General features: G+C 40.7%; 3 protein-coding genes across 3 annotated transcripts in view; 2 read left to right on the top strand and 1 right to left on the bottom strand.

The window, feature by feature from the left end:
- Positions 1-361: 361 nt before the first annotated feature.
- On the top strand, positions 362-24,374 carry nox4 (NADPH oxidase 4; the record flags this gene model as incomplete). Its single annotated transcript, XM_083914087.1, has 18 exons — positions 362-418; positions 846-941; positions 6,107-6,217; positions 6,500-6,584; positions 8,630-8,727; positions 9,041-9,068; positions 9,930-10,002; positions 12,100-12,180; positions 13,146-13,302; positions 15,499-15,663; positions 15,929-15,991; positions 16,950-17,010; positions 17,670-17,751; positions 19,150-19,269; positions 19,375-19,483; positions 20,843-20,911; positions 22,477-22,577; positions 22,735-24,374. 18 exons carry the CDS (start codon positions 362-364, stop codon positions 22,853-22,855), a joined length of 1,677 nt encoding a protein of 558 aa, XP_083770213.1. The 3' UTR covers positions 22,856-24,374.
- A 2,001-nt stretch (positions 24,375-26,375) lies between these two features.
- Positions 26,376-30,626, bottom strand: tyr (tyrosinase; the record flags this gene model as incomplete). The annotated part of the gene is made up of 5 exons (XM_083913733.1): positions 26,376-26,623; positions 26,729-26,910; positions 28,284-28,431; positions 29,100-29,316; positions 29,799-30,626. The coding sequence occupies 5 exons, from the start codon at positions 30,624-30,626 to the stop codon at positions 26,376-26,378; spliced, it is 1,623 nt and encodes a 540-aa protein (XP_083769859.1).
- A 17,162-nt stretch (positions 30,627-47,788) lies between these two features.
- Positions 47,789-72,089, top strand: part of grm5b (glutamate receptor, metabotropic 5b) — a gene marked incomplete at its 3' end in the record, with an annotated part of 51,977 nt that continues 27,676 nt past the window's right edge. Inside the window, exons 1-5 of the mRNA XM_083914059.1 lie at positions 47,789-48,000; positions 48,530-49,006; positions 49,206-49,320; positions 55,211-55,285; positions 55,618-55,792. Coding sequence (XP_083770185.1) covers positions 47,848-48,000; positions 48,530-49,006; positions 49,206-49,320; positions 55,211-55,285; positions 55,618-55,792 — 995 coding nt within the window. The 5' untranslated portion in view covers positions 47,789-47,847. The remainder of the gene's footprint in view (positions 48,001-48,529; positions 49,007-49,205; positions 49,321-55,210; positions 55,286-55,617; positions 55,793-72,089) is intronic.

A 72,089-nucleotide genomic window follows, 5' to 3' on the forward strand; every position in this document is an offset into this window, starting at 1 on the left:
TTTCGCCCCCCAAACGTAACAACTATTCAAGATGCGTTAAACGACGCTGCACATTAAACACGCCAGGCCTGCCGTAAAGCAAACTGAAACGAGGTGAGGGGACAAGTGTTTTACACACGGAGCTCTGTGGGGGGATGAAAAGTCAGTCTGCGCTCAGAGCGGACGGCAGCGGCGTAACGGAACGGGGGAGTGCACAGGAGGAGGGGGGACGGAGCAGCGCGGACACCGGCCGGTCTGTGGACGCTGCGCACAGGCAGGCAGGCAGACAGACAGAGACAGAGCTGCGGGGAGGACGAGTGTCACACCGAGGCTTTTGGGTGGAAAAGTTTTGGGGGCAGCAGCTGAGCCAAGTGAAGGCGTCATGGTGGTGTCGGTGCGGAGCTGGGTCGCCAACGAGGGAGGGAAGCACTTGGTCCTGGTGGGGAAACTTTTTGAAAATGTTACATCTGTTCGGTTCCTCTCGTGTCGTGTTTGTTTTACCTGCTCACGAGCTGTTAAAACACTTTTTTTAAATTCCATTATGTACTCAACTTCCACCCTGAGAAGGCACTTGAATGCATTTCGTTTTTTTTTTTTTTTTTACTTTATGTGCTGTACTACAACAAGTGGATTTATATTTGGTTATAAGATCAAATATAAATCCTGGAACATGAAAAGTAAACACGAAATACTAATTTAGAGGAAAGAGATGCTGTTTGGAATTAATATGATGTTGTGACAATGTCCTGTTAATGAATACGATTCTGTATCTGAGACGATACTGTACATCCTGTGTGTGTGTGTGTGTGTGCGCGTGTGTGTGTGTGTGTGTGTGTGTGTCTGTGTGTGTGTGTGTGTGTGTGTAGATGCTGTGGCTGGGAGCAAACACCTGGCTCTTCCTAAAGACCTTTCTGCTGTACTCCACTGGACAGCAGTATCACTACCTCTACAAGATGCTCGGGGTAAGACCTGACACATTTCCATCCTGCACACTGCAGTTATTGTTTTCCATCAGTACTTTTTAAAGTTGTCATCTGTAATTCAAACCTGTTGTCACTTCCAAATAGATGAGCAGGTATTCAGCGACAAAATCTTTTATTTTTAAAAGTTTTTATGATGCTGTTAAAGTGTTTTATGGGCCTGTCCATAAACTAGACTAAAACAAGTCTACTTTCAGTTACCATCGGAGAAAGACAAAACATGTTATCTATTATCTATAAGTTAAACTCTACCTTCACTGTATTAGGTTGATTGATTCTTCTAGTGACCACACACTCAGGCTGGTGGGATTTGTTTTCAGTACAGCTCCTTGGTACAGGTTCCAACATTGCATCAAACATTAAACATATAACATAGATATACATACAGACAGACGCATGACATGATACATTAGGGCCATGCTTAATCCTCACTGTTTTTGGAGCGATTTGTTTTGGAGGCAGTTGTGCTGTAATGCCTCTCTAGCTGGAAGGCATAGTGTGTGTTGAGATTCAAACAATACAAGAGAAATGTATTAGGAATATATGTACTGGAGATTACACCAGTTTTAAAAAGTTACAACTTTTGTAGATTTTAAGATTTAAATATTATTTGTTGACCTATTAAACCTTTTAAAAAAAATTAAAAAGGAGGTTGAGGTTAAAAAGTTCATTGTCGTGTTCATTTATTCCCCTAATCCTCCAGAAGTCATGCTGTGACCTGGGAGAAATCCTGAAAAGTTGATTTTGAACTTGTTACTTGCAACCCCATGTGCAGCACTATTAAGATGTAATATCTGCCACAAAATACAAACACATATTATATGTACTAGATGTGCTGATGTCCTTTTTTTGGAAGACATTTTGACGAGTCACACTCGGAAAAGCACAGGTTTAAACAATATAATAAAGTACGGTTGGTAGCGTGCATGTTGGCTCCATGTCACACCGTCATGGCAAGATATTGCTAATGTTATAAGCAACGCCTGTGCAATGTCTGCAGTGAAAAGGACCTACGATGATTCACACGACTTTCTGCTTACAATCCCACAAGGCTGTGTTCTGCATTTTATAGATGCGGTGAAACTACACCTGTTAGTGTTGACACGTGATTCGTGATTGTCATAAATCTTAATTTGCTGCTAACTTCTGAGTAAACTACTGAATATCTCAAATACAGGCATTAGTGAGCGAGTGAGTGATTTTGGACACAGCCCTATTGTTAGATGGCATTTCAGTTATTTTGAAGGTCCTTTTAAAGCCCCTACACTCCTGTGGTCCACTCACACAGGTGCTTTCACTTATTATGCTTGATTAGATTTCTACTTAGGACTGTGTTTGTGTGTAACAACAGATTCATCTTGATCTAGTTACAAACTCATGAAAAAGCAGTTTAAATGGAGGGAAATCAACAAAGAGCTTCTTTAAAAGCCACATTTCGGGAGAAATCTCAGATCACAATTGTAAGTAAGAATAAAATATTAAATATAAATAAATCTAAATTGCCCCCCAAATTAGTCACGTGACAGTTCTTTGTGACTTCCTAGATGACAATAGTCAGACTGTAAGGTCAGGGACTAAATCTCTGTTTTTGAAGAAACATGCTGCTCCTGGGTTCAGAGACTTCTATTTATATCACAGGAGCAGGTTTTGTGATGGATGGTCGACTGTCACATGCAGGTCTAATGAGTCTGAGTTGTGACTTTAAACTCTGAACCGGCAATTAGCCACATCTGTGTCTGTGTGTGTGTGTTCATGGGTTGGCGGGTGTGTGCTGATTTTAGCTCGGTCAAATAGCGACACGAGCCTTGGCACAGAGCCACACACACTCACACACACACACAGAATCAGGAATTCAGTCTTGATGCTTGTTGACTCGTGTGAGCGTTGGTGTAATTGTTGTCACAAGTTGTTGTGTGTGTGTGTGTGTGTGTGTGTGTGTGTGTGTATGTCAAACTTGTGCTTCTTTGCTGCTGGAAACTTGCAACAAGGAGTCAACGGTCCAAAGTGTGCCGGTATGATAATATGAGCATGCAGGCAGGCTTAGCAGATTTCTTTCTTGAAAAAAACAGAAAACCTAAATAAAAAAGAAATCTGAACAAAAATTCTCTCATTAAATCTACACTGAGTTCAGACTAAGAGATAATAAAACAGCTGCGCTGATGCTGAAAATCTGCGGAGGCCGACTTTGTATCCACACAGAAAAGTGATTGAGTACATATCCTCTTATTACTGTCCAGCCACTGAGACATTCTAAGCTCACACACTTGCTCCCTAATGTTTAAGCCTTGTGTTGTTTTTTTATTGTCAGAGAAGAAAATACAGTATGAAAATGGATTGAAAGAGAGAGATATATACTGTGTAGTATGAAATATGAGGGAAAATAAGATTTGGCAGCCAGCAGCATGTCTGAACTATTCATGCACCGCCTGTACAGTGGGAGGCACAGGGGAGAGAGGGGCAAGTGTGGGCACGCCGCTGGCTTCGACTGAATGCATTGCCAGAGGGCTTAAGTTTATGTGTGTGTGTGTGTGTGTGTGTGTGTGTGTGTGTGTGTGTGTGTGTGTGTGTGTGTGTGTGTGTATGCACACGATGGAGATGTATTTCAAAGCTTTAATGCTGCTGAAGGTAATTTTGACTTAACTTGAAAAAGCATTTTATCTCATTCACCTGTATGGTTCTGTGTGTGTGTGTGTGTGTGTGTGTGTGTGTGTGTGTGTGTGCTTTGGTTGTTCAGGGTCTTGGGGATGTACAGAAAGCCGGATATCAGATCTCCTGCTTGTGGTTTTGCAGCAGCTGCTTTTCTGTGGAAAGCTGTGTTGAATGAATGTGCGTGGGAAGTTTTTAAAGGGTAAAGGTATCAGACTAGTGTGTTAACCTTGACTTGCTATATGTAGGTTCTCACTTTGGCCTGCAGTGTGCCTTGCACTTCCATCTGTTTCAGTCATTTGTGCAGCAAATTGGGGGTCCTCATATCCTCTTGGACTGTGGGTAGATTGTCATTTTCATTGTTTAATTAGTTCTTGGTGCACTGTCATTGATCTAATGACGTTATTTTCCGAGAGGAAGCTCTAAAAACCCACTGTACACAGATATTTCTCTCAGGAGTCGTTTGAGACCAAAAACAAAGCTGAAAGAAAGTGAATGTTGGACTTTTGTTCATCAGGTTTGACACAAACTCTTTAAATCAATGATGTTTTGTAACTGATGGATGTGTTAATAACTAACTTTTTGTCAACCATCAACTTAAAAGCTGATGATATGTAAATGTTGTGTTCACAGCTGGTTTCTACTACCAAAAGTAGAGGTTCATTCATAATGTTAAACAAGTCTGCACACCAATAAACACTGAAGATGCCAAACTGGATATTAGTCATTTAATCACTACATTGTGTCATTTGAGTAGCAGAATGTTACAGTCCACGTAACTACCCCTCTCTCCTCCCTGTTTCCAGTCGGCCTCTAAACTTTCTTCTGTCCAAGAAAGATGAACAAATACCCCCAAATAATTTAAATAAATAAAAAATAACCAAACAAAGAAACAATTACAAAAGTCTAAAGACGAACAGCGGAGATGTACTATTAGAGTGGATTAATACGTTTATGTTACCTTCTTCAGCCCACATCCACTGTTCTTTGTGAGGCAAAAAATACAATTTAAGCATGAACAAATTTAAGAGACACTGTTTCAGTGTACTCAGTGTTTCAGTGGGGTGAGAAATTAATATTCTTAAGATTTTGGGGTTGAGTATCTCTTAAAATGTTGGACTTTTACACATGACCCGTGTCTGTCTCTCTCTGCTCAACACACTAACAAACCTTCACACTAGCTGTTTGAGTTTCTAAGGGATAATGAGAAGAGACGGCACCCGCAGTGCTCAAAGAGGCTGCCTAGAAAGTGTTCAGATGTTCAGAGTTTAGCAGACGCCTAAGTACATCCAGTGTTTCCGCTGCGAAACAGCTTTGATTATTGAGCTGTAGCTTGAGATTCATAAAGCCAGATTACATAGCGGATAACCCTGCCATGTCACTTCAGATAAATTTCACTATTCTCATCCTGGTTGTCAGGATGTTATGAGGTGTAGTAGAAATGTATCATTCATTTTTATTTATTTGAGAACACCTGACATAAGTGTCCCAAAAGGTTTGTGAAGTGGATAGAGAGAAAGAGCATATTAGGTGAGGAAATACTCTTGGGTCGTCAAGCGTTTTTTTGAAGACAGAAGGGGATTCTGCTGACTGAAAGACTACTCATCAGTTATTTGCATATGAAGGACAAACTTTCATATATCTGCCGTTGCACAAAGTTTAGGGCACATTCATACTATCCATTCTTACCGTGCACAAGTCTAGTTCTTTTGACCAGTGTGAGTACAACTGTATCGTGTCCAGCCACGGCACGCTTCCCTGCTGCGGCCCTGTTGAGAGAGAGAGAGAGTGGGCTTTAGTAAAACATGCATGCGCACATGTACAAACAACAGCATTGACGGCGGTCCTGAAACTATTTATATGCGACTGTTTCCCGCGACAGGCATTTAAAAAAATGTAGCCGAAGGATTTGTGGTGGTCTGATGCGGAGGTGGAGAGTTTACTGCAGATTTGGTCGGATGAAATGTTCAAAAGCAGGTGGACAACAGAAAAAAACTCTGATGACTCTAATGACTTCTATGGAAGTGGGCCTGTGCCGCGAGGGAAAGAGGGAGGGGGGGCAATCACCCTAAAGCACCGCACGGATCATTTGGCATGGATCATCTGGGTCAAGTGTGAGTGCACCCTTAGGGCATTTTTGCATTCAACAGTGCAACTGGAGAGCTGGTTTTGAAGGAGTCAGTTATAATAATAGACAGATCTCTCTTTTAAACCATTACTAAAGAAGTCTGTGTGTGTCGTCGTTAAAGGGGAACGATTATTAGCTCTCCACACTGAGAAGGACCACGATGGTTTTAAATAACCCTGTGTAGTGGGGAAGTCCTACCTCAAGCCCTTGTGTGCACATTGAGTAGTCCAAATCTGAATAGGAACAGTTCAAGTGTGAATCTTAATAGGTCGGACCCTTATCACTTTACTTCCACTGTATTAAGCCCCATTTTAGCAACCTGCCTAACAATGTGCTTGTGTGTGTGTGTGTGTGTGTGTGTGTGTTTTCCCAGCTAGGGCTGTGCATCAGCAGGGCGTCTGCATCTGTGCTGAACCTGAACTGTAGCTTGGTGCTCTTGCCTATGTGTCGTTCCCTGCTCACCTTTGTCCGAGGAACGCACACGGTAAGAAAGAGACGGAGGAGGATGGATGGAGGAAAGAGGGAGGAAGTAAACATAGATGGATGGGAAGAAAACTGTGCAGCTACGCCAAGTATTTGATCGTCACTTTGAAAGATGTTGAATTTTATGTAAAAATGCAAGAGAACCATAATCATTTTGGAGCACTACTGGTAAACATAAAGTTGAAATGTAGGGACGGGAAGAGTATAAGTAGAAAATGAAATATGTGCGTTATGTTTTCCCCTAAATACCAGCCACAAAGATAATATATTGTCTCTCATGCAGGTATCGAGCAGAGAGACTCGCAGACTGCTGGACAAGAGCAAGACCTTTCATGTTGCATGTGGAGTTGCCATCTGCATTTTCTCTGGTAAAAAACCACCTATCACCACAGCTCATATGTCTTCATGGATCACTGTGTGTGTGTGTGTGTGTGTGTGTGTGTGTGTGTCCGTACATGTGTGTAAGAAGTGTGGATAAATTAACCCAGGCTGGCTCAGCATTCCTGCCGTACCAGCTGTGATATCCCTCTAGCTGGTCTTATGTGTTTTTGGCGTCTCATTGTGTGTGTGTGTGTGTGTGTGTGTGTTGTTGCTCTTGTGAGTCTCCTCTCATGACATCATGGGAGCTTCTAGCAGCTGTGTGTCCACTGGGTCTCTGCTTTACAGGCTTCTTCCGCTTATTCATTCATATTTTTTTTTGAAGAGCCTGGCTTCATATCTGTAACACATGATAATCTTTGTCTCACGAAAAAGATGACATATAACCACACGCTTTGTGCTCTTCACATTGTACGTAGGTCCTGTTCTTCTCTAAAGATCTGTTGACTAGAAGCATCGTGACTGATGAGTGTTCACAGATCAGTGTGGCCTGTAGACACAAAACTTTTTGCTGTCTACAAATGCTAAGCAGATTTTCACATTCCCTCTGCTCCACCAAAGAGTATGAAGATGGTGACAGGACTAATTTTTCATCAGCTATTTATACGTCCATAAAATTGGCTGATTCAAAGAGAGACAGCCTAAAAAGGTATGGTTATAATAGAAGCAGCAGAAGACAAGATTTCCTGACTTGAGTCAAACTCCACTAGATCCTACACTTCCCATAATGCAACTTGATCGAGTTGTATGATGTCTGCATGGTGAACGCCCATGTCTTTGTAACACAGGCTTCATGTTCTTAATTAAGCGTTGACAAAGCAGTTTCAGAAGCTGATTTGGAAATGGATTATGATATGTAAACTCAATGGCGTGTCCTTTTAATAAACACATAAACAAACAAACATAGTGAGCTGGATTTTAAAAGCCAGACACGAAGACTGAACCTATCAATTCATGCTAAAGCCACGCTTGTTGCTCTGTGAGGCTATGCTAAATTTTACCGATGTTAAACACTTATAATGTTTAACATGTTCACCATCTTAGTATAAATGAGTCAGCATGCTAACTTTTGAAATTGTGATCTGATGAGGGTGTGATATTTTTCTGCCAATCCACCCAAAGTAATTAGGATTCACCCTGTGTACCAAGTACCATAGTTGTTGAGATATTTCAGGCTAGTGGTAGATCGATTTCCATCCATAGAACAGATACAATGGCCTGGCATCTGTTCTTCACTATTGCATCATCTGTATGATGTACCCGACATAGTAGTATAGTGGAGTAATGCCGTCCTGAGCAGTTTGTTTGTTTTGATAGCTGGTCCAGCTGCGAGTGCATGTGAGTGCCTAGTGCGTCGGTATCGCTGAAGGCTGTGACAAAGCGTAAGTTGAGGAATGGGTCAATGAGTACTGTGCAGAGGCAACTTTTTTTCCCCAGTATTTCTAGTACAGCACCTTTATTTTAAGTCTCATTTCATAATTTATTACCATTCACTTCCGTTCTGTGGCCCCTCATGTTCTAACAGCGGAGTTCCACACTTTTGAGACAACAAATGACAATGAAAACAGAGAGACCGCAGGGATGGGACACATAGACTGATAGAAGAAAAGAGAGTTGGAGTGGGGGGGGCTTGGGGGCTGGGTGGAAGCAGTGGGAGTGAGAAAGGATGTGTGTGTGAGTGAGAAAAAAGGACCCTTGTGTCTCATGATTACGCCCTCTAATTCCATCAGCTGTCGAACTTCTGCGTGGTTAGCCTATGATGTCAACGAGGTGTGTGTGTGTGTGTGTGTGTGTGTGTGTATATATGTGTGTGTGTGTGTGTGTGTGTGTGTTTGCCAGTGAGTCAGGAGGATGTTTTGCTGACTATTCTGCTGAATAGACAAAGACATGTTTGTATGAGTGTCCGCAGTTCATTTTGACCTTTATAATTAAGTGTGTGTGTGTGTGTGTGTTTGAAGTAGAGGAGCTGCATGTCTGCTGTGCACAAAAATGTGTGTTTTTAAATTGTTATTGTGTAACCCTTTCTCTTCTGCAGTCATACATGTGTCTGCTCACCTGGTGAATGTCGTCAACTTCAGTGTGAGCTACTCAGAAGACTTTCCTGCTCTCAACTTGGCTCGCTACAGAGGAGAGGTGAGAAACAAATGCACATTTGTTCTATTATACTTGTGAGGACTCTCATCAACTCTATGCATTCCATGGCCCCTAACCATAACCATCACGAAACCTCTAACCCCAAATACTACCTTGACCTTAAGGCCAAAGTAGGCTTGAAAGTAACTAAGGTGTGCTCGCAACATGTCATTCCAACACTCTGGACCATCTCCTCAAAGGCATTCATGATGTTTTCACACATGAAAAGCGACAAAAGTAGTTGTTTGAACAATGAAAGGAAGAGGCCAAGCTTTGCATAAAGCACCGTTTATTTTTTGTGTTTTCTTCCCAGGACCCCAAGCTGATCATTTTAACTACAAGTAAGAAGAACTACTATTTTCTTATGCAGTATGCCTATAGACCAGAGGTGTGTGTGTAAGCATGTTTTTACTTGTGTAGCAACGAAGGTGGTAAATGTGTAACAGATTAGAGTGGCTTCATGCCAAGAAGAGGGGAGGGAGTCGTGTCGTGTTTAGTCCTCTTGTTCTCTTCTCTCTTCATGCGTGTATTAAGACAAAAACAGGATTACTATTCAAGCCATTCTTACCTTTCTGGCATTTTTACACTTTTCTTTTTTAATCTTAAAATTCTCCTAATAAGTGTACGCCACACTAAAATGTAAAAGAAATCCACCAGGTGTTGAAACTCATCAATATTCAATTCTCATATATTTCTGATAAAAGTCTGACCAATCATTTTATCCGGTCCGAAAATTATTTGCCTTGCTCACTGCATTCCAGTGTCATGGGAAGTCCGAATCTTCGGACCTCCAACTAGGCAAAGTGCACTGGAATGGCTGTCAAAGTGGAACGTCCTACTAGTCAATTCAGGGTAGGTCGATCTCCCTCTAATTCAATAGTAGGAGGTTCCCCATTGACAGTCATTCCAGTGCACTTTGCCTAGTTGGAGGTCGGAAAATTCGAACTTCCCATGGCACTGGAACGCATCGTTTCTTTCTCAGTCAGAGGTCAGGGAGGGGGAAGTGGGCGGGACTTTAGGGGGAAGCGCTGTGAGACATGCAAGAAAGGTAAGAATAGCTTTAAATGGTTTACTTTTTTAAAAATGAAATAATGAGGGAATATCAAAGTGAGCAGACAACTCCTCTTACATGTGTCTCATGTGTATGTGTCCAATGATAACTTGACTTTGTCTCCGCTTTCTTATTGGTTGATTCTGTTCAGTCCCAGGAGTCACGGGTGTCCTGTTGGTTCTCATCCTCTTCCTGATGTTCACATCCTCCTCCTACTGTGTACGGTAGGTCAGCAAAACCACAGTTTCCCAAAGCCTAGAAAATCGTGTGTATAAAGTCATCTCAGTGACATCTGTGGGTAGTGCATGTGAGAGAAAACCTTTTTGGTTTGTTCGCTGTTTGAGCAACTTTCATTGAAATGAATGGAAGCCGTATTGGAGCCTGGCATTCATTTCTCTTAATACAACCATGGTTTTTGTGCTTACGTGTACACTATGTATCTCTGTCTGTATCTCTGTGTCACGTCGCCTCTGTCTTTCTGTCTGAGATCATCTTGCGTGTGAGAGAGAAATGCAAGATGGAAACCATTAGGAGACATGCTAAGAGAAGTCTGTTACAGAGCAAATCTTCAATAAGTGTTCCACTCACAGCTCTGTCATTACTCAGGTCACACTGGGTCACCCATTCTGTGTGTGTGTGCAGGTGTGTGAGGCTTGAAGTGTGTGTGTGTATGTGGTGTCCTTGGTTTCTTCAGTAATTGAACAAAGGATAAGAGGCTTTTCCAGACCACTTAAGGCTTTAGATAAGAGTTTGGGTAAGTGGTTGGAGCGGCGGGATGAAGGCTGCCGCACAGCAGAGGAATACCAACATGATGAGTCACAATGATCCAGTGATATTAACACATTAAGGCTCACAAATTTAATAACATTTTCTCTGAATTACAACAATTTTCATCAGTGTTTTACCCTTTAACATAATTGCTAATTACATACTTTTGAGCATTTTTGAAGTAACTATGTGCATGGAAGAGGAAACGGGTGGTTAATAATCTGAAAGCCAGTGTGTTGGGAAAACCCTCATTCCAGTACGTCTATGTAAGTGGAACCAAAGGTCACTGGCATGGGATCAATACTGTAAAATCTATTCGGTAATACGCAAAGAATATAGCAATTTTAGAATTAAATTAAAGTTGACAAGCTTTTTTTAACTGTAATAACTTTAAATCTCTGAACGTTTATAAAGTTTTGCTTTAATCATAATGTTATTAAGAGAAAATCAGAAAAAAATGAAATCAAGTCTAACTGACATGCCCTTATTTTCTTTGGCAATAATACCAGTAAGATTCATTATTCTCCACTCACCCATGACTTACACATAATGTAATGTCTCTTTCTAATCTAATCATCAGTTTTATTCTTGTGTTTCCCCAAAACACTGGAGACTATTTAAATAAAGAAAAAATGTGACTTTAATTCTGACATATGTTATAAATTGAAGGGATTTAAATGTAAGCCAGTCATACACTTTTTTTTATTGTTTTTATTGCATAAACTCTTAATCAACAAAAGAAAAAAGAGCACTTCAAGTTGTTCTTTGCTGCTTTAACTAGCCTTTCTAATGCATATGGGGGTCTCTCGTAAGGCCAAAAAAGAAAAAAGAAAAGATTGTTGGAGAACACTAATAGGAATAGAGACAGTTTCTTAGGTTGTACTTGTAAATGTATACAAAATCGGTATTTTAATAAGCATTTTCCCCTCACAAATGATAAAATGTTGCATATTGTGTAATTGATTTCCAGCTAAATCTATTGGTTTGTTTAATTTAGCACCTGTCTATGAAAAATTGCACTCAAAGCCCAAAGCAGATTTTAAATACATTTTTTTAAATCCCTATCAATTTTCTGAGGTTAATGTCACTGGATTATGAGTTAATGACCACCTAAGAGGTTGGGGAAACAACATTCATTTTGATTTAAAATAAACCAAGCTGCTCAGTCTTTGTGGTGTCCCTGTAGAAAACAGTCGTGACAAAAGTTGCCATAAAAGAGGTAAATACAGGGTTTGATGATGTTCATTGTTTGCAGTATTTATGAGGGGGTCGTTGTGTGTAATGACCCCTTTAATATTGACCTCTGAAGTCCTGCTTACTCAGGCTCTGAGCTGGGAGTCTGTGCGTCTGGTCCTGAACAAACTCTGACCTCGCTTTCTTCTTTTGTTGCGTCTGCTCTTTTTGGTGTCTCTCATTCTCTTGCTTCTGTATTCCGTGTAATGCTTCCTCATTATCTCTCTTTTAAAACATCATTGGTGTGACTAAGAAATAAGAGGTTCTTTTAAAAATGATAACCAGTGTTGTTGTTTATTATTTATTTGCTTTTTTCCCAGGTTGTCCAACTATGAGATCTTCTGGTACACACACAACCTCTTCATTGTCTTCTACATCATCCTCATGGTGCATATGGTCGGGTAGGTCTTAGTTAGCACTAAATCTAAATCGTGCGTATGCGTGGGTTCATCTCTGCAAGAGATGGTGACTTTTTCTGCACTGTTGGTACAGTTTGTCCTCATCTAAACCACCACCTCCAGAAGACAAGATAAGAGTTTGCTTCACATATGAGTGTCAGCAAATATCAGAGACTCCCACTGGCAGCCGGAGACATCTACAAATTCCCATCAGCAACTACAGACTCACTGAGAAAACGCCAGCTTTTCAAGGAACCATGGAACCAAAAAAAGTCACGCTATTGACTTATTCAACATGATATACATGTTCTTGTTCTGATAAAATGAAAGTTTTTCATGGAAAATCAAGGTGCAGGAATATCTTAACATTCAACAGTGGAACCAGGGTTAGCTTGTACATGCCTGTTCTTTTTGTTGTGTTATTATTATTATATATATAAATATATATATATAATAATATAAAAATAATAACTATTTGTATAGCACCTTTAAAAACAGCAGTTTACAAAGTGCTTTGACATAACACAAAACAAAATACACATACAGTATAAACAAAATAAATAATAATAATAATAATAATAATCCATCTTCAACTGCTTGTCCCTGTCGGGGTCGTGGGTGGGGCCGGAGCCGATCCCAGCTGACATCGGGCATGAGGCGGGTTGCACCCTGGGCAGGACGCCAGTCTATCACAGGGCACATAGAGACAAAGGGTGCACTCACACTGTCCATCCGTACACATAAATAAAAATAAAAACACATAAACACGATCAACCTTACTTTACAGGCATGTTTCCAGTTCACCTGATCCACATTAGTTTGTATACTTCAATTGATTGATATTGCCATTCCATCATGTAAATAACGCATACAAACTGCGTTTATATTTTCAATGTGGTACTAAAAAGGGGATCCGAATATTTTCAGTAACCAAACAAACATCATCTTGATTCTTGTCTTTCCATTAGCGGAGCTCTGAAGTATCAGACCAACATAGAGGCCCACCCTCCTGGCTGCCTCAGAGCCAGTCAGAGCAACTCAGAGCAGCAGGGCGAGCTGGAGCAGAGTGAGGATGAGGAGAGGAGATGCAGAGAAGAGGCTCACTTCCAGCCACACTACCCCCAGGTGTGTGTGTGTGTGTGTACGTGTTTGTGTGTATGTGTATGTGTTACGTGTTTCTTGGTATTTATTTGTGTGCATTTTGCAGGAAGTGCTCGTACCTGTAAGTGCGTGTCTGTGTTGTAGAGAGTGTGTAAGTGTTGTACGTGTGTGTTGTGAATTTGGGAGGTGTTGGAGGGAGTTGGTCCTGTTTATTAGAGGTGTAGTGCTGTGAGGGAGGGGCGTGCGTCCTCTTTCTACATCAAGGCCTGTGTTTGTGTGTGTTTCTTCCTTTGTGTGTGATTATATGTTTGCACATGGTCGTTAAGCAACGAGTTGGTTCCATAAAATCCCCCTTAAACCCGACTGCGCTCTGCAGGGTTTACTGGAGTTGTGCTCAATTAGTCTGCTACAGGTAACTGCCAACAGAAAAGAAACAGAAACACCACACACGGTGATAGAAAGATAGAGAGATTTCACGTGTGTTCTTACAAATATACTCTCTTTGGCTGACTTTGATCCTTTGTGTTTTCATGAAACAAATTGAGAGAATTAGGAAGCCTTGAATGAAAACAACTGATACAACATAAGATTCCCAAAGCTTCCTGTCTTTTCACACAAGGAACAGTGATGTGTTCACTTGGCATAAAGAAGTAACAAAGTTGCCATAAATTGTGGCAAAATGGCTGGCAGTTAAAGCCATTTAAAATACAAATTTAACACTAATGCAACTGATTTAGCTTATAATAGTAGATTACTAATACACTGTCTATTTCTACCTTTTTACAAATATATAACACAATAAACATAAGCAAATTTCCTCTCAATTTAATTTTATAAGGTGAATAAATAGAAATGTTTCCTTTCAGGATGACATGAAAACAGACCTCGGCAGAAGCTGATATGGTGAAATCAGTGACGGCTTCTGGTCTTTCAAGGAGGGGTTCTCCTTGAACCATTTTTCGGCTCATTTTTTCGGGCATACATCATAAATGTGTTTTTTATATGTAAATTCTACTCTTCGTTACTTTTCAAGAAAACGATCTGTGACCTTGTCATACCAACTAGGTGTCTTTTCCAGGGACTTGAACAGTGTCCTCTCAATGGCCAGCAGAGCTAGGCTGCTTAAACGGCCTTGGCCCAGCTGGAGCTGCTGCGCCAGGCTACTATGAAGGGTGACCGCCTGTGAGTGTGAGTGATCAAGACAGGGGGAGAAGCTTCGCAGCTGCAACTGCTCGGTGGGGAAGGAAATCGCAGAGTGACAGAAAAGAGTCGCCAAACACAATGCTAGTCGTTTTTAACAAAGACAAAGTCACTGGGGATCGGTAAAGTCTCGGTTCAGTTCAGAACAACAGAATGAAAAACTTGGAAAATGTTCCGGTGGATGTTTATTCTTCAAGATCAATCAATTAACCGTCAAAAAAGGATCCGCCTCGGACAACTCATCCAATCATCATGTAGAAGCCGAGTGTCCGGGACAGCACAATGTCTCATAGACCCCCAGAGACGCTGAGTGTCTGATGGGTGGGACAAACCCCAGCATTTATCCAATGAGCGTGTAGTTTCGCTGCAGTGGAACAGACCGCTCTACGCTTCCCCATTGAAGTCAGTAGAAGCTGAGCGTCCGACTGTGTAAAGCACTGTGGCGCTGTGGGGATGACTGAGAAGGAAGTTGCGCCGGTTACTTGTGATAAGTAGCTGATTCTGAAAAAAAGATGAAGGCTTTCGTATTTAGTCAATGAAATGTACACACAGGAATACATATTTCACCACTTTTTTGGTTGAATTTTTAGGGGAAGCTGAGCTTCCCATACAGACTTAGAGCAATCGCCACTGGCTGAAATATTTTGGTAATGTGACTTTATTATGATCATTATGGAGTTTCAGCTGCTCAACATGATCCATGAAGGTTTTGAGCGAGAAAAAAAACATGCAAACCTCTCTGCAGGTCTATGCAGAGAAAGGCGTTACAGGTCACCAATTTCCAACAACATCCAGTTCGACCCTGCATGTCAAACAAACTGAGCGGTTGGTCCGGCTTCCTTTTAGACTTGATATTAATATTAAACCCAAAATCTGTGGAATTATGGAAGAAAAATGCGACACAAACGTTCACATATGTTCACACAGAGAAGTTTTTTCACCCTTAATGGAAAACTACGGCTTGTTACAACGTTAATATAATGATGCAGAAAGTCTGTGTTTCTCTTTGTGTATTTGCAGACATGGCTGTGGGTGTCCGGTCCTCTGTGTCTTTACTGTGCCGAGCGTTTCTACCGCTACATTCGGAGCAGCACCCCTGCTACCATAGTGACAGTCATCAGGCACCCCTGCGATGTCATCGAGTTGCGCATGCTTAAGAAGAACTTCAAAGCTCGTCCTGGACAGGTGAGAAGACGTAACATGTCTTTATCTCCAAACCTTTTGTTTTTTTTACATCTCAGTTGTATTTCAACACTTTTAATTGAATCATATGATGTTTTTGAGGAGAATTTTAATCCCTCTGCTGTAACTAACAAGTTCATCTGATTCTTTCTTCTGTGCTTCCACCTCTGTTTCTCTCCCCCTTTCTTTCTCCACACGCCCCCTCGCTAATCCTCTCTTTTTCTCTCTCTCTCTGTCGTTCTGCTGTCTCTACATCTCTCCTTCTCAGTATATTGTTCTTAACTGTCCAGGTGTCTCTTCATTTGAGAACCATCCCTTCACGCTCACAACGGTAAGACTTTGTGCAACACATTCCTCACTCATGATACAATGCAAACACACACACACACACACACACACACACACACACACACACACACACACACACACACACACACACACACACACACACACACACACACACACACACACACACACACACACACGCACACACACACACACACATATGATTTTACAGTTTCATAAACTTTCTTCCCCCTGGCAAAGAACATGCAGTTCTTTGTCTCTCTCAACATCCCGCCCTCCTCCGCTGCTGGCACTTGAATGACATCTGGGCTGTCCAGTAACATTCTGTTTCACATTGTTTGTTGATGCTTTCTGATTTGGTCCAGATTGTGTGAGACAAAAACAGGAGACAAACAAATAATTTTCTGTTAAGTCAGCATAGAGGAATGGACGAACACACACACACACACACACACACACACACACACTGCAGTATGTGAATGCCTATGCCTGGTGTGTTATGGAGCTTTGAGGAGGAGGGCAGGGAATCACACTGACAGAGAGCAGACAGACCCCTGAGGCTAGTAATGCTGTCTGCCAACAGGAAGGCTCTGTGTGTGTGTGTGTGTGTGTGTGTGTGTGTGTGTGTGTGTGTGTGTGTGTGTGTGTGTGTGTGTGTGTGTGTGTGTGTGTGTGTGTGTGTGTGTGTGTGTGTGTGTGTGTGTGTGTGTGTGTGTGTGTGTGTGTGTGTGTGTGTGTGTGTGCGTGCGTGCGTGCGTGCGTGCGTGCGTGTGTGTGCGTGCGCGCTATTATTAAATTTAATGAAAAGAGTTGTAGCATGTACTGTGGATGTGCACTGCCATGTGTGTGCGCATATGTACGTTCTCTGAGTTAGTTACACGTGCAGATATTTTCTTGTACTTTCCAACAACTGGGAGTCTGTGTACTTGTGTATGTGTGTGCATTTTGCCGTGACTCACTGTCTGCTCCCTAACTCATCGCAGTGTCCCACGGAAAACAAGGAAACGTTTGGCATCCATCTCAGAGTCGTGGGAGACTGGACTGGTGAGTGCATACCCCCCCACCCCCCCACCCCCCCCCCCCCCCCCACACACACACACACATGACATTGGGGTTTCTGCACATGTATGCTTACATGTGCAGAAACAGATTAAAGAACAAACACACACACACACACACACACACACACTGGGGAGGACCCCTTTCCGAATTTTTTTTTTATGTGTGTGAGTGTTCTTATCCGTCTCTATCTCACTATTTCTGCATGCACTGTTCCCACAGTTTCATTCTCACTTAACATGCACCTTCAGTATGTCAGAGAGAAGGAAGAGTCAATGACAAAGGCACTATCCTTTGTCCTTTATTTGCCTGCATCAGTTGCATTGTTATGTTGTAGGCGTAGCCTTTGATTGCCTGAGACATATGCCATTCATTTCCACTTGCTACTGTACATATCCACATACACACGCTTTCATAACACAGGAAGGGAAGTGCGTCTGTTTTTGTTGGCCCCTTAATCTGCCATGACCACATGTTGTAAAAAAACATGGGAAAGCATTGAGTTGGAATGCAAAGACACGCTCTAAATATGGCAATATTTGTACAGCAATGTTTGCATTCAAATCTTTATGACACCGTCTATTCTTAGAGAATCAGATCAGTGGATGAAATAACGTGAAACACAAAACCTCTCATCCCCTCAGAGCGGTTCACACAGCTGTTACTTCCTGAGCCAAGGAGAGACTTGGAGATCCTTCCCATGGTGCAGCAGAGGAGATACCCCCAGTACGTTTCTGTGTGTGCGTGTGTGATGTGGCTGACATGATTTCTCATGAAGGCTCAGAATCACAGAGGGGTCAGAGGTTTCGACCCCACTGACCTCCACCCCTGTGCTCTTCCTGCTCTGTGTTTGAGAGAGAGAGAGAGAGAGAGAGAGAGAGAGAGAGAGAGAGATAGAGAGAGAGGAGTTTGTTTTGTGACAGTAAACTAGAGCTAAACAACCCCCCCCCCCCCCACCCAGTGTTAAGTGGTTTACAACAATGCCTACTGTGCTCAGAAGGGTCAGGGTTCATTTTCATGTACTGGTATACTGAAGCTAGCTTGTATGCATATTTTATATTCTGATAAAGGACACTAATGCTAAATATATTTCAATTAAAATATAAATTAATAAATTATAATCAGTAAAAGCAGTACAGACTATTTGAGACAATGTTGAGTTTGTTTTTTTAAATGTCACTAATAAAATGGTGGGTAACATTAGTGCAGGTGATATTACTCAACACTGAACTGTCCCAAAATGCTTATTTTGTTTTCATGCACAAAGAACAGTCAGACATTTGGGGAAAATATGCAATATCTGCAATATCGATACCATTTTCATCCCTGTGAGTAAAAAGGTTCAAGTTAATGTGTAGCCTTGTTCAGAACAAAGACTGGAAACATGGGAAAAACTGATAGCCAAGCTACTTTCAACGTGAACAAAAAAATTGGCTTTCCCATAACTGCAAAGCTGTCAAACACGTATTTTGCGTTTTTTACACAGTGATTTTGGCCATGAATACAAAAATTCTCTTAAGTGTTAGTGAGCAAAGTGCTTGTGATTACGTGACAGTAACACTGAGCCAAGCCTCACTTGGCCCTGTGCTGTGTGTTGGGGTGTGTAAAGGCTGCTGTAGCATTACTAGCCATTTTCTGGGCTCAGTTTTGAGTTTCATGTGTAGTATTGTTTGAGTATGTTTGGATATACTTTCTTAATGCAGAGAAATGTTTGAGTTTGACTCTACTTGGTGATTTTGGTGGTGGTAGTGGTGGTGTGTGTGTGTGTGCGTGCGTGCGTGCGTGTGTTTCTGTGCGTGCATGCGTGCGTGCGTGCGTGTGTGTGTGTGTGCTTGCGTGCGTGCGTGGGTGCGTGTGTGTGTGTGTGTTTGCGCGTGCGTGCATGCGTGCATGCGCGTGAGTGTGCATGTGTTTTCGATGACAAGTGTTTGAGCAGCTGTTGTAGAGATGATGGGTGTGTGTGTGTTTGGGGGATCAGACAAGCTGCCCTCAGACTGTGGGATTTTAAATGCAGGATGTTTATCTGCTTATGTGTGTTTGACCCTGAGGGGAAAGTACAAATATATATTTGTCCAGTGTCTCAGCTAATTATCTCCTGTGTTTTGTCCATATTTGAATGTTCAGACTTTACGTGGACGGCCCCTTCGGAAGTCCATCAGAGGAAGTGTTTAACTACGACGTCAGTGTTTGTGTCGCGGGTGGAATAGGAGTCACGCCGTTCGCCTGCGTGTTGCATGCTCTGCTGTGAGTTATGAAAACACAAGTATCATATAATGACAAACGATGAGCAATTCAAGCAAGCATTCATATGTTTCTTTCTTATTTCCCTCCTCCCTGCTGTACACCCAGTGACGGCTGGACGGGTTTCAGGTTGCAGAGGTTGTACTTTGTGTGGGTCTGCAGGGAGCTCCAATCCTTCTACTGGTTTGCTGAGCTGCTGTGTGCCCTTCATCACAAGGTCAGGACAAAGTCTGCATGTTTATTGCGTCATGGTATATTAATTAAAACATGCTGTGTAATAAGAGTTTAGTAATTGTTTGACCATGATTTGGCATCTTTAAACTGAGCCACCGCCCCTCAAAATGTCTGTTCTTGCCCCTGCTTTTACGGTGAGTTAAGCCACTTCCAGCAAAGATAATCTAACTTGCTGCAGGCTGTTGGGGCTTGCAACTCTCCTTTCCTGTGTTTGTGTTTGCTCTCAGATGGGTTAAAGAAAGTTTTACATGTTTTAAGGGGAAAAGGAAGGTCAGAGGTTAAAAAGCGCAAAATACCGAGAGAAGATGAGAAGCAAGAGAGTCATTACTGTGTCCCATGTGCTTTTAAAGTCTCATTACAGAGCAGCACAATATGGAGTGATCAAATAAAAACACTTATTAGGTCATGGTATCAACTTCTCCATGACACCAACTCCAAGTTTACTGTCAATGATCAGTGCTTTTGTTTGGGTATTTTTTTGTTGTTGCAATGGACATCTTTATTCTGAAACACTCAGGGATACATGCCCGAGGGAGCATTGAGGGCATTCTTTAACAATTTATATTAACAATAAAAGGTCAGGGACCTAGATAAACAAACCGTTATCAGATTTATTGTATTTTACGCCATCTTGTGGTGTAATTTTACCTCTCCTTTTTCAAGGTAACCTAATAAGTGCATTTTATCGTAAATATCACTTTGATTAATAAGACCAGGAATCCTCAATTTGCTTCAAAATGACAAAATGAAAAAAATAACAAACATTAAAATATTTAGCATATAAAAATAATAATCAAACTTATTATTAAACTTATTAATTTATTAACTAAATTAACCTGGCATAAGGATTGACTATAGGCCTGTGTGACAGATGAATCTGATATTTTACTGCATCTAATAACTGTATCTGCGTTTTAGTCGTAGATGCTTTGGTAGCATTAGATAGTTTATTCAACATTAAATAGGAAGCTCTTCCATCATGCAATCACTCGATTGCCGGAATGATTCACCAACATAAACTGCTTCTACCACGAACAGAATGAATTGCATATTTAAGCTCTTTATTATACACATTTATGTGATCAGAATCATCCTCATTTCTGCGTAACTTTTGATCCTCTTCAGCTAGTAGTAGTCTTCCCCCAGATAACTCACTGTCTGAGTTATTTGAGTTTTCTCTGACACCTTATTTACATTCAAGGTACAAACAAGTGTGAGTCAATTTATTTGGAATTAGAAAAAGGTCGGAGAGCCACCTGGCACCTTGGCGGGGCTGCGGGCCATCAATTGAGTATGACTGAATTAAACCAAATACATTTCCATGTCTGTGTTTATCATTTAGCTTTGGCAGGAAAACAGGCCGGACTACTTTAATCTGAAACTGTACATCAGTCAGACAGACAACCTGCAGGTAGGTGTAACACACACACACACACACACACACACACACACACACACACACACACACACACGCACACACACACGCACACACACACACTCAGTCTAGCTTATAATGTTCATCTTTTAATTTAATTTTCTGTTCATCTTTATGTTGATCCATTGTTTGTCTGTAAAAAGTTCATCCAGTAGAGGGCAGTATATTACAGTGAGAGAAGCTACAGGACATGAAAAGTCTTGTCTTGAGTTTCCTATCTGCCTGCTGCTGTCTGTCTGTCTGTCTATGTCATAGGATAAAGCCAAACTTGATACTCTATTTCAGATGTCTAAACTATATGCGGATGAATACAAGTATTTTTTTATACTCAAAAATCTTAATACAGACCTGCTTACTTCCTATATTTTGATCACGTGACTTGTGGTCACTAGTGCTCAGTATCCTTGTCACGCTGGAGACCGGGACTCAATTCCTTGACGGGGAGAGTACCACTTTTCCATAGCACTTTGCGATTACGTTTACAAGATGCCGTAAAACCACCCTGTCATCTGTTAGAGGCCTGTCAACGGAGGCAGCACTACTACGGGTGAACTATGCAAAACACCCCATGCTTATGTTTCATGCTTAGGGAGGGTTCCAGCTCTTGCTCTGCACAGACATCCAGCTTTATCGATCTTAGTTTGTAAGGCAGGCTCTGGTACCATTATCAAATCTGTTAGCGTTATTGGGTTTTGCCCTTCAACAGAAGGATTGTGACTTATCAGAGCAATTCTGTGAAAACAGATCAATTCAGGCCCTGTGATTAACTGGCTGACCACAAAAAGACAGCGACACGATGCTCTGCCTGACATTTGTCACTCACCCATGTCCTATGGAAAGGGCTTGAGATATAGTGATTTTATTGGCTTGTCAGTTTATACACACAAACTGAACCAGCAAGTTTAAAAAGCTAAAGTGGTGGACAGTCTTTTGTTTCTGTAAAAATCTCCTCTTTACATTATAGATGAACAATACAACCTGCTTTACATATAAACCTAGTTGCCTATTGCCTGCAGTAGGCAATATGTTTATTGCAAATAACCTTTGCCTATTTGCAACATGCACCATTACCTGGCGGTGGATGGATCGTCTTTTTAAATTGAAATTCTTTTGAACTGAAATAGCTCAATTTAAAACTTTTACAAGGTTCAATATTAAACCTAATCCCACTTTATCCGTCTAAATGATTTGCTTTACTTCGCTGATAAATGCCCACAGCTGTTTGAGGTACAGATAACATTTAATGGCCCTTAAACTCAAGAGCACAGGCTGCTACAGTGTGTCGGTCAGCATGAGAAAGGAAAAGAAGTGGAGGAACTCAAGGCAGAGGAAGATGGAGAAATGTATCATTAATAATCATGTTACTCCATTACTGCTGGATTTACAAATTAAGCATTTGCTTAAAAACTTAATAAACTGAAAAAGTGATATATTAGTGTTGTGTTGACAGCTTGTTTCTGGTGCCCTCAAATATTAATCAAAGTTATTGCAAGTTTGATAAAAAAATATTGGATGTTTTGCTATCTACCTTTATTTTCCAGAGCATGTCAAAGGAGAAGTACCGCCCACTCACCTCGAGGCTGCTTGTTGGTCGACCCAGGTGGAAGTTACTGTTTGATGAGATTGGGAAGACCAATAAGCAGTAAGTAGAGTGGGGATGTCCAGGGATGCAGTAAGAATCAAGTGTTATTGCATCTATTAACTCTCTCTCTCTCTCTCTCTCTCTCTCTCTCTCTCTCTCTCTCTCTCTCTCTCTCTCTCTCTCTCTCTCTCTCTCTCTCTCTCTCTCTCTCTTTCAGTAAGCGGGTCGGGGTTTTCTGCTGTGGACCAAAGGGCATCTCCAGGACTCTACATAGACTGTGTAACTCAGCTCGAGCTTCTGGAACAACCTTTGAATTCAACAAGGAGTCCTTCAGCTGATCGAACATCCGAGCTGGTTCTACACTTCAACATCACTGAAAAAAAACACCAACTTTGCCATTTGACATAAAGGAAACAGGCTAAGAAAAAAAAACTTGAATATTCACAGACTGTAATATTATTTTATATGCATCCCTACCCATGGTCACAAACGGCTCAGCAGGACACCACCTTAACATGCAGCTGTTCCTCTCTACAGACCAGCCCGACCCGTAGCTGATGGCTCTAAAAGCTTCAGCTTTAGCATCTGATCCAATCAAGAGAAAAACACTGAAGAGACTGAAACGCTGCTTGGATTCTCCACTCATGATGCTCTGTGTTTCCTTTCAGTCAATTCACTCCGTACAACACATATAATACGGGATACCACGACCTGCATGACCTACATGAAGACACCTCCATTCATGTCTTTTAAGGCAGATGACGTGGTGTGACGTATGTGAGACCCCACATGTATATATTACCACTGTCATCCCTCAGTTCTTACGCTGCTTACCTCGCGGAGGAAACCTCTGCGGAGTTTGGCTAGCTGTTAGCTCGTTTAACGGCCCATTCTGTTTTACAGTGTGTGGATGTGATGTGCAACAGAGTGCTGGAGGTTTAACTTCAGTAGCTGCTCTGCAGGGCGTGAATATATGTCCTATACAATGTGTTGTACCGAGTGAATCGAATAAAGGCTAAAACTTTAACTTCTGTTTACTCAAGGAGTGGAATGAGGTACACACTTGGTTGCACCGCTGCACAGCTGGGCTTGGTGAAGAGCCGCTAACGAACTGGGGAATGAGCGCGGTGACAGATGTATATATGCACAGGCCTAACATACGTCATGGTCACAGGTCATCTGACTTAAAAGGCGCAAATAGAGGTGTCTTCATGTCATGTGGGTCATGCTATATCATACTATATGCGCTGTACCTCGTTCCTCTCCTTAAGAGGAATAGAAGTTATAGTGATAACAATTCAAACTAAAGACACTGTTGGATTTCATCTCTTCCCTGACACACCCTTCTGTGGAGTTTTCTTGTTTGCCTAATATGAGAAAGAAAAAGGACACAAGAAAATTATTTTACACAAGATGGACTTCATCCGTCAGAAACTTCACACAACGTATTGGTATCTTAACATTCTTTGCCAAATGACAGCCAAACTTAATTTCAGCTTTACTTGACACCAAACCGGCCCCCAACAAGCTCTACCGACCAAAAAGCGTGTGTATGTCCGACTCGTGGATGCAGGGTTTGTAGACAGCCTGAAGGGAAGTGTTGCTTCAGAGTCCCACCTCACGTAACAAACACTTCTGGTGTTTGAGCTGAGGAGAGAGAAATTAAGTGTGTGATTGGTCTGAGACTGTCACTCCTCAGAATCTGCAGTGATTTGCGCTCAACAGAGGAAAGGAGTGGAACCAAACTGGACATGCAATGGGCACTTGATTCAGTCTTTGTTTTGTTGTTTGCTGTTCGCTGTTCATGGATGTGTACCAAAGATTTGTCTTTATACAACTGAAACTTACACTACACCTCGAGCCAGTATTCTTAGATAGTTGTTTTTTCAATTTATTTATATATTTTTTAAAAGTTTATCTTATGTTATGTGGAAATCTTCTGCAGGGCTTTGGCAATTTTTCAACAAAGTAAGTGTCAATTTTTACATATCCCCAGAAAGTCAAGTTACTGTTACAAAGAAATTAGGTGGAACTGCAATTGATTCATGCTCTTTGTTGTGTTGTGTTTGTGTTTTGTGCTATTTTACTGTTTGAATGCCAGAGCTGGAAACACCAGGTTTCTGCAAAGAATCAACATCTTGATATTTCTGACTTTTGACTGAAACAACCATATTCTCTCAAATTGTGATTAGCAACCATTTATTTAGCATTTGAAATTTAAATATACAGTATTTAATTGTTGAATTGTGTATATATATGTTCAGGATTGTCCTCTTTTTTTAAGAACAAGGCAAAGTCTGAAATAAAAGAGATTTTCTATTTATTATATCTTGATTATTTGCAAATAGTAAGTGGGAAATATTTACGTTTTTTACAATCACAATTTGTCTTATCATCACAACATATAATTAATTTGTGACAAGCAACACTTATTAACAAACAATACTGACTATTAAATGGCATTAACCAGACCTATTTTAATTTTGTATTCTGCACTTGTTATTCTTCACATTAGTCATGAATATGAACTTTAACAACCAAAAACAACTACTGAGCTCATGTTTCACTTGCTCCAGCACCTTCGCATTTGTGAATTTGTCTGGTGATGCCTGGCTATCAATACACACACTGACAACAAAAATATGTGTTCTGTTCATTGTAGTTGCATTCCTGCATAACCAACAGATCACTAAAATAATCACAGAGAAGAATCAGATCACACCTTTGTGCTTTTAATGAAGCATGTTGGTCACAGTGTGGTCCTTTAGCACCAGCGCTAACACACAAGAGTGTGTTGGAAACACTTACAGTATGAACTGCATAAAATGAGGGGAATCTGTTAATGGCTGTAAAATTCTCAACAGAGGGGTACAAATACTCATTCAAAGTACAGTAGACCTGGCCTGACTTGATGAAATTATCTAATTACTTGAGCTGTAATTCCGTTTATTTGACTCTGTCTTCTGAAATAAACTCAGTATTTACATATAGTATGTGTCTTGTAAAGAGAAACAAAGTTTAAAAGCCTTCCATACAATGATAAACAATTATGTAAAATTATAATTATGTAACAGGATGTTCTGTGTTTCATGTCAGTGAGGAAAGTCAAGAAAAAACTTTCACAAAAGGAGTTTCCTCATCACTGTTGTTGTGTAAATAGACAGTAAATGTACTCAAGGGTGAGCGCTTTCACCTTACACAAGTCACAGTACAAAGAAAGGGTCTTTACATTTCCATTTGAACACTGACACAGGTGTTGCATTGTATTAATGTACATGTAATGGCTCTGTTTGTGTGTGTGTGTGTCTACTGAGCGTATAAAATATGAGACATTTTCCTGATGTTGGGTCCCTGCTCTTTCTCCATAATCTCCATTTAAATTGTCTCAAAGGGCTTCAAGGGTTAAACTAAATCCCAAAAAGGAGAAGCTGCAATAACCTTTTCTTTAACTGAGTTATCTACCACTCTGTCTTCGGTCACTACCCAAATCTACTGGAGCAGATTTTTTTGTCATAGAAAAGGCTAGAAAGCCATTGAAAATATTTAAGTTTTTTTTAGTTGTTTCTGTAAAGAAATGTTGCTGCTGACATTTTTCAATGACTTTACCAGCACAAAGAAATTCACTTTACCTCCATTTTATCGGGGTGACGAAGTCTCAGTAGTTATCACAAAGGCAAAGGCAACACACACAGCTATCTGCTAGACACCATTTTAAAATTTAAATAGATTTATTGCGTGAAATCAATAACAAATTGATGTCTTGTACCAGAGATTGATGTCATTCATTTGCTTCATGAAAATACAGGAGCGTCCCTAATAGTTCATTCATGTGTGTGAATTGTACAGTATCAGCGTGCGTTACAGAGTAGTCTGATATGAAGATGAACCTTCCTCCGAGCTGCTATGTAGCAATGGCTGGTTCTCTCCGTAGCTCAGGGCCCTCTTCCTCCTCTGGTTACGTTTCCACTTCCTTCTTGCAACAACAACTAGTGCAGCGGTGATTGCAGTGATCAACGCCCCAAGAATACCGGCGCCTAGGAGCCACTGCCAGATCTGCTGGGCCTGCTGGAGGTAGGGCGTCAGGAACTCCTGAACAAACCTCTGGCCTGTAGTGAAGAGGAGACACGGGATGAGACAGTTTCGACGTAAAGGAAAAGTTGTACAAACACTTATTTTCAGGACTTTCTGGACTTTTGTTGTTCTATACTGACCAGGGTCCAACAGGTACGCATACTCAAATCCTAGAGCCTTGTTAGACAGGAAGTAGTCTCCGTTTCTGTAGAGGGGCAGGAAGGGCACCATGTAGTAACCATCATTGTGGCCAATTGGGGCATTTGCAAATGGGTAGTTGGTGCGGAGAGGCTGGTGAGCTCTGAGCCAACGCTCAAAGATGCTGGAGAAGAGAAGGAACAGAGAAATGAACGGTAGTGAAGGATATCAGAAGAGAGAGAGAGAGAGAGTTTGTTTGTATTCATGCTCATAGTTTACAACTGACAAAAAGCAGAACATACGTACATTAAAAATATATAGATATAAATATATCTATACTAAACAAGATTAGACATTGTTAAAATACAAAACTACATGATTATCTATGTATACAAGTACCCCACATATATACTTTTTTATATATATATACTTTATTCTCATATGTAAACATTCAATAAAACAATCATACTCTTGCATACAACCTTAAATGCCATAAAACTGCCAATAATACTGACACAAACAGACTTCCAGCTTTTGTTTCATTCAGTTTTGTATTGCAAAGAACAAAGAAAAAACACGGATATGATAAAGATAAAAAAATGAATAGAGAAATCATATAATTAATTAATTAAATAAGAAAGATGGAAATATCATCCTCTAGAGCATGGGTGTCAAAGTCAAGGCCCTGGGGCCAGATCCGGCCCGCGAATGAAATATCTCGGCCCCCAGGATGATATTTGATTAGTATTAGAACTGGCCCGCACGCCACAGCCGCCTGCTGGTATTTTTCACGCACCAAAACTACATTACCCACAATGCTCGGCTTCATTATTCATCAGCATTCAGGGCAGATGTCAACTTTCAGCCCAATTGCTGACAGAGCCGTACAAAAATATTGGATTATTCATTTAATTATTAAATAAAATACGGTGTTAGGTCTTGGTTCAATAGGTTATATGCAATCATTTTAATATGTTTTAATAAACATTGAACCAGTCCGGCCCTCGGCTTGTAGTAAATTAGGTTTTTTGGCCCTCTGATGTATTTGACTTTGACATCCCTGCTCTAGAGGAACTGTTGCTTTCCATAATAGGAGAGTTTTTACATTTGCATTTTAAAAACCTACTAAAAATATGTATGTTTCATACTCTGAAACTGTACCGTTTAATCGGATAAAAGAGTCTTGCCTATATCTTTCTGTAAAAACATTTAAATAAAACTTTTCGGTATGTGTTTTATTAAATTTGTAAGACGAATAAGAGTGACCTAAACTTACCAGGATATGTGACACCATTACTGGTAACACTCTTTATTATTTATCATCTCTTTCTCCCATCTCACTATTCTTCTTCTTCATCTGTAACTGTTACCTTTTTTCCTTGTATTACTTTCCTATTTCTCATTTCTGACACATGTAACTTTTTTAACGAACAAATGTGGTTATTTGCCGCAATAAACAGAAACAACTGACTAGATGAAGAAGTCATTTTGCAACCATAGTGTGTGCTCTCCTTTCCTTTGCGTAATTAGTAGACATGTTTGAGTGCATCATCGCACCTGTCAATGAAAGCATGGTGCAGCAGGAATATGGGGTCGTTGGCTGAACCCTGCACTGAGGACATGGAGCCATTCATGAAGACATGCAGGGCGTTGTGCATGGTGCTCTGGCCTTGCACTGCCATACCTGACTCTGGACTGGCAAAACCTGCAGAAGGGAAGAACAGTGAAAACACACGTGCAGGAGAGAAGAGAAAGGGATAAAGGTTACGTGTGGAAGAGAGATGAGTAGAGTGATACGTGTAGAAATGCCACACATTTCTACTTAGGCCCCAGCTTTCGTTTGGTTGAAACTACATGTGATGTTTTGACATGTACAGGTTGAATGCTTCTAATGTTTCCAGTGCTTTCTATCACATGTTTGAGACACTTTTGATATAACTAAGAAAGATGATGCCTCTGGCACTTTTTGCAAGATGCTTATGAAAATTGCTTCAAGGTAACTATGAGTTAGACACTAATGTGGACTTAAACAAATTAGGCTCAAGCGAAAAGTTATTCCTTAAAATTAACATTTTATTTACTTTTTGTAGGATGCCTGTTTTGAACATCTGTTGGCAAACATTTCTTTCGGCTTGAGTCTGTGTGTCACTATTAATAGGTTTGCACAAGTGTGTATGTCTGTATTTGTGCTTGCTTCTCTTTGAATGTATGCAAACAGGCAGACAAACAAGCGCATGTGATTGTATTTCTACCCTTGCATGAAGTAAATAAGCCAAAACTCGACAGATTTGAACACAGATTGGGTTCAGGTTTAAAGGATAAGCATGGAAACACAATAATACTAAAGTGTGTGTGTGTGACTAACACTCTTACCCTCTATGACATTTCTAAAGCTCATATTGGAGAATCTGTCCATGGGCTCTGTCTCATATTGGGGGAGGCCCACAGTGAAGTCTACATCAGCTGTTGTGGGGAGTCTCCGCACGCGGTTGGGATCATGGGTGCCGGGGTTGCGCAATAGTGGACCCTCCCCGGTGGCGTTACACAATGCCTCTCGATTGTTGTACTCCTCTGGCTGGGTGCAGATCACCTACACACACACACAAGCATACACACATTTACTGCAATTTCCTAGTTTGGGATCAATAAAGTTTTTCTATTCTATTCTATTCTATTCTATTCTATTTAATGAGCGACTGTGGTTAAAGAGCCTATGGACGTTCATCAGTCGCTAAGATTTTTTACAGATAACTCAGAAAGGGGACTCTCTTAGAAACATTTTCTAGGTGGATACAATGCCTCTGAAGTAAGATTTTGACTTTGATCTTTTATATTGTCTGGATAACTTGAGAGTGAATTCTTAAAGAAAATGTTTGTTTCCAACCAAATCCCTCATTTCTGTGGATTAAGATGCTAAACCAACTTTAGAACAGGCCTGTAGGGTGAAATGAAAATAATCAAGCCTTTGTTTTGTTTCTTGGGGAAATAATAATGGAGAAGTAATATTTGCTCATAGCTCTAGAAACAGTTAAACACAGTTTTAATGAGAAAAAGACAATTTAATAGTCTTACCTTCCAAGAGGAAAAGACTGAAGCCGGGCTGATGAGGTTAGGGCTGAGGGGGCTGCGTCCGCCCATCAGAGCATCGGTGCACACCTCACAGGACTGGGCATCCCTCCAGTCCCAGTATGGGATGGTGAAGTTAAAATCTCCCGTCAGCTTTCTTATCTCATTCTCCCAGTGAAGCAGGTACACTCTGTGCCATGGCAGAAATGCTGCAGATTCATGAGCAAAGTCGATGTCTCTCCAGACGTTCCCTGGACCTCCCAGGAAGGCGTCCCGGGACACATAGTAGTGCATCCAGACGAACAGATCATAGGTGTTGATGTTGGAGAACATGGGATTCTCACCATTTTCGCCCATCTCTGCTCTTGTTGCTGTGGAGATCACATAGTCACGGCTGATGGTGTTCTTTGCCAGGTTCAGATATGAGACAAACTTTTGTTGCTCAGCAGGTGACATGGTCAGGATGTTCCTGCGCACTGACTCCCTGTACTCAGCACAGTTTGAACCCCAGTAACCAAACCTGCATTCACCACAGTTAAACCCTCCGTAGTTTCCAGCACAGCGACACGTACGGTTGAAGAAAGCTAAAGGCCAGCGCTCTCTGTCATCAATCCCACTGTGTGGGTACTGGGGCCCATGGGGCTCTTCTGAAACCTCCACCTCAGTGCAGAAACCACGACCTGACAGGGCACCGCAGGCTGAGCCATCACCGTCCCACACCGGGCAACACTCCTTGGTCCGTAGTCCCTCTGAGTTGGCACATGGGCGAGGGAATTGGCATAAACAAGTCCCAATGAGCTGCAGCAGAACTACAGATAAATACAAGCTCCTCATGATGAAAAATCAGGGAAGCTCCAGTCTTACCCACAGTGGGAATGTAAACTCCTGCTGAAAAGATGGACACAACAGAACCTGTCCTCATAGACTGCAGCTAGCAAGGTTTTACTTGCACACAGGAGTAGATATAACTGCTGTAAATTTGATCTAGAGATGGATTCTAAACCTAAAGAGTAAATGTTAAAACTTGCAGCTTGGAGGTACTTTGTTACCCCTCTTTTCTACCATCTAACCCTCCACCAAACCTCCTTCCACCTCTCTCGAACACCCAGCCAACAGTCTCCTGTTCTCTCCCTACTCATTGAGCCGAATTAGGGGCCGTCCTCTAACAAAGTGTGTGATCTCACACACACACACACACACATACACACACACACACACACACACACACACACAAAAAAAAAAACCTCATACACAAGAATGTGCACTCACACACTTATCACATGCTCAGGATAATATTCCTGATTCCTTTTACATTTTGTCTTGAGACCAGCTGACCTCTGCTCCACTATACCTCAGGCAAAAATAAATTTTGTTTATGTGTGTGTGTGTGTGTGTGTGTGTGTGTGTGTGTGTGTGTGTGTGTGTGTGTGTGCAATACCCGCTACCCTTTCAAAAGGCTGGCCAAGGATCTATGATGAGGATCTATGAAGTGTGCTGCTGATGTGCGATTGAAACAGGAAAATAGAGATATGGAAAAGAAACAGAAAATAAGAAGGTTGATATTTGATATTACACTGTATTGGGTCTTGTACCCCAGTCTGAATGTTTTCACTATTTAAAAACCCTAGGCTAGTTTCTCCTTTGGTTGAAGTAGTGCTGATCACAGTGCTGATGTATTTAATGGTTCTGCTCCAGTTAACCATGCCAGTAGGCTGCATCATTTAATCCTTTATTTAAACACGCCTTCTTAATTTTCAAGAGAGACCGATCTAAAAGAATAATTCAGTTTAAGTATGGACAGGTAGAAAAATCACAGAGAGATAAAGAACTGAAATGTGTAGATTTGCAACAGCCAGATTAGACTGTTGAATATAATAGTATCATCACCATTACAATTTGGAGTGGCAGATCTATTGTGTATGTTAGAGGACCAAGAAAAGACCCTTGTGGGACACCTATACTAACCCTAAAACCCTGTGATATGGAACTATAAGAAACTACTGCCTGAATTCTAGTGGAGAGGACATAACACCATTGGATGGGCTGTTCTAGTTCTGGTAAAATATTTTGATCAACAGAATCCTGATTTAGGTCTATAAAAAGTGTGCCACAGTGTTGATGATTGCCCAGGGCATTAACAATATTATTCTGGGAAACAGCATCGTGAAAAACAGCACACAAGATATAATAAAGTAGGCTAACAGTAGAATTGGGGTGACTAAAATGTAGAATTATTACAGGGATGTGAGATACAACTGCAGCATAAAACCGATATTATTCAGTTTTAAATATTTCACAATAAAAGTATTTTTTGGCACCAGAGCTGTCTGTAAAAACTCCAAAAACATATGCAGAAGGAGTAATAGCTTATCAGTCTAAGCAGAGCCATAAACGAGGAACACTTTATAAAACTTTTTATTATTTAAAGCTATGTGTGTGTGTCTATGTTCACATTATTTACTTGATTCATGACAGCCTACACGTAGCCTAATAAATACTGTTTGTACATATAATTATAATATATTTAATCTAAATGTAACGTAATAAATGTAAAACAGAGTTGTTGTTTTTTTTCTTAAAGACATATTTTATTTCACAAAATAACGGACTCTGACGGTATTCTCATCTGAAGACCTAGCACATGGCACAGCGTGACGATCCTCCGCACAGTAAGACGTTGTCTCTTTGCCTCCTCCTCTGGTCCCGCAGACTAGTACAGTCGGGCCCAGGGCAGAAAGTCATTCAGCAAACTTCGGAATCACAAGCCGGTCACATGCTGCCGTAGCCGGGCACGGGGTGCAGCTTATCCCGATGCAGGAACGCAGTGGAGCGCACATGAATGACCATCACAGGGTAACCCTGTCCGCAGGGCGGCTCTGAGAGAGACATACAGTGTGTGTGTGTGTGTGTGTGAGTGTGTGTGAGTGTGTGTGTGTGTGTGTGTGCGTGACAGAGAGAGTTTTTCCTTTGAACACACTGCTCATTTCACCTTCTTTAAAGCTCCTTTAAAGCTCTCACGTTACAGCAGTGCATACCTTTTTTTTCAACAACCACGTGACATCAAGTAAGATTCCTCATAAATCTCTTCCTCTTTTTCTTCTTTAGTCCTAACCAGACACAAGAGGGCAGCATGACCTGCATATTGCCTGAAACAGAGGCACACCACAGGGCCAGCCTTTCTGTCACAGCTGGCTTTAGTTTCCTCCTCATCAGTTGTAATGAGACAGGAGAGAAAGGAGAGCACTGATGATCTGACCAGCTGGTGGTTTTTATTATGGTTATGTGACTTTTTTCAATTCGCAAAGTCTATTCATGTTTAAAAAAAAAAAATCCACCCCCTGCATCTTCTGCACAGATGAAAGACACATTTTCCTGATTTGAATCTACTACAGGGGAGAGACATAATTAGCACCTTGTTGCCCAAGGACATAATTTGTCTCTGCGGATTGGAAATCAGAAATCAAATGAAACATATTTTAACCGATGAAGGGCTGGCTCCCAGAGCTCAAGCACACCTACATTTAATCTCAGCACCTTTAAAAAATATTTAATTAACCTCTTAATGCTAAGACGGCCAACGTTTTGTCTTTCAGATACTGTAGTACGCTCTGTTTTAAAGCTAAAGTTTAAATGTTGGTATCACATGAAGCTGCACTGACCACTTCATGCAAAAGCATTTAGGGCAAAAAAACATGCAGTTTTCCTGTTACAGTTGTTATTTTCGCCTATTCTGAAATGATGTTTTTGAATTTAAATTTAAAATTTAATTTCTGCATACTGGAGTCCTGAAACAGTCTTGGAATTGCAAAGATGCATTGCACCTTGTGGATTCAATGAGGCCAAAGGTGTGATGATATTACTCCCCGTTCATTTTAGTGAGACCATTTTTTGAAACTTGACCTCACTGCATAAAAAGAGCTGTTTTCTGACCTCTAGAATAATTACAACCTCATGAAACAGTCTAAAGACCTAGGGCATTCAGAGAACAGATGGTTTTCCTAGGTATATTGATAATATGGAGGTTTCTGAGCATTGAATCGGCAAAAAATGAAATTCTTACATAAACCTTTTCTGTGATGTGAATATGCTGCTTGTGAAAGTATTCAACCCCTTTTACTTTGGCAGGCCTGATCCTATTCTCTCCTGGAGTGATGGAAGGATAAAAGTGTGGTTATAACTCTTTATAGATGTTGATCGTGTGTGTGTGTGTGTGTGTGTGTGTGTGTGTGTGTGTGTGTGTGTGTGTGTGTGTGTAGGCCTGGAGCAAGTGAAATGTGCGATCAGAATCAGAGATGGTCAGAGGGGACGACCTAGCCTTGACCTGTGACCCATGCTCCTTATCTATTCAATTCAATTCAATTTTATTTATAGTGCCAAATCATAACAAAAGTTATCTCAGGACACTTTACAGACTAGGTATAGACCAAACTCTATGACTTATTTATGATTGACATAGACCCAACAATTACCCCGTAGAGTACGGTGTCAACGAAAACCTTCCCTATTACAGACAGGAACATCAGACAGACCCAGCTCTGTGGAGGACGGACAGCTGTCTGCACCGGTTTGGGAGGAAGAAAAGGAGAGAGAAAGAGAGAAAAGATGGACAGATGGACAGAGAGAGACAAACACAGACACAAAGACAGAGACAGACACACTTCCAGTAACTATAATAATATCTATAGTAATGTGAATATGACTTATATGTTATGGCGGTTAATACAGCAGAATAGTAGAAACAAGCACAGCTAAGGTTATAGATGATAAAAGTAGCAGGAAGTGTCATGCAGGACCATGGCAACAGGCACCATCACAATCAGCAGAGACCTGCGAGACGACAAAGCACCAACAACTCCGGGGAAGAAGTGAATTAGTAACATTCATTGATGAGACATGAATTATACAGACAGAGAGGAGAGAAGCTCAGAGTATCTGTAAAAGTATTATCCCCCGGCAGACTAGGCCTATAGCAGCATCATTAAGCAGAACAAAATCAGCTTAAAAATAACAACATTGCTAAGGGCTCGTAAGCTCTAGCTGTAAACTTTATCAAAAAGGAAAGTTTTAAGTTTACTCTTAAATATGGGGACAGTGTCTGCCTCCCGAACAACACTTGGGAGTCGGTTCCATAGGAAAGGAGCTTGGTAGCTGAAGGCTCTGCCTCCCATTCTACTTTTGGAGACTCTAGGAACGACAAGTAGCCCTGCATTCTCAGAGTGCAGCAATTTAGTCGGGTTATACGGTACTATGAGCTCTTTAAGATACGACGGAGCCTGACCAATAAGAGCTTTATAGGTAAGAAGAAGGATTTTAAATTATATTCTAGATTTTACAGGTAGCCAGTGCAAAGAAGCTCATACAGGAGAAATATGTTCTCTTTGATTTGTTTTAGTTAGTACACGAGCTGCAGCATTTTAGACCAACTGGCGACTCTAAACAGACTTATTGGAGCAGCCTGATAATAAGGAGTTGCAGTAGTCCAGTCTAGAAGTAACAAAAGCATGGACCAGTTTTTCTGCATCTTTCTGAGGCACAATGTTCCTAATTTTCGCAATATTACGCAGCTGAAAATACGCAGTCCTTTGCGTTAGTTTTATGTGAGAATTGAAGGACATATCCTGATCAAAAATAACACCCAGATTCCTTACGGGGTGCTGGAGGACGACACAACATCATCCAGAGTAACAATAATTTAGGTATTGAGTTTCGGAGGCCTTCGGGACCAAGTACAATGACTTCAGTTTTATCTGAGTTTAACATCAGAGAATTGCCGGTCATCCAGCTTTTTATTTCCTTAATGCACATTCGAAGTTTATCTAACTGATCAGTGTCTTCTGGTTTGATCGATAAATATAATTGTGTATCATCAGCATAACAATGAAAATTTATGGAGTGCTTCCTTATAATATTTCCTAGGGGAAGCATATAAGGTGAATAGAATCGGTCCAAGGACAGAACCCTGTGGGACACCGTGACTAACTTTAGTGTGCAAGGAGGATTTATCGTTAACATGTAAAAACTTGAGATCTATCTGATAAATAAGACTTAAACCAGCTTAATGCGGTTCCTTTAATGCCAATTAGATGCTCCAGTCTCTGTAGCAGGATGCGATGGTCAATAGTGTCGAAGGCAGCACTAACAGCATCTGGACAGAGAGTGAGACTACAAATTAGATGAATTGATTAGACGATCGAAAGAAAATCTATATGCATATACCATTTGTGATGATCTATTTATCATGTAATTTATCTGTTAAGTAAACATGGAACATTTTTGTTGGTTGCATCTTTCCAAATGTGACAGTAAACTGAATGTCTTTGTTTTTTTTTTAATTTTTGAGAGATAAAACTAAATTCATCACCAACGACTTTGGGAAATTGCCATGAGCATTTTTTGACATTCTATCGACAACGATTAACTGATTTATTGAGAAAATAATCACCAATAGTGAAAATAATTCTAAGTTGCAGCCCTAAGATAATTGGATAGGCATTTGTCTATCTGTTTTAAGAGTGGTTTCCTTTTCCCTGGTACTTTGCACATTTTCATTTCTCAAAGTGAAATTCAAATACTCCTGCCGCATCCCTAGTGCTTGTTCTGGTATAGACACTGTGACACCTTGTCAACCTGTGCTGACAGTTAACATCGACCTTGAAGCTGCTTTTAGTGTGTGTGCATCCACACTCTAGAGGGCCATACTTTTTTTAAAGTGCATTTAATTTGCATTTATCTTCTTAAAATATGATAAATAAACACAGTGGTATGTTATGTAAGCCCACATTTGTTCTTTTGAGAGCAATTCCTGTCTTTTTTTTTCTTGCAGTCATTTTACAATTACGTATAAATTTAAAACTTTTACACATGATTACAGTGCATTTCAACAAGTTTCAACATTTTTGCAGAGTCAAGATTCATAATATTAAAGTGGGTGGACAGATCTGCCTTTTGTGTCAAAGTGTCACATGAAAATCCGTGACATTGTGTCATTATTACCTGATGGTGACATTAGGCTTATTAGGAATTAAACACTAGAGGGTGAATGTCCACGTCACAATTCTATTGTTTAGTTACTTTAAAACAGATAAGTGACATTAAAACCCCAGTCGTCACTTATTCAATGAGGGAGGAATTACATTACATGAGTGAATGTTTCATAACTGACGTCCTCATTTCTCTGTTGGCATTATGCGGTTGTAGTTTTTTTTTCTCTATTTGTCCTACTTAGAGTGGGAATATCACAGACAAGTGACAACCCTGTAAATCAGCTATGTGTCTATGGCAACCATGGGTATCCACTGTTATTTTGAAATGCCATTGAATAATTGATTTACTGACTGTGACTCTGACTCCGATTCCGTTGTGCTTGTGATTTGCGGAGGAGTGTGGTGAAAAGAGAATTTTACCCTATAGATGTTTAGGTGCGTGTGCTGCACGCTTAAGTTACACACCAGTCATACAGACACAGTGCCGGTATGTTTAATAAGGAATCCTTGTTGCGTCACTGTTATCTTATCTCATTCTAACCAGGGGACCTGTCGCTATGTGATGCACTCCACTGTAGCCCACACACTCTTAACAGTGTCAGTGTCACATAACGCATATACAGTACAGTGGTAACTGGATGACTTTCATCTTTCAACAGTTTCCATCCAACTCTCCATGTTTTAAACCACACTGCTCTGTCATGCTCTGTCACATGTTTAATATTTATTTGCCTATTGATCCAAATTTGCATCAATCATGTTTCAAGTGTCTGTCTTAGAAAGTAATGAGTTGAGTTGAGTTTGACTGGGCTCAAATGAAACAAATTGAACGGATTCATTGGCTGCTTGTTGATGTTGTGTTTTAGGCTTACTACATCAGTGAAGGGTTGCCATGGAAATGTGACCCCAAATCCTTCTGACATTTAATCTGTCCTAAACGGCTCTATATACAAAATCAAGAGACAGACACTTTCCAAGTCAGAGTCTCTATGCATTGTTGATGTCTGCGTGAGTGATCAAGGAGTAAGTATGTGTGTGCAAGGATCAATGCTCAGGGAGACATACCAGTAGCATCAATTTCATTCTCATATCAGAGATCTGTTGCATCTGATCTAACCTCAAAGGTTATAACGAATGTTCATTTAGGCTTAAAGCTGGGACATACTGTATGAGCGGATGAAGGACTCTTCAAGGCTGAATCCTCCAAAATTTGCATTTCAACACTAAATGTGTCACAATGCATCAACAAAGCTGTCCCATCCAAGGCAAGACAACTTCTTTTAGTATCAGTATCCTATAATCCACTGCAGTCCAGTCAATTGTTCAATGGTGCATTCAAGTGATCACAGACCATTTGTGTTCACGTGGTCATCAGTCAATGATAAATGCATGACATAATCAAGGTCAATGAAAAATACATAAATATTGGAAATCAGTCATTCTTGTTAGCAGCCTTATTGTAATTTTAATTAGGGAACTTTACAGACAAGTGGAAGTCATATGGATATGTGGATAGAAGCTATGAATACATTTACATATTTATACAGCTACATTCCCCAATGCCTGAGGCTGGTACACTGCTTACCAGATTGCTAAAAAACATTACATGAATGGTTCTGAAAGCTGAACTGGAACTTGCTGTGTACCACTTTGTTAGTTGTTTGATTGAATATGCGACTTAAGACAGCTGCTAGAATGCACCATTATGTTTGGGTCTTTTCTGATACATAGATCAGGTACAGTCAGGCCCTCGGGTCTCCTAAAGAACTCACTTTTGGTTGTTTAGTAACCTAATTACAGTCTACTGGCACCATGGCTTCAACATATCCTGTGTCTTCTTCTAAAATCAAACCAGCTGGATTTATATCAAAACGAATTATAACTGATTTTGAGACATGGGCCCTTCAGTAGACATCAAGGTATAAAAGAGGGTAGTTGTCACAAGACCCTACCATGTGTGTGCGTGTGTGTGTGTGTGTGTGTGTGTGTGTGTGCGCGCACGTGTGCGTGTGTATGCACAGGTATGTTTGCCTGTTAACCCACAGAGAGAGAGAGTACCAGGGATAGAGGTCAGGGTTAGTAAGGCTATCACAGCATCAGCCAGATAGAGGAAGAGAGAGAGAGAGAGAGAGAGAGAGAGAGAGAGAGAGAGAGAGAGAGAGAGAGAGAGAGAGAGAGTGAGAGAGAGAGAGGGAGAATTAGAATGTGTGTGTGTGTGAGAGTGTGAGAGTGTGAGAGTGTGTGTGTGTGTGTGTGTGTTTGTGTGTCTATGCTCTTTTTAATGGTCTGCTAATCCCAGATGCATTTGGCTGGCAAATTAATCCAAGCTCTAAAACCCCTTTTATCCAATACCCCCTCTCCCTGTCTCTCCCTCGATCTCTCATTCCTTCCCGGACTACTCTCTTATCAGTATATATTTCCAGATGGTACCCTGGAGGTAGGTGCGATATCGAGAGAGAAAGAGAGAGAGAGAGAGAGAGAGAGAGAGAGAGAGAGACGGACGGACGGACGGACGGACGAAGCATCCTCATTGGAGCGCGTGGCTCGACGGAGAGAGAGAGAAAGAGTAAGGGGGGGGGGGGGGGTTCATTTGTTGCCATAGTGAAAAAGTAGATTACCCACCAACAGCATGATGCGCTGATGGACGTGTGAGGGATGCTGTGTTTCTCCAGGAGTATTCACTTGGCCTGCAAGCAAAGGTATGTAATAACTTGTCTTGTTTTCCATCCATGCAGGGAAACTGATGTAGTGCCGAGTGAAGATTTGTCATGCATGTTTCTATTTCACCTAAACCAGTCAAGTCAATGTATGTGAATGTATCTCAAAGTGACTACAACAAGGGGATGCTTCCTCAGATAACCCCTTCTCCTATAAAGGCCTAGGAGTACATTTATGCTATTAAAAATAAATAACAAATCACTTCTGTATTATTCTGTATATAAAATGTGTCTTTTGGAGGCTACTCACGGAAAGTGAGTGACATATAGTATTTTTTAATCTCCCATAATTCCTTAGTGCAAGATTTATGTAACGTTAGTGGCAGCTACTGCCTCACTAAAGTCCTTTTATTTTGCAAGGTAACAGCCCATTTGCTGTCACACAGTAAGACACATTTCCAAACAAATTCCCCAAAGTTGAGGAACGCGCAAAAAAAGGGGAAAGAGTGGTTTCCATCGTAACCTACAAAGAATAACATTTAAATTAACTTGTTGATTCAGGTAAAGTAAGAATAATTATAAAACTTATATTGAGTAGCTGATAACTAAATGAAAAGGTGTCATGTCCTTAAAAACACACAAACATGTCTATTATGCAGAATTCTAACAGACCGTCACTTTTGTCAGTGGCAGTCTCCCCTTTCACACAATGTTATATGTCCGGAGACATTTGCAGGGAAACGGACTGTTTCCATTAGATTTTTATTGATCTTTTATCTTTAATGATTTGATCTGTGTGGGTGTTTTAAGTGGACGCCAGGCGAAGCTGTGTAGGTTAATGGCTCCTTACTGTGACCGCTATGAAACTTCAAATGTTATCGATCTCCTCCAGTGCATCGTTATTCCAGCCCACAGTGTCACCTCTTATGTCTATTTGATCAGAGAGGGGAGAGAGACAGGCTGCAGACGGTCCACCTTCATTAGCCTGGACTTTAGAACTACAGACACAGTGGCCTGTCTTATAGGCTTTGCATCCATGTTTCTGATCGATCGAGTATTCTTCATCTAAGGCATTTGGGAGTGCAGACTTTAATGGGTTGACCAGAGAGGGATACACACGAGGGAAATAAGAAAACAAGTGTAGAGACAAGAGAAGTATGGAAGCCTATTTCTATGACTTAGTATCTTAAAGTATTGACTTAGTATCTATAAATAATGACTTAATATCTCCAAATATTGACTTAGTATCTCAAAATAATGACTTAGTATCTAAAAATATTGACTTAGTATCTTAAAATATTGAATTAGTATCTCAAAATAAAGAATGAGTATCTTAAAATATTGACTTAGTATCTCGAAATAATGACTTAGTATCTTAAAATATTCACTTAGTATCATAAAATAATTACTTAGTATCTTAAAATATTCACTTAGTATCCTTAAATAATGACTTAGTATCTTAAAATATTGACTTAGTATCTCCAAATAATGAGCAAGTATATTATTTTGAGAAGGTTTCTCATTAATTTAAGATACTAACTCATTATAATGACTTACAGGGTCCTTTTTTTCCCATCACACTGGCGGAAATGGGCTTCCATAGAGAAGAATACATGCATACATAGGCCGTACCTGAGCGTGACTCATCAGCCAATCAGAGCTCAGTTCCGGGTTTCTTGTCACTTTCTCACCTGTTCTGTCTGATTCAAGTGTAGTCCTGTACATTTTTATTTGGCGTGTTTTAGAAGCTTTACATACAGGCCTGTAGTCGCGTCAGCAGACAACAGATATAGACATACAGAGAAAGACAACTTATTGGTGTGTGTTACATGGTAGAAATCTGCAGCCCCATCAAATAGTGCCATGCTTTGTATAGATGCTGCTGGGTTGTTGCTGTCATGGTAAGATCGGGGTTGAGGACGGTTAAGCATCGCAGAGGACGACTTGTTGGCGTTAAATTGGGAGGAAAGTTGAGATGCAGATTATCTGGTACCTTGGCTATTCTACACTTTTCACCGCATAAGGAGACTTGAGTTGATGAAACGGAAGTAGAGGTAAAATGAAAAGGTGATTGTAAAAAATCAGAGAGACTGTAATGAAAGAGGCGGTGGGGGGTATAAACATGGAGAGATTTTAAAGGGATGGATGAGAGGGGAAATCAGAGGGTAAAACTGCAGACAAGCCGGTGTGTGTGTGTGTGTGTGCGCGCGTGTGTGTGAAGATAGAGATGAGAGGAGGGCAAGCTGTGAGACGAGGAGCAGAGGAGAGGAAAAAGGGGGCGGGATAAAGGAGAGAGGTGTTTGGAGACAGGCTCAGGTGTGCGTGACTGGAAAACGGAGGGAGCTCGGAGGCTGCACAGCAATCTGAGGCAGCTCCGGTGTGTTTGACATTGGACTACACATGATCGGCAGTATCTGTGCCTCTGTGATGGTGATGATAATAACTTGCAATCTAATTCTCAAGACCAGGCGCCTGAGACGTATAGATTCAAACAAGGTAAGGTTTACTGTTAAGATTTTTTACAGAAATACACCCTTCACGAAAGACCGCCGTATTTCTTCGGAGACTTCTGTCTCTCCTACTTAATATTCTGCTCAGAGTGATATTGTCGCACTTTGATATTACCTTTTGTTCTTGCAGTATTCGTGAAGGACTTGCAGTTATATCTGGACTCCTTGAATTATATTCTAAGGTTACAGCCTATATCCCGTAGAGGGTGAAACCTGGTTAAACAGAAACGGCCAGTTGCACTGAGATACAGTCACGCCAATAAAACAGAGAGGGATCAGAAACCCCGGTTTCGTCCGTGCATGCTGTACTCATGTTCATTTCAGACGGTGTCTCTGTCATGCTTTGCACCATTCGCTTGTAAAAAAAAAGAAACCTCAACAAAAACAACAACAACAACAACCGTGCGTGTGTTTGATTCCTTGCAAATGATGGACTCTGATATCCCATTGCGGTTGACGGATGCAGCGCTGCGCCAGTTGTTGATGTCTCTGGATTTGGATGTCTCCTTGGAGAGAGGCAGGTTGATCAGACGCTGTGTGTGTGTGTGTGTGTGTGTGTGTGTGTGTGTGTGTGTGTGTGTGTGTGTGTGTGTGTGTGTGTTTGTGTGTGATTAAGGGCTATAGCAGCCTACATCATATCACATCAGTCAATGGATCAGTTAATAGCGACGCTTCAACTAAAATAGATTAAAACATGTAGAGTACAATGCAAACCGACAATTGAGGATGATACCAGTGTACAGGCTGCAAGTCCCTGTTGGAACATTGGAGGATGAAGTGATTTAAGGTCAGAGCTGGTTTGCGAGAGGAACTCAGGCGTCGCTGTGTCACACCTTGTCTGATGTGCAGCTGCAGAAGGTAAAGACTACCGTCAGTGACTGTATCCATGCATTATTGAGATGGTATGATATGACCATAGGGAGATGGCCAACAGTTCACAACAGTACCTTTACAGTGACAAATGGTTGGCTATGTAGGTATTGGCTTTACCAGAGAGAGACATTTCGATGGACATGTTCCGGCCCTTTATTGTCCAATAATATCATTCAGTATCATATAGTATTTGTTTTATGAGACTTTTCTTTTAATTAGATAGAATGACTGAGGAAGACTTGGCTGTAGCTAGAGAGGCACCGGTCCCATATCAGCTCCAATATTGACTTATTAGGTGGATCAGATATCGGATGAATGAGGCCAATCCAGCATTCTGATCCAGTAATTTCTTTTCTATTAATATCATATACAGCAATACAGTGCCAGCGATCTAGTCACTTCAATTCTATGTTTGCAACAGCGGTTAGGGTTTTATATTACATTTTAAAATATAGTTTGCAGTGCACTTTACATGGAAGTGTAATTTATTTATTTTTGCGGCTAATGTACACTTTATTTGTTAATAAATAATATTAATTACATTTATATCTGTGTTAATTTGTATATCTGTGAAGCCTGATGCCTTCACTCACATGGCAAGGTATAAGGTTCATTCATTCAACAGTAGTATCGGATCGGTATCGGGAATCGGCCGACGTGCTCAGCCCAGGTATCAGATTGGATCGGAAAAAACTGGATCGGTGCATCTCTAGCTGTAGCAGTGGCAGTCAGGGTAAGATACACAAACTAAACAAATCTGAATATTGAAAGTTTTGGCCCGAGGCATGAGCATTAGGAACAACTCCTATTAGATCATTCCAGATACAACTCAACAGTTAGTGATGATCAAATAACCCTTAATATTAATTAAGAACATGCTGAAACACCTTGTTTCCTGGGGCTCAGGTGAAAAATAGTACCTCGATCCACACGGGAACAAGAGGCGTGGAGACACATTAAGTCACATGCCCACTCAGCAAAAACCTCCCCTGAATAACCGAAGCTTCCCCAAATATTGCATCTTCCTAAAATTGTGTACATAAAACAATGTATGACCCATTTTAGTCGTCAGCAAAAAAAAATTTGAGAAACGCTGTGCTATCGTATCACTTGATGGTGCCCCTGAGTTTTCTTCTGTGCCAGAAGGCGGTATTTACATATTGGACATACTCTATAATGTGAAGATGCCCTTTGTACTCTTGTGCTCTTATGCTGATGCTTCATTTATCCCCATGTCTTCTCCTGGTAGAATCAATGTGAGACCATGGTGATGAAAGATCCTGATCACTCTTAAGATAACGTGGGTGATTCACATCTATCACCCGTAGAGCATTCAAGATGCCCACATTTGCCATTAGCATGTCTATGTCTTTCGTGTGCGGAATAATTGCGGTGGCCGTGTGTCCTGAATAAACATCTGTCTTGTTTCTTTTCCTCTTGTTTAACCTGTCACACATATGCAGTAAGAAAAGTCAAAAGCCAATCCGCTCAGATGATGAAAAGAGCAACGGTAAATCTATTTTGAAACCTCCAGACGCTGCCCCACCATTAATTGCAAACACAAATGTCTCTGCGCCATCGAGAACAAGATAGAGAAAATAAATGTGTTTGCGTATGTGGGACCATTTTAGATAAATTGTAATTGTTATTGTCTCTGTTTAATTTGCAGTAAATTAAAAGCTTTCTCTACACAGCAGTGTGTCAGCGCTAATGAAACTCATTGAATTAAAGCGAGAGAGAGAGAGAGAGGGAGGGAAAATGTTTGTCTTTGCCTATCTGTTTATGTCTATATAGAAGTTGACTTGGAAGGTTTTTATAATGCCCGTGTGCGTTGTTTGGACAGAATTAGAGATAGAAATGCCTATTGGCGTATGCAAGATGTTTGTTTAGGGAATGGCTATTTGATTTTCTTTTCCTTTCAGATACAGTTAGGCCTACGCAACAAGAGAGAGACACAGAGGGGGAGCGTGACAGAGACACAGCATGTATGTGATTGAGTGTGTGAGAGAGGCATACTGGAGGATTGGAAATGAAGCAGTGGCTTGCCTTAGGGAGAGAAATGTGTGGTGAAAGGATTTTTTGTGAGTGGAAATATGTCTTACCCGAGTTAGCAGTGCGATATTTAATAGAGTTTAAAAAATCCTATGTGTAACTTTCATTTACAGACAAAATTGTGCCACTGGTGGAGACAGAGTGTGTGTGTGTGTGAGAGAGAGCTGAGTTTTGTTTGATTTGTTCGTTATGGAGCAGCAGTTAGCCCTGTTGCCACCCTGACACTGTCATGTTAATTACGTTCTGCCAGACTCTCTGTCCCTGGATGCCTCTTTTTATCTCTCTCTCTCCTTCTTCTTCTGTTTCCTTTCGTATCTCCCTCTATTTCTTTCTTTCTCTCTTTCTTTCTTTCTTTCTTTCTTTCTCCTTCTCCATACATTTTCCCTTTCTCGTTCTTTCCTCGCCTTTCCCTCTTTCCTCTTCACTCCTTCTGTCTTTTTCATCTCATGCGCTCTGTTTCCTTCTGTGTCCCTCTCATCCTCTATTTCTATATTTCAATACGCTCCACCTTAATTTCTCTCTCTCCAACCAGCCGACCACCGACATCCCTGTCACGACCTTGATCCTGTTTTGCATAAGCAGTGGATGTCATCCTCTGCTGTTTAAACTATCCCTGCTCCCCTGCTGTTTACGGTCACTTCAATTGCTCCATTGCAATGAAGTAAAGTATTTGCGTAGCTCTGAGGCTAAGCAAAAATATGACTTGTCCATTAATGCAGAGCTTCTTCTGTGGAGGAAACATATCCCCATATGCTTGGTGTATTTCTTGTAGCTAGATGTGTCCTGTTTTTCTCTTTGAGTCGCTGACCATATTTTTCAAAGGGTATTCTTCATTGTTGCATAATGTACTTATTAATAATTTATAACAACAAGTTGCATGCACTAGACTTCATCTTACAGTAATGATAACAATGGAAGGGCCCCCCGAATTGGAGGGAACGCTCCAGTGTTAAAGTAAAGCCGTCAAAGGGCAGGCACTTGAGGAGTGACATATAGTATGCTGATGAAGTTTTTTGGTGCTTATCATGGCTTTTTAACAGTGGAGTTGATTTTCAAGGACCAAAACAAAGTAAAGTAAAAGAGAAAAATAGGACTGCCAGTGGCTTTCTGTGATCTGCTTGCTGCATAGTTTCACAAGTGAGTGCTGTACAAAACTTGTTAGACAACCAAATTCCTCACAGCAGCTGTGAGGTGTGATACGATGTTGCGGTTGTGTTATTAATATTATATTGACACAGTGGTGACTCCGCTCAGTCACAGTGATTTAAAGCTTCGACCAGGAAGAATAGGGCAAGGTTGTAAAGCTATGCCAGTGTTTGTAAAGCCTCAATACATAAATCAAGAGTACCAATATAGAGCCAGTTCTCTATTTATCAAACTAAGCTTCATTAGGAACAAACATTAACATCATGTTGGCCACTATAATGGCCGATGCTATAGTCATTACGTTGATTTAGTTTGCAGTTTGCATGCCCATTTTAATCAAACATCAAGTATGCTGTGATTGGCATTTGCTGTGAAATGGGTGTGAACGAACTCATTGTCAAGTGAAAGTGAAAGATATGAACTTAGGCTTTCATTTTCAAGCTTTTTTCTGCTAGCAGAAGCTGAGAAGACAAACTGCTTGTGTTTGACAAAAATTGGATGTGCTGATGTGCCAACAAGTTTTCCTGTTCAACTGAGGTTTTATGAATAGACATTAAAATCACACATTATATGTAGTTGTTACTGTATTTCCCCATTTTGACATGCAAACTAACTAAACTTATCTTAATATATATCGGTTACAACATGTCAATTGCTAGGATTCACACCCATTTCAAACCAGGAGCCGTCCACTGTGCAATGTGACGTCAGAGTGACAATTTTCTATGTCATTTTTGGATGTTCAATTTGGGTCCACTGAAGAGGTTGTTTTGTAACGCCAGGCGATGTCTTTTTCGATGTTTACCAAACGTCCAATGTAGTCATCTGTGGGACCTTTGTGTAAGGGCTATTTCATAGTCCAGATGTGGTTGTCTGTGGACATCTTTTCAACATCAAAATACTTCTATAATAAATAAAAATAACATGGGTCACAGACCTTACGGCCGCCACTCAGCGCCTACGCCCCCCCGACCACCCCCTCAAACATAAAGCGTCCAGACAAGGCAAGGTACAGCTCAGCTCAAAAATAAATAACTTAATTATTCAAAAGAAACCAGTTAAAGGAACACAGGAAGGGTAAAATAACAAAAACAAAACATAACATGTACATTTCCTTCACCTGTCATAAATGTCCAAAAAATGTACCAAGTTCAAAGGTCAAATGATCAACATCAATATGACGTCCATGCTAGGTCATGGATGGACGTCGAATACATAGAATAGAATAGATGTCCAGAATTAGTCATTGGTCAACGTACCTAATATAGACATGATCTGCACGTCTATCTGAAGTCTAACGTTTAGTGGGTAATGATAAAGTAAAAGTGTATTTGATCATTTAATAACTGCATATGTGAAAACAATGTTACGTGAAGGTCTGTCCACCTTAACTGAACTGTGATTAATACAGAACTAAATAGATCAAACTATTAAACTTCAGCACCAACTAAGATGTTTAAATTCTAAAGTCTTCTCTGCTCATAAGTTTATGTGAACATGTCTGTCCGTCATCTGTTACTGTGGGGACCAACTCTACCTCATAATTGGGGGAGCCTGAAGTTGTTTCAGCCAATGAGACTTAACCCAGATTTTCTTTTGAATTTCCCAGGTTGCACTGCTGCACCTGTCTCAGCTGTTGCAGTGATGGTCCCACCTTGAAATCCGAAGGAGAGAAAGACGAGTCAAAAGAAAGGAATATATTGAAATCAAACAACCCCTTAAAAAACTCCTCTGTGCCACAAGCTCATGCCATGGCCAGGAAAGTAAATTCCTGTGACGGCTCTACACGACACGTTTGAGATCCGCTTCTCCTTTGTTACCTCAACGGACCAAGATGATGCTTTGGCTGCTGCTAGTTCTGTCCATTTGGGTGGGATCTGATCAGGCTGACACTGCCCAGTCCGAGCGGCGAGTTGTAGCACACATACCTGGTGACATCATCATTGGAGCGTTGTTTTCCGTCCATCATCAGCCTCCTGCTGATAAGGTAATTTTGTGTTTTTGCATCTGTGTATGTCTGCAGGAATTCAGTTTATGTGGCTGTTAATTTTGTGTAATCCCGCCTACATTTGAAAAGGAGCACTTTCAAATGCAACAGATAAAATTATGGTCAGAAAAACGAAAATTTGCGATCTGTTGTACAGAGAGTTATAATGTTGCTTACAAGGACCCACAGAACCCATTGCACCTGTAGAATGAGTACCTCAGTCTGTGTGAGTCTGTGAACCTTCAACCTCCATTAGCTTCCCCACGGATCTGAAACCACCCACTGACATTTAAGCTTTTTTTTCCATCTCATTATGGATAATTGCAAACAGTGGAAAATATGTCCTTGAACATGGCAGCCATGTGAATATAAAACCAATATTAGTCCAGTACCAGAGTTTAAAAAATGTATCTTAATGTCCATACAGTCAGCTAAAAATAAGATAATGTCTACATTTACACAGCACTGCTATCTAAATGCCAGTTCAGTTTGACTAGATTTGATTCCTTCACCATCCCTGTCTGCACAGGTACATGAGCGCAAGTGTGGCGCGGTGCGAGAGCAGTATGGCATCCAGAGGGTGGAGGCCATGATGCACACGCTTGACCGCATCAACACCGACCCGCACATCCTTCCCAACATTTCCCTTGGCTGTGAGATCCGGGACTCCTGTTGGCACTCAGCGGTGGCTCTAGAGCAGAGCATAGAGTTCATACGGGATTCGCTGGTCTCCTCTGATGAGGCAGAGGAATGGGGTGGAGGAGGTTCCTGGGGAGGGGGAGGAGGCGGAGGAGGTGGAGGAGGTGGAGGTGGAGGGGGAGGAGGTGGAGCGACGACGATGAAGTGTGCAGACCCCTCAGCCACCCCAATGCGGGGGAAGAAACCAATTGTGGGTTTAATCGGACCAGGGTCAAGCTCAGTGGCCATCCAGGTCCAGAATCTTCTACAGCTGTTCAACATACCACAGATTGCCTACTCTGCCACCAGCATGGACCTCAGCGATAAGGTCAGACCATGTACCTGTAGACACATTTCTATGTCATTGAGATCCTACAGATGTAGGTCCATAAATATTTAAGAGAGAAGTAGAGAGATGATGTATTACTGCTACTTTAATGCAACTTTAATTTGATTATGTTGAATTACACATTACTAAGCTGAAAGTTTTAGATGCCCCTGAATAACTTTATTTTTGCTTGTTTCAGAGCCTTTATAAGTACTTTATGCGGGTGGTGCCTTCAGATGCCCAGCAGGCAAGAGCTATGGTGGACATTGTCAAGAGATACAACTGGAGCTATGTGTCTGCTATACACACTGAAGGTACAACCACCCACATACTCTGTCTCTGACTTTTAAACTCATCTTCCAAGCTCAGACACGTCCACACAGACTCTTTGTCTTTTCCTTTTCCTTTTTTTGTTCTCATCCTCTCTCTGCTTTCGCTTCGTGATACTCTTATAGTTCTTGACTCCCCGTTACATTTATATACCTGGATCCTATCCAGAGTGACTTAAAATAAACGGAACAGTACAGTAATCCAAGTGGAAAGTCTTTCCTTGCTGTCAAATGTCCAATTGTGATAACAATATTAATGCTTCACATAAAGGGATTTTTTGAAGGATATGAGCCGAGATTCCTCCAAACAGACGTTTTCTTTCAATCAATACAGGAGTATTTTCAGTACAAGGTCAAGAAGCAAGAAGAAGACAAGGGAGAGGAATGTAATTTATGAGATTGGTTGTATCAACAGTGCAGCAGAAAGGAAGTATTCTTTTTAGGTTTTCAGCTTACAACATAAATGATGATTCATTGTAGCCAGAAGCAAAGAAGTAGATAAAGCAGTAGTATTCAAATGTAGCAGTGTAAAGTGGATCAGCAGGTGGTTGCTGGAGGAAATTAATGGGGTCCCAAGAACAAGTGATTGCCATACCATCCATCCATCCATCTTCAACTGCTTGTCCCTATTGGAGTCGCGGGGTAGCTAGAGCCGATCCCAGCTGAAATCGGGTGTGAGACGGGGTACACCCTGGACAGGACGCCAGTCTATCACAGGGCACATAGAGACAAACAGAGACACACAACCATTCACACCTACGGGCATTTTTAGAGTCATCATTTAACCTAACACGTGCATGTCTTTGGACTGTGAGAGGAAGCCGGAGAGAACCCACGCAGACATGGGGAGAACATGCAAACTCTGCACAGAAGGGCCCAGTTTGAACCAGGAACCCTCTCGCTGTGAGGTGACAGTGCTAACCACCACACCACCTTGTCGCCCCCTGTACTGCAACATGGCTCTGGAAAATAAAATCACCTTTCTGAATCCCCAAAATTGAAAGCTGAATACCTACCCACGGTACGAATACCGTCGAATATTCAGGTCCAGCCCTACAAATCACCTTGCATATCTGTAACAATATGGTGTCAGAAACAACACTTGTTTTGTGTGTGATGTGTATTTGTGCCTTCTCATGGGACAGTGTGTGTGTCTGCGAGCTTCCTGGTGTTCTGCTGTTAATCTTGGATGCAAGAAAGGGAGAGTGTGTATGTGTCAAGGCATTTGTGTTTGAGAGAGTGCTCGTGGTTGTGCGTGCAAATGGGTGTCTGAAGGAAAGTATTGGCCTTTCCTCAGACAAGCTGATTTGACCTTGGAACTGGTTCTCAATGTCGACTGCTGCCTTCTCAAACACAATCAGTCTCAAACGTGGAGAGAGGGAGGGTGGCAGAGTGAAGACGGAAGGATGGGAGAGAGAGAGAGAGAGAGAGCGACAAGGAAGAGAGGCTAAGGATAGGGAGGGCATTGGAGGAAGGAAGGGAAACTGGGCGGTAGAGGAAGGGGAGGACAGGGAGGAAAACACAGAAGGGAGGGAGGAAATGAAGGGTTTATTGAGAGAAAAAAGGAAGAATAAAAATGGGGGATGATGGACAAAGGAGGAAGAGAGAATGAGGGAAGCAATGCTAATAGTGTCAGAAAACCAGAAGCGGGTACACGGTTGTGTGTGTGTGTGTGTGTGTGTGTGTGTGTGTGTGTGTGTGTGTGTGAAGTGCTTGTAGAGAGAGATTGTGGGGGTGGGTGGGGGTAGTTATAGAGTCTGGTTAGTTTTTTGCATTAACATTTTGCATCTGGAGGCAATAGACGATAGAAACTGATATGCAGGAAACTGAATAATAAATGTAATATCAGCACAGTAATTACATTGACATAATGAAATAATATTGGAGAAGGGAATAGCGTGAGTATTACTTCCTCATTGGGAGATAGTATCATACATGCCTCAATATACGCATATAATGTGTGGATTTTTATAACTGTTTCATTTGTGATGTGGGCTAGTCTGGTGTCATCAGTTCCTTTTGTCATTTAACAGACAGAGGACAAGTTGAGTTTAGTCTAGTCTAACTTTCCTGGGATACAGTGTTCGTAGAGCTCCTTGGGGAGACAAACTAGTGATAATTCACACACATGGTCGCAGTTGGGTTTCGGTGTGAAAATCATGATCATCCTCCATTGTTTCACTCTTTCTCCGCCTCCCTCTCATTCCCCTCTATATCGCTCTGCGCAGTTCAATTCAGCTCAATTCAACTCAATGGGTTTTATTGACATGAAATTTGACACGTGTCGCCCAAGCATGCTCCAACTGAAATGGATCAATCTCTCAATAAATCAAGATGTCAACGGTCCTTCTCTCCGCCTCATCGTCCTTACTCTTGTTCCCTTTTTGTCTTTCTCACGTTCTCTCATTTTTTTCACCTATTCGCCATTATTGATTCTTCTCTGTTTTCTCTCTTTCTTTTTCCATCATCCCTCTCTCTTTCTGTCTTCTGTAGCATGTCTCGCCCTGTGACTGTTTTACTGCCATGGCCTTTGTAGGATTGAGGAAGATGAAACTGGGATGGGTTGGGGAGGGCAGTGTACTGTTGAGAAAGGTATAACGAATGCATTTTTACTGTTGTTCCTGGCAGTGGGTGAAGATTCAAAGTGGGTCATGAGCAAGTTTCTGGTGGGTCCCCATCTAACAAGCTCCTCTGTGTTTTAATGAGCCTGGGTCACAGTGCCGCATCTAATCAAGTTGGCTTAGGCTCAGATTGCAGAAAGTCATGTTCTGGGAATCCATTTAATGGCTTCTGTTAAGATAGATGGACATTTTATTTAGCGTGCTTTCTACCCAGGATCTGTCCATGCTTTCTATAAAGTAGTATTAAATAGAGATTACATATTGGTACAGATGATAGTAAGGTCATTAAGGGGTAGAAATGTCTGAGCTGTTGCCATATTAAAACAAGTTGAAAAACATTTTAGTGGAGGATATATGTAAAGAGCAATGTTGATTGACCAGGCATGTGATTACTGTACAGATAAAGGAACACTGATTTGTGTGTATACCAGAATTTTAAACTTTGATACAATACTATCATAAAAAACACTACTCAATGCCTCTTTCAGTACCCTGGAAAAAAAGAAAAAAGTCAATGGCACAAAATCGATAAAAGATAATTTATATCATATATCATATATTTATTTTATTTTTCATAGCTTTGGAACTTTCGATATAATGGAATGTGGATATCGTATTGTTATGAAACGTGGTACTGAAAAGTACTGGAAATATTAATACTTTTGAAAACCTTATTGTGTACATGTTTGTGTGTTTGTTTCTCTATATGTCTATGTATTTACCTTTTCTAGCAAAAGGGACAAACATTTACAAACAAACATTTAATGGGCATTTCTCACTATTTACAGACTTTTTTTAGACAAAAGGATTGCAGATTAATAGAGAAAACAACTAATATAAACCGATAACAGAATTTCAAGGAATAACATGTCTATCACTAACTTTACATTTACTTTGTACTTACTATTCCCTTAATAATGTAGACTGATATGGGTACAAACAACAGAGTTCATGAGTCTGTGCATAGCTGTGTGCAGATGCATGCTGTTATGTATTTGTGTTTCTGTGTATTCTATTAGCCGTGTAATTCTGTAATCTTGTTTAACTCTGTGTTTGACACAGTGTGATTGTCAGTGAGTGTCTGCCCCAGGGAGTTACTGTGTTTGACATTTAGCGGCGCATTGTTGTAGCACTCCAGATGTGGTACGGGGTAAAGATCGAGGAGAACTTGGAGGGAACAAGAAAAGGAGAAGGATCGTGAGGAATGTAATGAGAGGGCAGGAGGAGGCCCTTTATTGAATGTTTACATTTTTACTGCATATTGTTTTTGTCTGGGTGAAGCTGTGGCCGTAGGGAACAAAGTCTGAAAAAAGAGAAAACAGACAAGGGAGGGAGAGAGGCGAAAGGGAGGGAACATATAATTGCATGTAATAGACCTGATAAGAGTGACAAGAGGATGTGGGAGGTAATTGAGAAGGATGGAGGAAGGGTGAGAGGGAGAAAAGCACCTGTCTCTGTATCTTAAATTTAACCGCCTGATTTGCTGCTACGAGAAAGCGTGGGTAGAAGAAGCAAGTAGCTGCAGGAGGGGAAGATGGAGCTCCACAGACGACAAGCAAAAGACCCTTCAGCTTTGCATTTGATTGCATGCATGGTGTAATTCATTGCAATATATCAGATGAATACAAGATGAGGAGCAGAGATCAGAGAGGAAGAGGGTAGAGGGGCATACTTGCGAGGAGCACACAGTGAGGAATTATTTGTCCTTTTTTAGGCTTTCATGTTTTTCTGCAAATGTTTCCTTTTAAAGGGATTTTGTTCTTTTGTGTTTATCATCAAATTATATATTTAGATATAGGGATTAAAGAGACTCGGCTTTGTATAGCCTAGGGGACCAGCAAGAGGTAAAAGAGACAAAAGCACAAAGGGGTAACTAAAACAGAGAGAAGCTGTGAATTTGTGATATCTGAGCTGGATGTCGTGTTTGTTGTTGTTTTTTTTCAGTGGTGAAAAAAAGGGAAGTCATCGCATGGGAGGAGGGGGTTTTTGGTTAAATGTCAGAAGGTAGTAGGAAGAGAGGACAGACTGACTCCTCCTCTGTTTGGCTGTAGTCTATAATGTAACTAAAAACCGATGAATGTGTGTGAGTTATTAGGTAAGGATGTGTGCTAGTACAGGAATGTAAAGTAGCATGGAGTACATGTGTGTGAAAGATTCTTGAGAGGCAGAAACGGATTGTAAAAGAGACACATGACAGGCTCACTGAGTGAAAGAGAGAGCGCAATGTCTCACACATACATCCCAGTGGAGACCGGAGTGAAGTAGGTTACAAGCTTTATCGATTTTGATGATGGTAACACTCTGAACGTGTGCATGTGTGCATCAATGTCTGTGTGTACCATCTGTCTCCCATTCCTCTCACTGAGACACTAATTACAGGACTTTGCACTTCGCTCCACCACACTCATCATGGGCCTGACTACACACACACACACACACTGAGATGCAGCAGCGGCCAGGGATTGTGGGACCTCTTCTACTTTCTGTGTACATTTCCTCTCCCTCTCTTTTGCCCTTTTCTCTCTGCGTGCTCCCCTTTTGCCTTTTCCTTTTTCCACATCAATTTAAGTAGAGCACAGATCAATGACACTTAATTAGAGTGGGCCCTTCTATTGTTAATAACATTCTAATTAAAACGGAGGAAACATTAAAAAGATGTAACAACCTTATTGATAGAGAAAAGAAAGAAACACTGGTAAAAAGACCCTGCAGAGACAAAAGGGAGAGGAAGAGAAGTTAAAGAGGGGAATCCTATCATATTCTTTGCCAGTGTGTACAACCATTCATTAGCATAAATTCGAGGTCACCCACTTTCTCTGGTAAAGAAGTGGGCGCCACAGTGGGGAGACGCTTTCTCTGACATAAATTTGAGCCTTCATGAGGAGTGCAGTAGCGGGGGAGTTACTGCATTCGGCTTGATATTGAACAGGGATCAGCTCTTTAACTGTCCTCTTTTCCACCAAAATGATTGTCTTTTAGGGAGAATTACACAATTATGTTAGCATGTGCCTCCTGTCAGTTTACACACAGTTGTAACTTGAATTGAACCAATAATGACCATTGTCATCATGTACATCTTTCTATGGATATGCATGCATGTATCTATCCGTCTGTCTGATCAATACAAACACCATCCATGTTCCTTGATGATTGAGGAACATCCAACAGTTTTTGAAAGTACATTATGAGTAATTTGAAAGGAAAACTGAATTAATTAAATATCCCTCACTGTTGTCCTTTCTGTGGTTTTCCAGGCAACTATGGTGAAAGTGGGATGGAAGCGTTCAAGGACATGGCAGCCAAGGAGGGCATCTGTATCGCCCACTCTGGTGAGATACTCAACCACAATGAACCAAGTCATATTAATCTCAACTGCGTTGCCTTTAATGGGTGTATAAGAAAACCATGGTGTCAGCAGTTAAAATGTACATGCTGTCTCAGCTTGGGAAATATGAGAACATATATTTTTACAATGAAGATCACAACCTGTTGTTGTTTAATTACTTTGTTCAGACCCATTTCACAATGTGGGTGTCAGGCCGTTGACACTTGAGCGCAATGAAATAATGAAATTGACAAAAACACATGAAGCAACAGACATCAAAACATATTGCATCCGTCCCAGATCGTGTTTTGTATTTTTCTGACATGTTTTCCTCAGGCAAAATCTGGAGCAATGCTGGAGAGCAGAGCTTTGATCGGCTGCTGGAGAGACTGAGGGCCCACCTGCCCAAAGCCAGGGTGGTGGCTTGTTTCTGTGAAGGCATGACTGTCCGCAACATCCTCATGGCCATGAGACGCCAGGGACTGGTAGGAGAGTTCCTACTCATCGGCAGGTCAGTGGAGCTACAAATGTCACATCTGCTGTGTTATGTTGAGCAGTGGTGTATTGCCAAACATAAGTGATGTACATTACAGGGTTTCCCCCAGGTGATTTTTTAATATGATTGAGATGTGTCAGTGGGCTGTGCCTCTGAGTCTTGCTCAGTTTATGAAAATTGAATATGATCGGATCAGTAAAAACAAGAATTCAGATGGGAAAAAAAAAATACCTAGTGTGTTCCATGTCATATAGCCAGGCAGCTAGATTCAAACTGTGTGATCCATTGGGGATTTCAGACACTGGATGCTTTGGAGGGAAGATGGAGAGGCAAAACTGTAGCTCTTCGCTTTTTTTCTCCAATATAACCCTCTTATGAGAGCCATTGATGATTATAAACATAGTGCTATTAACATTAAAATAAGAGCTTGTGAATATCCACTTCACACTAATTTCATCCAAGTTCTTTGCATAAAATGTGCATCCAGCTGGTGATTATCAAACTTCAACCGGATCTTTGAACAGCAGGGCTGGTTGTGTTATCCCACAGTGAGTTATTCCACACACATTTAGCCAACAATTCCAAACTAAAAAAAAAAAGTTTTTGTTTGATTAGTTACCATTAAGAAAATTACTGAGACTAACCATTTTGGCTGAATTAGATAGTACAGTTTTATTCTATGGATGGTAAACCATAGACATTAATTTGACCAGTTAATTTTGAACTGGGGGACCTCTATCACTTGTTAGTGTAAATAGTATATTTTTTGTTCTACAGTTTCTGTAGACTAATAGAATAAACATCCAAACTGTACAGCAGGAGACATTGTTACCCTTTATACATTCACAAAAACACAAACAGACACACATGCTGTTTGGAATTTCGTTTTCACATTAAGTTTAGTTCTCACTTAAATAAATTCCTCCTACAATTTACTTGCAAAAATCGCCTTCCAAAAGAACTGTTTTTATCTACATATTTGCATGTGTATACGTATATATGTGTGTGTGTGAATATTTCCTTCTAAGCCCTTTGGTTGCCATGCCAACTATGTCATAAACATAAGATGAACAAAGATTACAACACCTATGCCAGCCAATATGCAGAGAACAAACTAGACTGGAACCATTATCATGTATTTACCATTTAAATGCCACAAAAATATAGTTCTATTGAATTCTATTCCACTCTCCCCGCAGTGATCTGCGCTTTCTTACTAAATCATAGCCAGCCTCATTTTTGTCGTCATCGCCACCATGATGCTCATTATCATCACGCTCATCTTACTCATCACCATCATCTTCATCTACATCATCATCGTCGCCATCCTGCTGAGAGTGAGGTAAAGTATTATACCATACTTTGCATGCTGTATATCCTGTTTACTGGGTTTGCCTCGTCATTATAGATGAAAGTGGAGGGAGAGTGGGGAAGATCATAAAACAGTGGTAAAGATCCTGTGCTCATAGAATTAAAGAATGGATCAGCTAAAGTCGGATTAGAAATTCTGTCATGGGTTGAGTTGAATCATGACTATTTACAATAAGAAATGTTGGTCCAAAGCTACAAAACCAAAGAGAAGCCCACAACAGTGCTCTCCCCTTCTCAGTTATTATTGTGAATGTGCCTTCGAGCAAAACACTTAAACTCCAGGAAAGAAAAAGAGAATGTTGTTCTCCACATTCAAATGGACATCGCAATGAAATAGAACGCAACTTTCATATCGCAAAAGCTGCAGTTTACAAAAAAACTTTGAGTGTTTTTAAACCTACCCTGAATTGCCCCCCGGGGACAAATAAAGTTTTTTGAATTGAATTGAATTGAACCTACACCATTTAAATAATCAGAGGGTCAGAAATTCCGGTCCTGTGGGCTTCACATGCACAAATGTGAAACATGCGAGTGAGGGTAGATGAGGAAAACATCTTGTAAGATACCACCGCAAACTTTGATGCTCACAGTACTACCGTGTGAAAATGGCCAAGGCCAGGTTAAGGCTCAAGCCATATAAATATGATATTGTTGTGAGAGACGGTGGATGTATAGGCGATCGGAGCAGAGAGGAAATCAGCAATGTTGTCAGTATTAAAAGTAAAGCTTGTCTCTGCATAAATGCTGCAGCTCCCTAAGACCCAAGCAGTGTAATGTCCCCTGACATTACACTGTTTGGTGAAGCTTGTTGCCTTCAGGGGGAAAAAAGAAGCAGCTGGTGTAACACATGGCTGTCAAACTCAACGACAACGACTAAAGGTCATAGGGAATTAGACACTCCTAGTTAGGAAGAAAAAAGGCAAACCATTCTTGGATAAATAAATGTGATTAACAGATAGGGTGCGGTATTGCACTCGCCTTACCGCACCGTTGTGACGAAAAGAGAGCTGAGCCAGAAGGCGAAGCTCTCAATCTACCGCTCAATCTTCGTTCCTACCCTCACCTATGGTCATGAAAGATGGGTCATGACTGAAAGAATGAGGTCGCAGGTACAAGCGGCCGGAATGGGTTTTCTCAGGAGGGTGGCTGGAGTCTGCCGTAGAGATTGGGTGGGAAGTCCGGCCATCCTTGAGGAACTCGGAGTAGAACCGCTGTATGTATGTATGTATGTATGCATGTATGTATGTATGTATGTATGTATGTATGTATGTATGTATGTATGTATGTATGTATGTATGTAGGTAATAGATACAAAACATAGATAAGAAAGATGAAAGATCCACACATGTACACCACTTTGTCTCTGAAATCCGGCACAGCGATTTGCAGTTAATTCCATGTTGACAAATTAAATAAATTACATTAAATCAATGGACTCCCAACAGTTTCCTTAAACTATGTAACCCCGTCTTGATACCAGTTGAACAGTCTCCCTCATGTCAAACCAAATGACCAGTTGTCAAATTAAAATGTCTTGATCTAAGTAAAAAAGCATTTAACTGAATTACGCTTCCTGACCATTTGGCTTTCCACTTGTGTGAAGAAAATAGATTTCTAAGGCTGAATATGGAACCTAATGGCTTGTTAAAATTTATATTTTTTGCAGTATATTTCGCAGTCCTCTGTCTCTGGCCAGTCTGTCTTGATTAGGTCGGTTAATTGGATATCAGCATTCGTTAGCGTCACTATCACAAACGGACTGTAGTTGTAAATTGGAGATGGTCACGGGTGGATGCCCTGCTCACTGGAGGTCTGTGGAAGGAACTTCAGAGAAACCCAGTTGGATAGACACTCGCTTAACACCAGGATAATTACATTACCACAAGAGCACACAGATGATTATTCAGTTACCTCGGGCAGATAAGTATAGGCATTAATAGAATACCACAAGATCTCCAGATTGTGTTTTTACTGTTGAGGCTGTGGGCTGGATGCCATACGATGATTTAAGATGACTGTTTGATTCTACCTGAATCCTGTCTCTCTCTATTGTCTCCTCTAACTTTGCTTCAATGTGATGCGTCAGACTTGAAATTGATCTTGTGGCTTTATTTATTTTATGTTGACCTCTCATAGTGAACTCCTTTTGTGGAACACGTATATGAAACACATTTCACTTCTGCTATTAGTCTGAATGAGTCCTCTCTGACACAGCTTTAGTGCCCTGCTCCTGATAATTGTAATGATAAGTAAAATATATTTTAGACATTGGTAGTTACACCTTGCCTTCCCAACCTTCAACTATCCCTTCTGAATCTTGGTCTGTGCCACTTCTAGGCGAGGCTCCTACATCACAAAGTATCTGCGCCTCGTTTGTTCAGTAAATTTATTTTTTACGGGCTTAGCAAAATATTGTAATTTATACGTAATGTATAAGATAAAACATTTGATTACAGTTCTAATAACATTGAAATAATACTCACAATTAACATTAGCATAACCCAAAGATTATCTGGTGCTGGGAAGGCTTGAGGATGACATCAGGAATACCGGTTATTTAAATGAAATTGACATGTTGTAGACTCTGAAAAGCCTCAGTTTCACTGTGTTTATGTTCTAAATAATCCTAAAAACAAATCAGGTCCTGGGGCTAACTACCACATCCCAAAAAAACTACGACACACACACACACACACACACACACACACACACACACACACACACACACACACACACACACACACACACACACACACACACACACACACACACACACACACACACACACACACACACACACACACACACACACACACATACACACACACACACAGTGTCTGGATTTGGAGTCTGAGTGTATTGATTGCTCCTGTCCTATAATTCCTTATGGTGCCAGCAGGCTACAGACCTATTAATGAATATCTGGGCTAAGATAAATATCTAGCCACATGGGACACACACACAAACACACACACATACACACAGAACCACAGACACACATACACACACACATACAGACACACACATACACACAGACACACAGACACACAGACACACACACACACACACACACACACACACACACACACACACACACACACACACACACACATACACACACACACACACACACACACACACACACACTTACAAATCCACACGTACACATGCACTTACGAGCACACATTCACATGCCCTCATGCCATTAGTTTTTCCCTAAATCAACGTATAACCTCTTTTATCCGTCTTCAAGTGAGACATCCTCTCCTTTCTCAAATTCAAACGAGGTCTTTATAAATGACAAATTAGTTTCAGCTGCCACTTCTTAAATGTTGCATTTCCCCCTCAAATATTTTGAAGCCATACATAAGAACCACTCCTGAAAAAGCTATTTTATTAGTCCAAAGAGTTTGTTTTGATGATGCGTACCTGTAGAAAATATGGACAAATTCTGTCTAAAGAAAGCTTTTTACCAATCCTTAATCCTCTAAATGACATATTACAGAAATAGTGCTGATTGTGTGTGTTTTTGTGTGCATGTGTGTTTATACACTGTGCCAGACAAATCTACAATCTACAGTATTTTTTAGTTTATGGAGTGGATGTATAGATGTACAGCAGGAGTTTAAAATGGCATTTACCTTCTTGTATGCACAAATGCCCACATGCTCACACAAAATGCACCACGCAGGGTAGCCAGTGATAATAGTATTGACTTATGATGTACTTGACTTCACAGCAACAACATCACTGTATTTTATGATCAGTGATGTCAGCTTGAAATATGGTTCCCTACCAAGCATGGTCTGCCTCTGCCTATTACTGCATGTGCACTCTGTCGGTGCTATTTATAAATGGCTGTATTTTCTCATTTGCAGCTGTTATGCAGCAACAGATTTCAGGGAGACATTCTCTGTGCTGGGCATGTCCTTGATAAAGAGACCCAAGTTGATTTAAAAAAAAACAACACCCGACACATTCACATCCCAAGACGACAGACATGGTAATTTGCCAATGATCACAGTTTCAAACTTGTGGTTAATGTAAACACATGGTTAACTTGGTTATAGCGCTGCATGTTAAGATTATATTTTATTGATTAATCTAACAATTGTTTTTTCAATTTGTCAGTTAATCCAACAACTAATTTATTGATTATTCTAAAGATATATTTTTTAGTTACTCAGTTGATATAACCATTTACACAAAATGCATATCAAGAACTTGCCTCATTAATATTTCTATACTTTATTCAATAATATTCTCAAACAAATGTGTCACAGCAACCCTTTCGCTGAACTGGAGAATTAGTATTTTTACTTAAATACTTAACTTTAAACTCAAAATTATAATAATACCTTAACTGGAATAATATGCAGGTAAGATAATCACTCGCAAATGTATTTTTGCATCACTCAGTCAAGGATATAATTAAAATGATTCACAGATAGTAACAACAGTGTGTAACCTTAGTTTAAGCCAAATTTCCACTCATACATGATCGTCAAAGTTAACAAAAAATATAAAATGGCCGACTAACAATGTTAGATGAAGGCTGGAAAAGGGCTTGGTGAATATATTGGTTATCGATGATGCCTTAGCACATCGCCAGTTGTCGGCCCTTTTTTGTGGGTGCTAGTTATCATTTTATTTTGCTGATTTAATGGTTTGCTTCAAAAGAACGAGATGTTGTTCCACAGAGGAAAAACAGAGCTTAGAGCTGGGATTTTTCACATCTTACTCCGTGATTAGAATTTATTTAGTTCATACCAGATTTGGTGATTGTTGGAACAGTGGAAAGATTTACTAAGACGAATTCAGTAAGTCGTATTTGAGTTTGTATTAAGTGTGTTTTACAATGAGTTAACAAGGCAATTAAGCTAACATCTTTCTTCGGTAAAAGAGATAAACTTGAATTCAGTAGGTGTACAGATGTATTCTTCTCTGTCATAATGAAAATGAGTGTAAGGATATATCCTTACTGTCACTAACGCATGATGTTTCACATCAACGACGTTGAAAAGAGACCAGTTGTTACTTATGCTCATCTTATTCTTTTCACTTCCCTTTAAATGATTTTGATTACACTATATGATTCAGAAACAGTTTTTTCCCCATTTTTCCCTATTGCTTTGCACTCTTGGAGAGTGGTAACATTCCTTAAATGTTACTTAAGATTTATCAGTATCACTATACTGTATTACTCAGTATTTTTTAGTTTCTTTATGGTTATTTTCTGACTCTATTTAACTGTTCATGACATACTGTAAATGACCACCATAGCGCTCCTGTTGGATGACTTGCTGATTGAGGCAGCAACTTTGCATGTGTGTATATATAAGGAGGTGTTTTGATGCTGCTCATTATACCTGATAAAGACCAGAAACACTGAAACGTTGTATAAAGATCTCTGGCTGTAAGCGAACAGTGTGCGGGAGTGGTCCTTTAGGTTTATTTATTACTGGGTATCCCTGCTGGCGGCTGTCGGCTAGACATGAGCTTTCTTTTATTGTATCAAAACTCAGTCTTCCTCATACAGCCGTCTGTCAGCATCTGACTGGACAGGGGCTGCTAACCTGCCTTCACGAGGCTGACCGACTGCAGAAGTTTACTGAACCAAAGTAGTTTTTCTGTCGGCTCCATGGGAAGAAATCCACAGTGTTTATGTACTGATTCACTGATGTTATTTCCCCGCCCACCACAGCGTATAAGGTGAATCTGCCTGTAGTGAAACAGAGCCACTCACAGACTGGGAGCTGATCAATCGATGTAGCTGGATGGTTAATACATTTTAAAACATATATTCCGCATGATATATCTGTGATTTTTAACAGCTGTATACACATTCTGCTTTACTAAACACATACATACATACACATACATACACACATACACACACACACACACACACACACACACACACACACACACACACACACACACACACACACACACACACACACACACACACACACACACACACACACACACACACACACACACACACACGTTTTAACCTATCGCCCAACCCTAGCATGAAGTAAGGTTACGTTACCATAACAGCAGCGGAGCAGAAACTACAGTACTAGGTTAGGTGTAGAAAAAGCACATGGTTTGGGGTTAAAATGAGTATGTGTGTGACGTGGTTAAGGTCAATGAGGTAGTCACGTCAATGTCATAGTTATATACTGACATAGTCAACACAGAAATTTCTGCGTTTGTTGGACCCATCCATCCAACCTGACCTCCATACTCGGATACTGGAGGTTGCTGCCTATCAACAAACGTAAATATGGGTCACAATGCACCATCAACCTATATGCCAGTGTTTTTTGGTGAGGACAGTCCGAACCCCCTCCAGCCAAAACAGTGGTTGGAAAATATAAATACATATTATATCACTACGTAATAGATTAAAACCAGTGTATGTAAGATTGCAACCTTACAGTTCAGACAGTGTTGTTGCATTTCCATGGCAGCCCATATGTAACCACTGCTGGATGCTCTGTGAGGCAGATATGCCTCCGCTGAAGAAACGACTATACTGTTGAATGAACTGAAAGAGAATAGTTTGAATCAAGAGTCAAAAAGCAGACTCTCTGTGGAAATCAACCAGCACAAGTCTGCACCCCTTCTGCCTGCTGTTGTCATGGAAATATCCCCTACCATATTTGGATGAATCCGGCATAGCAGCTGGGGTGATATGTGGCGCATGCGCTTGCATGTGCATGCGTGGGTGCATTTATATATGTGTGTGTTACAGTCAGGAAATGTTCACTGTATAGCAGGTTTTTCTGTGTAGCTAACAGTCAAATAGAGAGTGACGTCACTGTCACTACATTCAGTATTGTTAGAAGAGGGGCTTATCGATAATGCTTTCAGTGAAATTCAGATCAGATCCTGAACATTTCTGTGCTTATATTTTTTGACCCCATTGCCCTCTCATCTCTCAGACTCTCCCTCATTATTATTGTTTTCCCTTTCCTATCTGTCTGTTCATTTACCCGTTTTTTGCTTCTCTCATTTGTGAGTTCATGTCACTGTCTCTCTCTGTCGCTGTGTACCTCTTTGAATCCATCTGCTTGCGTTGCGCCCAAGTGTAAGAGTGTGATGTATGCAAACTGAGACCCTGAACTGATCGTTTAACAGGGGTCAGACCCCTGCAGTGCCCCATTTCACACCATAGCTGTCTATTAAGGCATCACTACCTTGTGGTTTTAAATTGAGAGAAATTTGAAAGAGGTTAAACGGCAAAAATCTGAGACGTCTCAAAGCTGCCCATCTTTAAAATGGATTTTTAGTGGATTTTACACCTGCATGATTGTGAGAGAAGATCAGAGACATTGTGTGGGCAGAGCAGGCAAACCGAGTGAGGAGGGGGAAGTAAAAGATTCAGAAAGGCAAGGAAAGAAGGGAGATGATTGAAGAGAGGAGAGATTAGCAGTTGTGGGCAGAGCAGAGAAGACGGGTATAGTGTGTGTTGTGTGTGTGTGTGTGTGTGGGGTGGGGGGATTCAAATATCATGGTAATAAGTGGGAGTTTAATTTACACATCACCACTGGCTTTGGGATGTAACTGCCCGTGCAAACACACACATTTACACGCATAACATGCACTGCACATACACACACAAAGTCTCTTCCAGTCTACGATGTATGGAGCTGTGTAATGTTTACTAATATCATGTTAATTTATCCTTGATTAAAACAAGAGATGTGTTGGTGTCATTTAGTTGGTGAAACGATGGAAATTAATTCAGCTTTCTTTTTTTTCATAGCTTTGCAATAAAAATATGCCCGTAATTAAACACAGGGGAATATGGATGGAGTCGGAGGAGATTTAGGAATTAGTTTTTCATGTGTATTAGTAAATGTGTGTGATTAAACATTGTCATTTTAGATATTCAAATATCAGTCACTGGGCATGAATGCAGGTGTGTGTGCGTGTGTGTGCTTGTGTGTGTTTGTGTGTGTGTGTGTGCGTGTGTGTGTGTGTGTGTGCGTGTGTGTGTGTGTGTGTTTAAGTGCTGTAAGTGAGTGATCTCCCTATGGTGTGGTCTCATCTGTAAAGGTTGTGAAATCAATAGATGGCCTGTGGCTCTGTGGCTTCTCTCCGGAGGTCCACTGCGGGAGACTTTCAGCTGAACACACGCGTACATGCATGCATACACACACACCCACACACACACACACACACACACACACACACTGCATGTTCTTGACACAGTTGCTTAAATTGTTAGCATACAACTTGAAGTTGGTAATTCTAGTTTTTATATGTCACCCAAATCTAGACATGTTGAGTAAACCACAGATATACTTTTGAGTATGGCTATTTTACCAAGGATTCTTGTACCTCTGGTTTGAGGGACTATTCTGCTTGGCTTTGAGTTACTTGAAGGGTCAACTTGTGTCCATTTTGGTTTGTGAGGTAACTCTGTGTGCAGCAGAAGCTCCCCAGAGAGTGTGCTCCTCTCAAAATGTGTAGCTCAAAGATTTCTGGAAATATCACTGTCAGTAGGAAAAGTGTTCGTATTATGCCGACAGCAAATATAGTGGTCAAGATCATTTAAAGATGTAATGCATCCTCTCACTTTTGTCAAAAGCATTTTGGATGGCCATGTTTTTGTAATCAGATTTTTGTTGAACCTCTGACTCCAGACCTCAGTACTCTTCTTCCAGAGCTTCACTTCTTGTCTGCGATTTTATTGAGTCAGTTAGCATAATTTCTTACTTACATGTACATAATGGTGTGTCTTTTATTTTCATGATGTGTAAACAAAACTGCACACCAAGTGAACAGTTTTTAATATCAACATGGCCAAAAAACCTTAACCTGACCTTATAAAAAATAACTATTTTATACGAAATGATTGTTGTTGAATGGGTCAGAAAAGGGGCGATCACCTGTAGTTGTTATTGACAATCTTTGTTGCACAAAATCAAGCCTGTTTTTTATGAATTTGACAAGGAAGGGAATTCATGAGGCAGAGTTCCTTGGATCTCTTTCTTGCTTGGTGTCAAAAGTGTCGACCACACATCAAAGAACTCTGCAGGTTTATGTCTTCACATTTTACCCCAATGAAATTCTACCTTGACTTTTCATTTAGACATCCGATCAAAAGGCTGCTGAACTGAAACAACCCAATATCAAAGAATTCTTTATTCAACTCACAGGTTTTCCCCTTTCTTTCTCTGTCTCTCTGTCAGTATCTGTCTCTATCTGTTATCCCTCTGTCTCCTCCTCTTTCCCCTGCTGCTTCTGTTTTTTTTTACACTTTAATTCTCTCTGATTCTGCTTGTTATTTTCGACCAGAAAGGAAACCACAAAAAGCATTGGTTTTTTTTCTAGTCGCTATGTTTTAACTTGTCTTCTCATTAATGTTTGTCAGAGTTGAGTGGGAAGACTCAGGCCGATACGAGACAGCTTTCCTGTTGCTAGACTATCTTTGAGTTCAGGCATCTTTACAGTAGACAGCTGTTCATCTTGAGGCCATCAGGATGAGAGCCTGCCGGGCGCCTCAGATACACTGGTGTATATAATTCTTTAATTTGAGGCCCAGTACTGATTCATTCGCTAGATACACCAATAGAATACAAATGAGAATGACACTAAAACAACCAAAACTTACGCAGTCTCTAGTCTGGTTAAAATTACAGTCTTAATTTGCCCTTAATAAAGAGAAACAAAGTTGACATATTTTCCAGTCTCATATAATGAAGGTCAACTCTGTCACATGCATGTCTTGATATTGTTAGATCAATGAGATTCTCCACAATTCAAACTCATGAGCACCAAAGCACGATTCATTCAGATTTACGAGAATGGTATATAAAAAAAGATGAGCAGTCATGGCGAATCCCTGCCTGTGAGGCGGTCATAGAAACTGAATATGTGACCATGCATTGATTATTTTTATTTCCTCTGTTCTGTAAGTGTCCGCCGATCCAAATAATCAAAAGCGTTTTTCATTCAAATGAATCCTAGTTGTACAGTTGTGTCAGGTTCAAGCAACCTAAAACATCCAAAACTTAACAAAAGAGAGAAAGACAAGAGTTATATGTTTTACTTGCAAGGAGAACGGACAGAGATGCGTTCAGTTACAATCTCCTACCGCTCTGAAGCACACTCTGCCGAGCCCTTTCTTTTTATTTCCTTTCGGTGGTTCCTAGTTACAATATGAGTTACAACTCTTAAGGTGAGGGGGCACACAGCTGCAACTCGTCACATATAAACAATTCATTATCTTTATGAGTTTACAACTCTAAGGAAGAGGGGGCACATGTTGCTCTTCCTTAAAACATGTCCTGTCATTAATCAGTTGAGCAGTGTCTGTTTTTTCACAGATACCTTTTTGGTGACTCATCAACAGTCACGCTTATCTGATTTCTTCGACCTGCAAAACAACTCTGCACAAATTGGCTATACACACACACACCAAGTAATGTTAGTTTATATGTAAAGATAATTGGAGTAAATATGGGATTACTTTATGTACAATTATTCTAACAAGTTGACAGAAAGTTTTTTCGTTTTCCTGCTCAGTTTTTTTGGGTCTGCATCTGTTTTTTAGGTTGCTGCCTACAGTATGAAAGTATCACCACATTTGTTTCCGTTTAGTTTTCAGTAGGGCTCTAAACTGATTTTTCCCCCACCGTCCCAGAACCCTCTAATCTAAGCCGTCCTGAAATTATGTGGACTGTCCTGAATTTAAAATCTTTGTTTTTCTATATTATCATTAGTTAAAATCATTCAAAGTGAATAATTAGTCGACTGACCAGCAACCTAAAGATAAATTGAAATAAAGAAAATAAGATTTCGCACAGGGCTAGCTGGGGCGTTTTGGCATTGGAGGAGGTGCTGGACAAGACTGCACCTGTCAAAGGGAGAGACGCAACATGTTGCCAAGGACAAAATGTGATGGGTAGATCTAACTGCAGCCCCTTGTGTTATGTCCCATAGAGAATGAAAAGAAGTAACATTAAGTAAGTAGTTAACATTAATAACATTGTTTGAGCTGCGGAATTTTGACTCCTTATGCTGTAGTTAATGTAAGATAAATGTTAACGTCAGCTGCCGACTCGTTAACTGTAACGTTACAGTTAACATCACATTAGCTAACTGGTAACTTTCACAATAACATTTACTTGCAAGCTTACTGACTGTTGAATTCCTGGCTGTAGCAGTGTGGTGCCGCCCAAGTGCGCACTGTGTGCCAGTGCTGACAGTTTACATTTGGAGACAAGTGGGAAATTCTCTTCATCCCAACATGCTTCCCAGGGAAGATTTATAATCGCCCCCTATCAATATTTTTCTGTCCCTGAGACAACTGGATGGCATTGGTCTCAAGCCCTGGATTTCACCCCTTGACAGTCCCTGGAATACAGCAGACACTCCCAGTTTGGAAGGCTAATGGCTTTGTCATATCTCTACATAACTGTGGTAGAATGAGTTGTTATTGTTAGCTGAATAATATATTAAACACATCAGCTGTTCACAGTTGTAGCCGATAATTCTTCCAATGATATAGGGCTTTGTTAGTTATGTTGCGTGCCAATAAAGAAAATAACTATGTCGTTATTAGAAAGTGATAAACAATCCATCAATAGCCTGTTTACACGCATCTCCAACACAATGGCGGATAGAGTGTGACGTCACTGTGTGTAAAAGAATAATAGCTGGCTTGCTAAGTCTTGTGTTGTTGCTCTTCCTTGACGTTTGGTTGTGTTAGCAAAGTTGTCGATTTGCTAGGTCTTTATCATAAGTAAAGTATTCATAACGAATACAAGTGTACAGCTGTCCATATTTACGACAGTGGTGTACAAGTGAATTTCAGTCTAAATCTGTAGGTGCGCCAAATAAAAAAAAAAAAACCCATGTTACGCAATGTTGCTTTAAGCAGTTCTGCTGCTGCATGTCCCCTTCATCTTTTTTCTGTGTTCTCACTGAAAGAGACTGATTAATGACTGCTAGTGATCACTCTGTAGTTAGAGAGAAGGACTGAAGAACAAATGCACAACTCTCAGAGTCTCTTGACAGGGAATTAAGAGGTCTTTTCAAATGTAGGGCATACCTCTGGGCATATAGGCACACACACACACACACACACACACACACGCACACGCACACGCACACACACACACACACACACACACACACACACACACACACACACACACACACACACACACACACATACACGGTCAGCCAACATAATGCAGACACACAAATGCACTTTGACACACAGGTCCTCACACATACACAACTATACACATAAACACATGGGCTCTCAGTTGGCCTACAAACGTGCAACATGCAAAAAATGCATGTGTACGGGCTGACACACAAACACACCTACAAACACATATTCATCCTCTTATTGCCCTCCCAGGGAATGGCCTTATCCTCTTACAGCACTCCAATGGGAAAAGTGCTGGGAATTAGAGAGGATAGGAGGGGGGACAGACAGACATAAGAGGCAGTGATAGTAGGAAAGGGAGGCAGAAAAAAGGTTAACCAGACTAATATATATGTCCTTGTTTGAATTTCTGTGTTTAGGAATCTGTGTTGGTGAAACAAACTGTGTTGTTTGCGTGGTTAGAATGTTGTGAGCTCTCTTTTCTGCATTTTGCTGCTCATTTTCTGAGATTTACACTGTGGGATTAAACAGACTGTTACGTCAGCCTAGTGGCTCAACACACAAACACACACTCACACTCACACACGCACACACACACACACACACACACACACACACACACACACACACACACACACACACACACACACACACACACACACACACACACACACACACACACACACATACACACACCAAAAATAATCCTTTTTATAGTTATTATAATGATCCACAGAGGATTCTAAAGGGTTGCCCCTTTGTTTTCCTATTTTATATTTGAGATATGCTAATGTTCTGAACATTCATTTAAGTGCATTTTCACCCACAGGTATTGAGTTAGCCCAAATAAAGGACAACATAGATTCCGTCAGGACTCTACATACTCATTCATTCCCCCAATTGTTTCAATTTCCTAACCTGACTTCCTGTGTCTCTGTACTTTATTCCGATAATCAGCAGGACCTATTCAGCCTCTTTCGCTCTCCTTAGAAATATACTTGTGTGTCATCCATCACATGTGTGAAAGGCTACCTGTAAAGAATTGCCCTGCCATTTTCCCAAAGTGCCTGGACAGGAAATGAATTGGCCCTTAATTTAGCTCCGACTCTGAACCAGGCAAAGGTAATTAAGAGAAAGATGAACTGTGATGCCTCTGAGTAATGGCAGACTCCTTGTGAGACAAAAGATGTGAATACAGGAAAATGTAAGCTACTGAGCGTATTGTCAGATACTATATTTTGAAATTGTTTTTTTTTTTTGCCTCTGTGTGAACAGCACAGAAAAATGGGAGCAATTGAAGAAATTGGATTACATGACACAGGCATAGAGAAAGACATCAGCTAATCCTCAGCATCTGATTAATTGTTCTCCTTTGTCTTTTTATTCAGTTTTTCAGAAGTCCGGTCATCTTGACGTGCCAAGTAAAACAGATGCTTCTATCCATTCATCACATCAGGCGATTTGTTCAGTTGCCGAGTGTGTTAATGGGTTACAGCAAGAAATGGGTCATATGATTAAATGAAATATTAACTGAAAATGGGTTGCCTTGGCTGACTCTCACAAATATATTGAGGAAATGGACTTACACTGGCTTCTGATCATTTTTGTTCAATTCCAAATGAACAGAGAAAAACGATGGATGTTTTTTGGAGACACGAGAAGTGTGTCGTCATTCAGAAAGCTCAATCATTATAGTCTGCCCATACACATACACATACAGTGTTATGTTTTTTCTAAAGTAGCTTGCCCCTGTTATATAGATATTTTTGTGAAATTCACCACAAGCATTTAAACCCAAAGACACATTGTTGGATCATATGCAAAGCAAAGTAAACGCAAAAATGAAGTAAATGCATGAAAAATGCACCTTTTACAAAAACTGCTGTAGAGGCTTCCAGATTGTCATGCAATGGCATTTGCCTGCTTCTCAGGCAGCTGTCTTTTACTGTATGTACTTTGGGCATAATGATGGGCTCCTCAGCCTTTTAGTGGCTCATCCTTTATTTTACCAATGTGATGAAACCTCAGAAACAAAAGTAAAACAAACAAAAGGTCCCCATTGCCTGTCAATTCAAATCCCCTTTGGGAAAGTTGTTGGAAAAACTGAATGGATGAGCTGTCAGCGACTGTACTTTTTGTTCGGGACTTTGAGAGAAACAGAAACTTCGGGCACACTCACACTTGGCCCAGATGATCCGTGCTGTGCTTTAGCTTGATTGACTTTTTGAATGTTTTCATCAGACCAAATCTGAAGTAAACACCTCCGCATCAGACCACCACGAAACATTTTGCAACATCTTTTTAATATATACGTCGCTGGTAGCAGTCGTATATAAACATCAGGACCGCCGTCAATGCTCGTGCTTGTGCTCATGCTGATACATGTGCATCCGTGCTTTACTAAAGCTCACCTCTCTCAACTAAGGCTGGGCAGCGTGCCGTGCCTGGGTGCGGAACAGTTGTACTCATACTGGTCAAACAAATAAGACTTTAGCCGTGATTCGTGCTTTGGCACAGTACGAATAGATAGACTGATGGTGCTAGTGCTGCATATGTTTAACTGCCTTCCACTATTCTGGAGTGGTGTTTTTTTGTGTTATGATGAGCCACAGATTCTCCTTTATTGGGCATTTAATGTTCCCAAGGGATCCAATGAACAGCTTCAGCTTTATTTCATACCGAGCGCAATTTAACGTTAAAAATAAGCATGGTGGTAGCTTTCAAGATAAAGTTAATCAGTGTAACCTACCATAATCAGAAAACACTTAACATGCAGAAGTCTGACTAACGAGCTTACTCTAT

The sequence above is a fragment of the Echiichthys vipera genome (assembly GCF_963691815.1).
Source record: "Echiichthys vipera genome assembly, chromosome: 5".
In the NCBI taxonomy this organism is placed as follows: domain Eukaryota; kingdom Metazoa; phylum Chordata; class Actinopteri; order Perciformes; family Trachinidae; genus Echiichthys; species Echiichthys vipera.